At 45.1% G+C, this 58,688-nt stretch overlaps 1 protein-coding gene across 1 annotated transcript; it reads right to left on the bottom strand.

The window, feature by feature from the left end:
- Nucleotides 1–315: 315 nt before the first annotated feature.
- Nucleotides 316–28,783, bottom strand: FAM234B (family with sequence similarity 234 member B). Its single transcript, XM_069968933.1, has 13 exons — nucleotides 28,736–28,783; nucleotides 18,490–18,885; nucleotides 15,577–15,672; nucleotides 15,173–15,361; nucleotides 12,873–13,003; nucleotides 11,227–11,374; nucleotides 10,545–10,686; nucleotides 8,802–8,945; nucleotides 5,937–6,018; nucleotides 2,886–3,044; nucleotides 2,539–2,659; nucleotides 1,902–2,131; nucleotides 316–559 (listed from the first exon to the last, which is right to left on the bottom strand). The coding sequence occupies exons 1-13, from the start codon at nucleotides 28,770–28,772 to the stop codon at nucleotides 551–553; spliced, it is 1,884 nt and encodes a 627-aa protein (XP_069825034.1). The 5' UTR covers nucleotides 28,773–28,783; the 3' UTR covers nucleotides 316–550.
- Nucleotides 28,784–58,688: the final 29,905 nt, after the last annotated feature.

The raw sequence follows: 58,688 nt of genomic DNA, 5'->3' as shown, positions 1-58,688 counted from the left end.
AGCAAACAGGATATATACCAGGTCAGGTTTGTACAGCCAGCACAAAGCATGTAATCTAAGCACTGACATAATGCCCTAAAAATCAAAACAAAATAAAAATCCTCAACAACAGAACGCAAAAAGTCACCTGGTCACAAGGGAGTATTGACTAGTCTAAGGGGGAGATTTATCAAACATGGCGTAAAGTGAAACTGGCTCAGTTGCCCCTAGCAACCAGTCAGATTCCACCTTTCATTCCTCACAGACCCTTGGGAAAATAAAAGGTGGAATCTGATTGGTTGCTAGGGGCAACTGAGCCAGTTTCACTTTACACCATGTTTGATAAATCTCCCCCTAAGTGTATATGTTGTGTCTGTGTAGGGGGGAGCGGTGACGGGCCAGGTGGTACTGTAACACTGCACACAGCACATATATACTGATACATAGGAAAACATGGTAGGATCACTCCCAAACTCCAGGGCCCTCTTGTGATCTGTGCTTCCACTATACTAGACACTGTCTATGGAGAGATGTGTCTTCTCGCATCTAGAAGAGTCCCGTTCCTTCATGGCTACAATACCTGAAAAAGAGAAGGACACATTATTGTTTAGTAAGAAGTACTTAAAGGGGTTTTTCCTTTCAAATCTTCTATTAAAAAAAAAAAAAATCTCATCTTCCAGTACTTATGAGCTGCTGTATGTCCTGCAGGAAGTTGTGTATTTTCTCCAGTCTGACGCAGTGCCCGCTGCTACCACCTCTATTCATGACAGGAACTGTCCAGAGCAGCAGCAAATCCTCATAGAAAACCTTTCCTGCTCTTTAAACTGGAAAGAATACACCACTCCATGCAGGGCCTACAGCAGCTGATAAGTATTAAAGATACTTGAGATATTTTAATAGAAGTCAATTACAAATCTCTGGCACTAGTTGATTTGAAAGAAAAGAAAAATTTGGTGAACAACCCCTTTAAAGACATGTGGCAGGTAACAAGAAATATTTTGTATCTGTAGGTGACACACCAACTAAACGTGACTTTGTAACTATACTGTGACGTGGCAGTCACAGTGCAGACCCTAAGAATTTAGCACATTTCAGGCAGCCTATTAGTACACTCCTTCCGGAGAACCACTTAGGTGCCGCAGTCAACATTGATCATGGCATCTGAGGGGCTAAACCATTGGTGGGTAACCTGCCATCCTCCAGCTGGTACAAAACTACAATTCCCATTATGCCTGGACAGCCAAAGCTAAAGCTTTGGCTGTCCAGGCATGATGGGAATTGTAGTTTTGTACCAGCTGGAGGGCCGCAGGTTCCCCACCCTTGGGCTAAACAAGTGCTCCGATTCTGGCAGTTATATGTAGCCCCCACAGTTCCTGGGCCCTTACCGTAAGGGTGCCTTCGCACACACTGGATCCGCAGCTGATTTTATACTGCGGCTTCGCAGCGAAATCTACTGCGGATCCAGTGTCAGTGCATCCCTATGAAAATACATACTCGCAGAGAGATTGACATGAGCAAACATTGCCTCCTCACCGCTCTGGCTTGCGTCAGGGGTTGTCGGCAGGAAGTCCCACTCAGCCAATCAGTGGCTGCGGCAGGGCAGCGCCCTGATTGGCTGAGCGGGTCGAGCTGATGTTGGGAACCCCTGAAGCAAGCCGAAGCGGGGAGGAGGTGATGTATGCTCTGGCCGCTGGGGGGTTAACTTACATACACACAGCGGGATGTCAATCCTGATGCAAGTATGTATTCTCATAGGGATACACTGACACTGGATCCGTATCGGATTACGCAGCGAATCCGCAGCGTGAAATCCGCTGCAGATCCAGTGTGTGTGAAGGCACCCTAACAGTGAGACATACAGAACTACCCACATGGTACTATGGTATAGGGCAGGACAGTATTAAAAATCATTTTAAACTTACCCGTTGTGGGAGTGAACTAAACTTCAACCTAGTAAGAATTCTCTTGATTTCTTCTACTTTCAGCTTTATATTTCCACTTCCCAGAGACAGCGCCTGACTGTTGGACAGAGCCCACCTCATGCCCACTTTGCTTACAGTCAGGTTTCGGGACCTGTTGGCTGATGTGCTTTGCTCCTTGTCTGCAGTCATGATGGCGAGGAGGGCATCCTTCTCCAACTCTCTAATCCCCGCTGACAACACAGAAACATAGTTGTGTCAACATTAGTGTAGAGTGGACTTGCCAAACTCTATGGCTTTGGCAACGTTCTCCGAACCCAAACGCTCTGCATTTGGCTCCTGGTAAAAGTTGGATGGCGCTCTAGGGAGTCCTGGAAAACATGGATGCATCCAACTTCTCCAGCTGCCAAGTGTTTGGGTTCGGAGAATGTTGCCGAACCCAAAGAGCTCGGAGGTTGACTGAACAAAGTTGACGTTCAAGGGGTTTTCCCAAGGTGACAGGAGTCAGATCAGCTGGGTTTCTGTTCTGTTGAACTCCTACTGATCAGACACTTATCAACCATCCAAGTTGTCAGATGCAGAACAGATCAATGGCTACGATCATAAATGACTAGTTATCATTTATGCTTCGAAAACTTACCGGCAGAAGCAACAATAGTGGAAGAAACATTGAAAAGATCGAGGACGACTCCTGAATAGGTAGGACAGAGCAGATAGAGATGTCGGGTCCAGGGAACGTCTGGTTTTGTATATAACGTATGCTGTGCAAAAAATGAGAACATAACAGTAAAGATAAAGGAACAATCAAATAATCTACAAACTAAATATTTAAATAACTTGATAGTAAATGAGTGGGCCTGCCATGGCCACGCCCCTTTTATGCAATGCTCTACCCATTTTTTTTAAAGGGAATTTGTTACACCTGTTTTTTCACATAAACCAATAATAAACACCTCCCCCCCCCTCCCCAATGAATCCAAAACTTACCGAGTTGTTAACTCTAACCGCTTCTTCACCCCAGAAGAGGAAGACGGATTTCCCATCAGCCGTTAGAAGGGAGATGGCCTCTGTTTCCTTTTCTTGTTCGTGCCATGAAATCTCCCACTCCCACAGTGATTCACTGGTGGAACCGTCGATAACAATGAGCTAAAATAAGAGGTAAAAAAGCAGCAAAGAACACTTCTAGTAAGGAAGATGTCTCACCATAATGTACAAATCACCTAAATCTGTATATCAGTAATAGAGAATGACTTTATTTCAGGCCATCATATAATATGCATCCTCATTTTCCACCAGTTTTCTAATTTTTAGAGTTATTCTAGAGCTTGTGGGTGGAGACTGGCTGCTCTGATGTCATCTGTATACTGCATGTACCTACTTTTCTAGATCTTTATAGCAGCAGCTCTGATGACATTATAGAGCAGTACTGAGCGGTACAAGCTGAATATCTAGCCCTGGGGTGAGACATAACACTCAGTCGATATGTCTCACTATCTACCCCTCCCCACTCCATAGACTTATATAGGTACCTGTAACCTGATGCTTCAGTGATGGATGGATCGATCAATTTTCAGAAAGGGGGGGGAGGAGTTTGATATACAAAAAGGAATGGTTATTATGTTATTTGTTTCTTGGGTTGTCGGGTGGCATAATGTTGCTTAGCTGTTGTACTGTAATTCTATCATGGATCACTCTGGGAAATAAGTTGTCTGACTTTGCCGGTGATGAGCCAAACAGCTGGTTCCCTTTCATGCACTTCACATATAGTCATTGGGGGGGGGGGGTACAATATGGATGGTGCCATCATTTCCCTCAGATATGTGCTATTGCTGGTCCTGGAAAACATGGATACAGCCATAGGGCGAAATCCAACTTCTTCAGTCACCGGGAGTCAAAGGCCGAGTGTTTGGGTTTGGAGAACGTCGCCAAACCGTAACAAGCAAGTTCGTTCGACACTAGCTATTGCAAAGGGCGTACTGCAGTTTGCCGCCTTGGAGACTAGGATGATAGCCCAGGAACAAGTCAGCAAACATCCTAGTCGCCAAGTTGGCAAACACCCTTTGCAATAGCTAGTGTTGAACGAACTTGCCAAACTGTTACGGTTCGGCAACGTTCTCTGAACCTGAACACTTTGACTCCCGGCGACTAAAGAAGTTGGATTTCGCTCCATGGCTGCATCCATGTTTTCCGGGACTCATAGGGTGGTCTCCAACTTCTCCAGCAACCGGGGGTCAAAGGCTGAGTGTTCGGGTTCGGAGAATGTTGAGAATTCAGCAATTTCGCTCAACACTAGCTGTTCTAAAGGACGTACTGCTGTTTGCTGTCTTGTCCATGGGCTATCACTCTAGTCTCCACCAAGGAGCTGCCCAAGTACGAGGTTGGGTGGTAAGGTGGTGTGGACCAAGATGGCCACAAACACCTTCCCTGGACCTTCAGGAGGGACTTCTTACTAGGGACCTGCACTTTGGTAACATGGACAGAAACACACGTTGACATAAACCCTGTTAAATTATACTGTAATGCCCTGCACCATTGATAGGAGGAAGTGAAGCCTTGATGCAGTAGTAAGTGCGGGGAAAAGGCACTTTTAAGCATTTCCAGTAATAAGTGTATATTGGTGATTTGAATAACGTTTGGGAGGCAATACAATACTTTAATACAAAATTTTCCCTGGACTTCTCCTTTAATTTTGTTCCATATAATAGCTACAAGCCTGATCACCCCTTCTCTCCTGATAGAGAGTCACTAGAGGTATATGAGTGAGACCTCATGCAGGTAAATGGGAGATCTCTGCATGGACAGAAGACACTGTGTCACTCAGACAGACGTTATGTAATTCAGGTGCAGTGACAGGTGAATGGACTATAAACCATATTGTAAGCGGCAAAGATCCTTCTAGCTATGTACTTACACGTACCTTCCTATACCAGCACACGGAGGCCTGTTCCTCCCAGTGGTTATTATATCTGATATTATCACAGATTTATTATCTCAGTAATCTCAGATTTTCTATAGCCAAGGAAGAGGTGGATGAGGGCAATGAAGTCCCCTTACACGGCGTGTCCCGGATTGCGCTGCTCCCGTCCATGCTGCCCAGCCGCTTCCAAGTTGTGATAATATTAAAATAATAAAAGGGGTTGTCCAGCCAATTTTTTTTTCTTTCAAATCAGCTGGTTTCAGAAACTTATATAGATTCGTAATTTACTTCTATTTAAAAATGTCAGTACTTATCAGCTGCTGTATGTCCTGCAGGAAGTGGTGTTATCTTTCCAGTCTGAAACAGCGCTCTCTGCTGCCTCCTCTGTCCATGTCAGGAACTGTCCAGAGCAGCAGAGGTTTTCTATGGAGATTTCCTACTGCTGTGGACAGTTCCTGTCACAGACAAAGGTGGCAGCAGGGAGCACTGTGTCAGACTGGAAAGAATACACCATTTCATGCAGGACATACAGCAGCTGATAAGTACTGGAAGACTGGAGATTTTTTATTTAAATTAAAAAGACATGTTGATTTGAAAGAAAAAATCATTGGAGTACCCCTTTAAATGCTTGGGGGAATTACATGTGGGAAAGTAGTGTCCTTGTTGTAAGGATATAGGGTTCCTGTCTAAAAGAACCAATTTTTTCTATTTTCTATCATCGGAACCATCGCCTGGACTTGTTGATTGTGAAAGGAGTTATATTCTTCAGTGGTACCATGTTGGGGTTCATATAATGTACAATATTTTTCCTTTTTTTTTTATATACAGGTGTCTGTATTCTTTATTACCATATGTACCTATCATGATTTAAGAGTGTGACTGATTCCTCACACTGTATGACCTGTGCACATAAACCATCTTACTATGTAAGGAGTGTCACCATCTCTCTGTATAACCTGACAATGATGCTGTGCTGGGTACATTATTCCACCACTATAAAGTCATCCAAACAGGAGCAATGTAAAAACATGAACGCTATACAAAAAACAATGATGATGACGACGTTGTTCAATCCGTAAAACCATGTCTTATGTCAAGCATGGTTCACGTCACAGACATACCTTTTTCTCCGCAGCGCTGTTCTGAATCTGTATGAAGAAATCCAGGTTTCCATCGCTGTTAAAGTACCCAGGCTGTGGGCGGCTGAGGGGGAGAAGTTAAAGTGCTATTTTACCCTCTGTGTTGTTTTTTTAGCATGTTTTTCTTCAAACAGTAGATTTCTATGGGGGATGGGAGAAACACTAAGGGCCAGTTCACACTGAGCAAACATGGCGCGCTCTCCCATTTACTCAAAGCAGCACACTGAGCACGGCGGGATTCCGCGGCGGAGAACTCCGCCGCAGAATCCCGCTGTGTTTGCTCAGTGTGAACCGGCCCTAAGGGGAGATTTATAAAACATGATGTAAAGTGAAACTGGCTCAGTTGCCCCTAGCAACCAATCAGATTCCACCTTTAATTTTCTAAAGAGTCTGTGAGGAATGAAAGGTGGAATCTGATTGGTTGCTAGGGGCAACTGAGCCAGTTTTACTTTAAACCATGTTTGATAAATCTGGATAAGGCTGCGTTCGCAGAGTTTTTTTGAACCTGTTTTTTCCCGTAAAAGGGATACGTTAAACGAACTGCAAAAACACAGTGTGAACCCAGCCTAAGAGTCCTATTACACAAAATGATTATTGGCTGTAAATGGACGATTACCGGCCGATAATCGTCTGGTGCAATATCGGCTCCTGTAATACGGCCCTAAGATTGTTGTATTTTTTCACGTCAGTCCATTTTTCTCTATACAATGCCAAACAACTCCCCACCCAATGAAGAAAAAAAATACATAATTTATTCCAATGCTATAAGAAAACCTATACAGCATTGGGCTATGTTCATACTACGTAAGTTCCACAGGAATCATGGCCGTTGTTACAACAGCCGTGATTTCTGCGGAACTTAGGTAGTGCTGCAGGCAGAGGGAATCCCGGCCAGAGTGTATACACATAGCATACACTCCAGCCGGGATCACTAGCTGCGCCGTAAAATACTGAGATGTCAGTTTTCTGCGGCCGCTATTCAGTGAACAGCGGCTGCAGAAAACCCTGTCAGTTCACACAATGGGGCGAGCGGCTCAGGCTGGGGGGGAGTTCTGATGCGGGTGTGCACTGATGCGCCTGCATCAGAAATCAGCGGCGCTTAAAGCGTAACTGTCATTTCAGGGCCATTTTTTAAAAAAACATTAAATATCAATAGTACAAGCGATTTTAAGAAACTCTGTAATAGGTTTTATGTACTAAAAGAGTTTCCTTCCGTACTGAAAAAGCAATCTCCCAGCCTCCCCCCTCACATCAAATGAAGCAGGATTTCTGTCTCCATTATGTGGCTATGGAGAGGGGAGGGGCTGTTAGGAGTGACTGAGCACGGAGCAGTCCTGCACAGCACAACACCCTGCAATCTTCTCTCAGTAAGTTCATAGATAAGCACTGACCTTTCTGACCCCTGAATCCTGCGGTTTAGCTGCCCAGAGAGTCTACAAACAGCTGACCTTCATGTCACCTCTTCCTGCTCCCTCATCTCCCTCAGCCCCTCCCCCCTTCATAGGCTTACAATGGAGAGAGCAGAACCCGTCTTCACTGGCTTCTCTGTATTGAAGACGTGTTTGCCTGATAATGCACAGATAAGAAGTCAGGGGGGGAGGCTGGGAAATTGCTTCTTGAGTACAGAAGGAGGCTTTTTTGGCTAATAAAACCTATTACAGAGTTTCTGCAATAAAAAAAAATATGACAGTTACGCTTTAAGATCATCCGGTACTGCAGTATCGGCTGAGATGATCTTTTCTGAGACCGGACGTTCTGTGACCCGGACGGTCTCATACGAAGTGTGACCATAGCCTTAGAATGCATCATTCTGTGTAGACTGTCTGGTCCCTTTAAGGTCCCCTAGAAATATTATTTGCCAGATTTCATATTAATTAAACTTAAATGGGTATTCTACTCAAACATACTTTTCATATATTGCTGCCGATGCTGAGACTAACAATTCCTTCTATACCTATTATCTATTCAGTCTCCTTCCCCCAGTTCTGAGCTGTTTCTTTCTGCTGAAGACACAAAAATCTCTATGTGAGCTTTTCTCTCTGTCTCCCCCCCCCCTTCTGAGAAAGATCATGTAAACAAGTCCCTGGCAGGCTTTATCTGCAACATTGTAATTTCACTGTAAGGGCCCTATTCCACTGGACGATTATCGTTTGCATAATCGTTAACGATTAACGATCTCAAACGACCGCTATTGCGAAAGACCTGAAAACGTTCACTTATTTCCATGGAACGATAATCGTTACTTATGATCGTAATTGCGATAGTTTTTTCTTCGCTATTTCTTCGCTATTGCGTTCGTATCTATTGCGAACGACCGAATGACGTCTTATTCAATGCGAACGATTTGCGAACGAGGTCTTATAAAGCGATCAACGATTTCTCGTTTGGTCGTTAATCGTTAACTGCATTTCAACCAAACAATTATCGTTTAGATTCGAACGATTTAACGATAATCTGAACGATAATTGTCCGGTGGAATAGGGCCCTAATGCTGGGAGGATTAATATGAGGTTTAGTTGCTGATGAACTCACTGTGATTAACCCTACCGACGTAACAAAGTTGCAGTTAGGGACTTAATTACATCAGCCGTGTCAGAAGGGGGGGGGGGGGGGGGAGAAGGGGGAGGTGAAGAAAAGCTCACGCACAGTTGTTTGTGTTTTCAGCAGAAAGGAGACTGAATACATAATAACAAGTAGGGAATGAATTGTTAGTCTCACCATGGGCAGCAACATATCAAAAGTTATGTTTGAGTGGAATACACCTTTAATAAAAAACACATAATACTATAAATCGATGAGAATATTCTAACCCCCAATACATGGAACTGCACATTGTGTGATACAGACCTGTAGATATTGTTTATGCTGACGCTCCATCTCTGCTCCAGGTCCTGGCCCCTGACTAGAGTTACGGCCTCCTTCGTTGTCACTAGGAGATCACTGAAGTTACTGAGATAGACTGGAACGGTCTGAAGAAACTCCACCCCGGCACTGAGAAATGACAACGCAACGTTATCCAAGGCCTACTCTAAGACTGGACCTCAATCCTCACTGTCTAATGAAGTCATCAACGTCCATCCTGGCAATGTGAGAACAAACCTCCTAAATGGTCCAGTAACAATAACACTTGTGTATGTGCAATCAATACTAAAAATGCTTCACGTTTCCCCCATAAGTTGCCAGTCGTTTTATCACACTAGTTATCCAGGCACAGAAAAACATGGCTGCTTTCCTCCAGACACAGCACCACTTCTGTCCTCAGTTTGAGTGTGGGTTTTGTGAAGCTGAATTGTAATACCATAAACAACCCAAGGACAGGGGTGGTGCTGTTTTTGTAAGAAAGTAGCTGTGAGTTTTTTTCTAACTCTGGATAACCCCTCTAAGTATGATTATCCTGCAAAAGGGACACAAGTGTTGTTTAGGAAGAGAGTGGCGCACTGCACATGCAAGATGCGGCTCTATTTATTTTCTGTGGAGCTGCCAAAACTAGCTTTTCAGCAATATTTAAACCAATACTCAGGTCCACTTATCAAGATCGCATGGCAGCACTCAGATCCCCTACAATTTAACACTTATCCCCTATACTGTGCATAAGTCATTTTACTTGGAAGACCCTTTTAAGTAAAGCTTAAAGAAGCAGTTCACAAAAAATTATTATTGGCCCCCCCGCTAGGTGCTGGTGCGTATACTCAACGCAGCTGATCGGTGTCCCGCGGCGCTGCTTCGTTCCGGTCCCGCCGCGCCTTTCCAATCCGGCGCATGCTCACTTCAGCTGCTGCTGTGACTCCTATTCTTTGTCCTGTGATTGAACGCCGGAAGTCATGCGCTTCCATAGAGAATGATCACAGGACACAGAAGAGGAGTCACAGCAGCGGCTGACGTGAGTGCGCGCCAGATTTGAAAGGTGCCGTGGGTCAGGAATGAAGCCGCACCACGGGACACCGATCAGCTGCGGTGAGTATACGGGGGGGGGGGGGGGGGGGGGGGATAATTTTTTGTGAACTGCTTCTTTAATCCTGACTAATAACCAGATGACACCGGCACAGTTTTTGTGCCTGTGACATCCAAAAACATTAATGTCACTGCAGCATCGAACACAGGATGCAGCTATATTAACAGTGCAGCGGCAGGAGGGGGTTAAAGCAGACCTCTCCAGACCTGTATTAAATCTTTGTGTGTCCCATGAAATAACAATTCTGGACCATATAGCTCTGTGCTGTGCCATTCCTCTGTTATTCTTATAACTGCACTTATCCTTCACTGTCTGAAACTATCCAATCAAAGCTGAGGAACACCAAAATACTGGGCTAAGTAGTCATGTGGGCGGTCCTACTCAGCGATCTCTGTATAAATGTGCATATATAGAGCTGTCAATCACTTGGTAAAACCGCCCACTTGATTGAGCCCAGAATACAAAACATTTACATGAATAAATAATATGTTATCCTGGAACTTTTCCCACAAAACTATATATCCTCTTTAACTTCAATAAGACAACTAAAATCTGCAGGGAATCCATCATGGGACTTGCAGAACTCTCAATAGGTTACCATGTGGCAAATGTGGATAATGATTCCTTTAGATATATACCTGTAAACATTGATCAGCTTTGAGTGATTGACCGATCTCCTCTTCTCCCAGTCTGGATCAATCCTCTGAAGAGCACTTGGGAAATTGCCTCCAGTTTTGGCCTGTGCATATATATCCCTCAATGCCACCGCCTGGATGTTCCCTATGAAGAGTATCAATGGTTATCAATGACGCTGTGAACCCAGTGTGTGTATTGTGTCACTGAAATCTCCGTAGATCAAAGGTGTCAAACTTCTATTTAAAAATCTTAAGTCTTCTAGTACTTATCAACTGCTGTATGTCCTGCAGGAAGTTTTGTATATATTATTTCCAGTTCGGCACAGTGCTGCCACCTCTGTCCCTGTGAGGAACTGTCCAGAGCAGGAGAGGTTTTCTATGGGGATTTGCTACAGTTCTAGACAGTTCCTGTCATGGACAGAGGTGGCAGCACAGTGTCAGATTGGAAAGAATACATCACTTCCTGCAGGACATACCGCAGCTGATAGACTCTAGACTTCTAAATAGAAGCAATTTACAAATCTATAAAACTCCCTGGCATCAGTTGATTTTAAACCTTTTTTTTCTCTGAAATACCCCTTTAATTTGTACTAAAAGCTTTATTCCTTTACTCTTTTTTTTTTTTTAACCGTGAAAAACAAGTAACTTGAACATATGTGATAGTATTCACCAAAACCGAACTTACCAAAGCCAAAGAGGACATAAATGGCCCCCTGGCTGGTGTAGTACGCCTGAGGTCCTAGAAGCTTTCCTTCTCCCATGATGCTGTATTTCACTATTTCCCCCAAAGGGTTTCCAGTTCGGCCCGACACCAGAAGGAATCCAAGATCTGGCTGTATATGAAAGAGACTCGTATCAGACCCTTTCACTTAGCGATACGTAGTTGAGCAGCGCTGGACACATATGCCAGATAAGCCTGCACTTTTCTCATGAGACATTGGGACAAAATTAGATCATGTTCACATGTGTTTTTTTTTTTGGCAAATCCAAACACCAAGGTTTTATTGTGATTGATGTGTGAATAAACCCTAAATGCAAACTCGTCATTATCGGGAGTTGACAATAGGTCCAAAGGGTTAATTATTTATTTTTTTTTTTTGCCATAATTGCTATAGTGAATGGAACTACAGATCCCAGCACACTCCATGCAACTATACTGTATATGTGCGGTTAGTTTACATAGGCCAACTAAACAGTAGACACTATGGGGGAGATTTATCAAACATGGTGTAAAGTGAAACTGGCTCAGTTGCCCCTAGCAACCAATCAGATTCCACTGCTCATTTTCCAGAGTCTGTGAGGAATGAAAGGTGGAATCTGATTGGTTGCTAGGGGCAACTGAGCCAGTTTCACTTTAGGGTACAAACACACACAGCGTATACGCAGCAGATACGCAGATTTGATGCTGTGTTCAGTTATTTAGATCTAATCTGCTGCGTATCGCAGCAGTAAATACGCAGCGTATATGCCGTGTGTGTTTGTACCCTTACACCATGTTTTATAAATCTCCCCCAATGGGGCTAAGAGTTCACACCTGTTTTTTTCCCTTTTTTTCTGTTTTTGACTTTTTAGAAAGTAATCATACCACTTTTTGGCAAATGAGGATATTCTGTATTTTCTTTGTCCTAGTAAATGGGGTACGTGTACCCCACCAGGAATCTGAAGATGGCAGAACTGCAGCATCAAACTTAAAGGAAAAGTCTGGCACCAGCAAGGATGTGGCAGGTGGCAGGGAAGAACAAAGCAATGAACAATTGTTTACCTCTCCCTGTGCCCGTGATGATCTGACCCCCCCTGGGACCCCTGCCAGAAGGCATATGTCCCCCCCCCCCGTCCCCCCCCCGAGTTCTTGTGATGTCACAACTCGCGGGAAAATGCCTGTCCCGGCTGATGTATGGCCCGCTCAGCCAATTAGCAGCGTCCCACCCCAGTCATTGATTGACTGAGCGACCAGTCCATCAGCCGGGTCTTGATGTTGGCTCAGGTGGAGATCTCAGAGTGGCGATCCAGCGCTAAAGAGGAACGGGGAGGGGTGAGTTAGTACCGCCCTCCATTCCCTGCCTGCCATGACTTCTCCTTTAAAGAGTTTATCCAGGTTTAATAAAACATGGTCACTTTTTTCCAGAAACAGCACCACTCCTGTCCTCAGGTTGTGTGAGGTATTACAATTCCGCTTCATTCACTTCAATGGAACGGAGCTGCAAAACCCCACACCTAAGCTGAGGACAGGAGAGGGGCTGTTTCTGGAAATGGCAGACATGTTTTTCTAAGCCTGGACAACCCTTTTGACTTGAAGATTGTGGAAATAACTGAAGCAGTGCTGGCACTTACCTGACTTTCACCAATAGTAAGAACCAGCAAATCATTCGTTAAGTCGTCGTCCAGATCTGGCAGAATGACGGCAGGAGCAGCTATTGTTCCACTGGACACGTGGTTTAGGCTCATGGTCCATACAGATTCCCCTTGAGAACGAACACAGCGGGAAAAAATGGTTATTTTTGTTCAGCCCAGGACTTGGCTGGCGTCATTCATCATATAACACACAGAATCCCTGCAAGCAATGACTACCAGAGTGTAAACTAAAATCAATAGAAAACAATGCAAAGCGCCAACACTGATTTATGTGCTACAGGTAACATCCTGACTCTGCAACAATACTTCATTCTCCTATGCCGTCTGACCTTGTTCTTAACATTTGGCCTCATTAGAAAGAAAATTTATCTGTATTTTTGGCAGTACAAAAAGTCCAAACGGCTAAATAGTCACTTTCTTTAACCCCTGAAGGTCAAAGCCAATTTTTGTTTTTGCGCTTTTGCTTTTTCCACTTTATGTTTAAAAGGCCATAGCGCTTGAATTTTTTTCACCTAGAGACCCACATGAACCCTTATTTTTGCGAGACCAATTGTACTTTGCAATGACAGACTTTATTTTCCCATAAAATATGCTGCAAAACCGGAAAAAAATTATTTGCCCTGTCAAATTGAAAAAAAAAAAGGAATTTGTTTTCATTTCAGGGAATTTCGTGTTTGCGCCGTTCGCCCTATGGTAAAACTTACATGTTATATATGTTCCTCACATCAGTATGATTACAACGATTTGTAACTTGTATGACTTTTATTTTATTTGATGGCTTTTAAAAAATTAAAACCTTTTAAAAAAAAAAAAAACTAAATGTGTTTAAAATTGTTCTATTCCAATGTTAATAACGCTTTTACTTTTTTGTCTATGGGGCTGAGTGAGCTGTCATTTTTTGCGCCATGATATGTACTTTCTATCTGTACCTTGTTTGCGTATATGCGACTTTTTGATCGCTTTTTATGACATTTTTTCTGGATTTGATGCAACAAAAAAAGTGCATTTTTGCACTTTGGAATTTTTTTGCGCTTACGCCATTTACCGTGCGAGATCAGGAATATGATAATTTAATAGTTCGGGCGATTACACGCGCGGTGATACCAAATATGTTTGTTTATTTGTTTATTTATTTATATTTATCAAATGGGAAAAAGGGGTGATTTGGACTTTTATTAGGGGAGGGGATATTTTATTAATTAAAAAAAACATTTTTACTTTTTTTTTTTACTTTAACTAGAAGTCCCTCTGGGGGACTTCTATATACACAGCACTGATCTCTCATAGAGATTAATGCTGTGTACATACACAGCAATGATCAGTCAGATCAGAGCAATGTATTGCCGAGCCGGGATCAGCGTCATTGTGACTCTGAGGCCCAGCCAGAAGAAGACCCCTCTCTGAACTCCCCTTGTGCCACCATGACGTACCAGGTACGACATGGAACGCTATAGGGTTAAAGAAGAAGTCCGGCAAAATTTTTTATTAAAGTATTGTATATCCCCACAAAAGTTATACAAATCACCAATATACACTTATTACAGGAAATACTTATAAAATGCTTTTTTCCTTGCACTTACTACTGCATCAAGGCTTCACTTCCTGGATAACATGGTGATGTCACTTCCTGGATAACATGGTGATGTCACTTCCTGGATAACATGGTGATGTCACGCCCCGACTCCCAGAGCTGTGCGGGCTGTGGCTGCTAAAGAGGATTATGGCAGGGGGACACTGAGGGACACAGGGCACTGGGGGGACACTGAGCATCCCTCTGTCATCATCCTCCCCAGCAGCCACAGCCTGCACAGCTCTGGGAGTCGGGTTGTGACATCACCGTGTTATCCAGGAAGTGACATCACCGTGTTATCCAGGAAGTGACATCACCTTGTTATCCAGGAAGTGACATCACCATGTTATCCAGGAAGTGACATCATCATGTTATCCAGGAAGTGAAGCCTTGATGCAGTAGTAAGTGCAGGGGGAAAAAAGAACTTTATTAGCATTTCACATAATAAGTGTATATTGGGGATTTATAAAACTTTTGGGGGACAATACAATACTTTAAAAAAAAAAAAAAAGGACTTCTCCTTTAATTGTAATTCCACGCACAACCTGAGGACAGGGGTGGAGCTGTTTTTGCAAGGAAGTAGCTGTTATTTTTCTAATCCTGGATAACCCCTTTAATCTTTACTGATAGATCAGGCAAGACAAAAAAAGAGTCAAACACCTTGTAAGACTCTAGATTCTATACTGCATATTCCAGAATAGCAATTTACCCGTAGATGCAGTGATCAAGCTTAGTAACTTGTAAGTCCCGGTTAGAAGACACGTGTCATTAGGTTCAGGCTTTATGAGCAGTTGTCCACACTGAATACTCCGGAGATTTTCCTGGGTGTTTCTGCTCCACAAGACGTTCCCGCTACTCCCAGAGAGAACAGAAAGGGAGGGAAGCTGCTTCGAGGCGTCTGCAAAATACGGAGATCAGAAAGGAAAAGAACCTTGAAATACAGGGAAAGTGCATGTTCCAACTAGAAAAACCCTGCTCGTATTTCCTATTAGGGCTTATGAGTGTCGTACTCCACTCCTGCCACAGCAGCCCCTGTGATTGGCCTCGCAAGCTTGGTGTGACTATGTATCACAATGGTCACCCATTCTGCAGAGGTTGTCACTTTCACCTTACCCTGTGGTTCACCGATTTTGGAAGACAAGAACGTCAGCAGTATATCCGGTACTCCGTCCTTATTTACATCAAACAGCTCCAGAGGGGAGGAAAACTCTACAAAAAAAAAAACATTAAAATGGTGAACAAAGGAATCATAAATGTATATACCTATACTTTACCCCTATATGTCCTTGTGGACCATGGTAAATATATACATCATGGTTATTGCTTAGGTTCACAAGCACTGGTATAATCACCGGAGAAGCCTAATGGGCTCCTGCTGTACGGGTATGTTCACACTGTCTATGGGAGAGTGCGCGCTCCTCCGCAGCCGCTGCTCTCTGCCTGACATTCATAAGCCCTAACTTTAAATCTGCGCCATCAAATCTGCTGCAGATCCTGTATGTGTGAACGCACCCTTAGACTATGTTTACACTACGTAAGCTACGTAGTAATCACGGCCGTTGTTGCATACTTGCAAAAACGGACATAATTGCTACGTAGCTTATGTAGTGCTGCCTTCTCCGGCAGGGATCCCTAGCGGCGTCGGAAGAAACTGACACGTCAGTTTTCTGCGGCCACTATTCAGAAAACCCTGTCTGTTCACACAATGGAGCGTGCAGCTCCGGCCGCACGTTCCATTGAGTGCAGCAGGGAATTCGGATGCGGGTGTGCTCGGATGCGCCCACATCCGAATTTAGCAGCATTAAAGATCATCAGGCCGGGATGATCTTCTCAGACACCGGCCGTTCCGTGACACGGCCGATGTCACACAGAGTGGGAACATGGCCTTAAAGCGCAATGTAGGCCAGTCCTAAAGGAGTTAAAATATACCTCCAAAAAACTTAATGTTCTAAAATGTGGCAGAAGGGGATTATATACCTTCATAGCCATATATTATATTATACTATACTGTATGTATGAACATATTATTTAAGTGACCCTTTGGGTAAAGTGCTGCTTTTTGGCCTGAAGGGACCGTGCATTCCCTCCACACCTGTAGGGGGGAGCAGGAAAATATAACTTAGGGCCAAAGCTGTATTTTTAGCTTTTCTAAATCCCTTAAAGGGACAGTGTTCTGTGCTCTTTGCACAGGATGTCACATCTGCTTGCATACATGGAATCTCTTCCGTTTCTTTGGGCCACAAAGCTGCCTTTTCTGGTTTTTCCAGGACGGTTACTTTAAAGACGACCCATCACCTCCTGGAAAACCACACAAGGTCGTAAGAGACTAAAACACAAAGGGGCTTGATGCATCAGACCTTGTGCAGTGGAGCAGTTGCCCATAGCAACCAATCAGGCCTTTGTAAAAATGGACGCTTTAATGTGACAGGTTGCTATGGGCAACTGCTCCACTGCACAAGGTGTGATAAATCTCCCCTTAACCTTGCAGCGATTCCGTCTATGACATGGCGGCATATGGAGGGGCATGTGACCATTACATCACTCAGCGTCCTCCATTACTGTGCTCCATAAACTAGTGGAGGCGGCTGAGGACATTTTGCTGATTTGCTGCCCATTGGGATCCAATGATGAATGAATTAATCAAGTTCGTCATTCACTTTTGGCAAATTTATCAGGAAAGTAAGTAAATTGATGGCTAGATAGGAGCTCCCCTTTGTTTTCAGATGCTGTATATAATAACCCCCCTCCCCCAAATCACACTTGGTATCGCCCACAGAAGATTCTCACCACACTTTAATCTCTCTGTTCCAATGAGAGTCAAACCACTTCCCCTGTTATACTGAGGGAAACTTTCAGATCTGCTAGTCATATATATTGTAGAAAAGTTTTATAATTTCATCTACCATCGTGTCTGGTGTTTTTTTCAGAACCAATGGGTCCCCTTTAAGGGTCAGGGCTCTGTACTCCTTCAATGTCCTGTCCCTGTATACTGGTAAGTACAAGAAATCTTGTAGCTCCTATTTACAGTACACAGAACTCTGCAGTGTACATAACATCAGAACAAATACAATGTAAAAGTATTTTATTTACAAAGCAGTATGAATATGTAACTAAAGGAGCGGCGTAAAATAAAAAAAAAAAAAAAAAAGTGTAATCGCTGAAACCAATGTTATATATATGCAACAAAGTTACCGCCCATCTGACCATTCAATGAAATATACAGACAGTCACCAAATAGTAAAACCTGTGTATGGCTAGGTTTTACACATTGGCCTTTTTTGGCCATTTCACGGCCATCTTTTTGAACGGCCGTCATTTTGAGTCCAAAAAACGTCCTTTATTTCAAAATAATCGGTCAAAAGGCCAAAACATCGGTCAAAAGGCCAAAAAAAGACAGTGTGTGAACCTTGCCAAACTCAAGAAAAATTGTGTTTTTAGAGTCAAATGAACCTAATGAGAGCATACAAGAGCACCTGTCACTTAAAAAAAGTTTACGCGTCAAAAGTTTTGATCGGTCTGTGTTTTCAGGCCTCGGCTGATTGCTAAAATGAGTCGGGAGATAAGTGTACTGTCCATATTTTGTGCATGCAACTGAGACAGAGTTAGGGCCCTATTCCACGGGACGATTATCGTTCAGATTATTGTTAAGTCGTTCGAATCTAAACGATATTTGTTCGGTTGAATAGCAGTTAACGATTAACGACCGAACGAGAAATCGCTGATAGTTTAATAAGACCTGGACCTATTTTTATCGTTGCTCGTTCGCAAATCGTTCGCATTGAATAAGATGCTGTTTGGTGGTTCGCAGTAGTGACGAACGCAATAGCGACCACAAGACGACCGCAAGAGCGACCATAAGTAACGCTTATAGAGCCCTTACATTGGGATTCCATCTCACACACTTCTTCCAACATCGATCTAGACATTGACCGAGGTCTGAACGCTCTCTATGACATGTTAAAAACATTTTTTTAAAGTGACAGTGCCCATTTAAGATTGCAAATGAGAATAGTAAAACCTACTTACCTGTGTCATACCCCACGTGGAGCGTCCAAAAGTTGTGCTGTCCGTTCATCGGGCACGGGATGAGGAAAGCGCAAACAAGCACCATTACCATCGAGACGACGACGGTCAGAAGAAAGACCGTGGTCCGCACATAGGACAGCACAGAAGGTGGCGGCTTTAGTTCTGGTTCCAGACCTCCAGGGCTGGATAGCCCATCCAGTTTGATATCGACCGGCCGCTGCTGGACCCTCTTTGACATTCCTTCTACGTCGGAGTCGTGATCCTGGGATGCCCCTCGAGTTCCCTTGCCGTTCTGGACTCCATTTTGCTGGAGGTTGATGACCAGGTCGTCCTCGCTCTCGTCGCTATCGGCCTGAGTAAGAGGGTCATATTCCCTGGGATCATGGGACTTTTTGCCTAAAAAAAAAAAAAACAGCAAGAGATTCTAAGTGACCTTACACCATAAAAGTGGTGTGAATACTCCCAATTCTAGATACTGACAGTATCCCTGGGGCCGAGACAATGAAGAGAGAGTTTGTTTGGTTGCCCATGTTCTTTCCATCCTGTTCATCACGACTTACACAAAGGATAGAAAGCTTTGAGTACATGAGAAACACAAGACAGAGTAAGCCGACATAATCCAGTATGCTCTCCTGAAGACTGCTCACCGCAGCCCACACCCATCAGGCTTTACTCACAAAGTTCACAAGAATCATTTCGAGGGCTCGCAGGGTTTTTTTTGCCTGCGGCGCAGTGAAGATTTTACTACTATCCCAATTATGTAAATTTAACAAGTTCTTACGGTCTTATTCATACAATACTGGAGCTATCGCTTAGTTATCAATGTTCATGTCTATGGGCAACAATGTATAGCAGAGGTGGGGGGGGGGGGAAACTACAACTCCCATCATGCAGGAACAGCCAAAGCTTTAGCTTTGGCTGTCCAGGCATGATGGGAGTTGTAGTTTTGCAACAGCTGGAGGGCCAAGGTTCCCTACCCCTGATGTATAGAGTGTAACTACCTTCTATCTAAGCTGAGGGTTAATTTTTGGGTAGAATTCCCTAAACATGCCTAAGGGTGCAGGTAGCTTCTTTGAATATATATATGTGGATTTCCTTAGTGGGAAATACCTTTAAAGGGGTACTCCAACATTTTTTTTTCTTTCAAATCAACTGGTTTCAGAAAGTTATATAGATTTGTAATGCTTCGTTTACACGAAACGATAATTGGCCCGATCGTATGATTAACGATGTCGGAGTAACGATTTTTTTTTCATAACGATCAGCGTTTAGACGGTATGATATATCGTACGGAAATATCATTTTGCGATCGCTTAAGCCTATCTCACACATTGGTTAAATCGTCAAACGACTGTTTACACGGAACGATCTGCGAATTTTTTGCGAACGATCAACGACGATTTGAGAACATGTTCAAAGATCGAAATAAACGATCGCTCGTCGTTTGATCGTTCGCTGCGTTTACACGTGCGATTATCGTTCAAATTCGATCACTATTACGCAAATTCGCACGATAATCGTTACGTGTAAACGCAGCATAAATTACCTCTATTAAAAACTCTCAAGTCTTTCAGCACTCATCAGCTACTGTTTGTCCTGCAGGTAGTGGTGTAATCTTTCCAGTCTGACACAGTGCTCTCTGCTGCCACCTCTGTCCATGTCAGGAACTGTCCAGAGCAGTAGCAAATCCCCATAAAATACATCTACTGCTCTCCAGACTAGAAAGAATATGCCCGATATAGCCAATAAGTACTGGAAGACTTAAAAATGTTTTAATAAAAGTAAATGACAAATTTCTGGCACTTTCTGCCACCTGTTTTTTTTTTTTTTGCTGGAGTACCCCTTTAATAAAGTTATTTTACTTTGTAATATAAATTCATTAAAATAAATTTATATTTTTTATTTTTTGAAGCTGCCATTCAGTTTCCATTAGGTGGCAGAATTAAGGAGCAACTCAGGCCCCCCTGCTGCCCCCCAATGTTTGCGTTGGAAACTGCAGGACTGTGTAAGCCCTGCAGTTCCTGATCCCCCTGCTCTGATCAAGCGTTGCCGCACAGCCATAAACAGAGCAGGATCTTGTTCCCTCCGTGTACTGTACATTCTTATTTACAGTACCCGGAGGGAGGCTGCCCGACATGTTTGCCTTGTCCGGCAGACTCTCTGTTAGTGGTTTTAGCTGAGGGAGCAATGATAGCAATCACCACTGCCTCCCCCCTGGTACTGTATATAGCAGGGGTATGGAACCTTTATATATATATATATATAATGTTTTTGCAAAAGAAAAAAAAAAGGATTGCAAAAACGTAGTGTGAACCCAGCCTTACTATGAAGTGAAAGGTACAGGTAGGCAACCAAATAGTAAAAGCTGTAAAATACAGGAGCCCAATAATGGCCCTTAATAGTCTGCCTGACAATCTGACATAGACAGGCATTATACACTGCAATAGAGAACTACTGCATCATATTATATCAGATTATTATTAGGCTTAGTGGCCACAATATCAGCTGCAAGATTCTAGAAGTATTTTACAATGTAGATAAGAAATATTAGACCTTGATTTAGGTCACTTTCTAGAGACACAGTCCCTTTAAGGGTTACCCCATCTTGTAAAGTGGTGACCTATCTCCATATTTGTTATACTGATAATGAAGGGACGTCATTGCTGATTTACAGCTTCTTCTCCTTCATTCTCGGTATTAGCTGGGGTCTCTATAGAAGATAATATAATCCTTTAAATGCCCAAACTAGACTGTGTCCTCTAGGGGTTAAGCCTTACACTACCGAGGAGCTTACAGAAGGCACATTGTTCCTGCAGACCGCTTATCGGACAGTTGAATATTACCTTTCCACCTCACAATGGCCGTATTATGTAGGCTAATAAGGGGCCACGGAGCAAATAGTCTGTGACCACCTGAATATCACATCTATATATGTGACCGCACGAATCTATATAGTGTATGTGACCACCTGAATATCACATCTATATATGTGACCACCTGAATATCACATCCATATATGTGACCGCACAAATCTATATAGTGTATGTGACCACCTGAATATCTCATCTATGTATGTGACCACCTGAATCTATATACCGTATGTGACCACCTGAATATCACACCTATATATGTGACCACCTGAATATCATATCTATATATGTGACCACCTGAATATCAGATCTATATATGTGACCACCTGAATATCTCATCTATATATGTGACCACCTGAATCTATATATCGTATGTGACCACCTGAATATCACACCTATATATGTGACCACCTAAATATCACATGTGACCACCTGAATATCACATCTACTGTATATGTGATATATGTGGGGACCTGATGTTTCTGGAATGGTAACAACAAGGTCTAAAATGGGTCAGTACCGTTTCTTTATTTAATTTTTTACCTTTTTTATAAAAATTAAAAAAAAAACGTTATAACTAGGATTTCCCAGTTATGGTTAAGCTGCTGTACTCTGCTGGGCTGTCAGAAGTTGATGCTGATAGGCTCCCTTTAAAGGGTTACTCCGGGGAAAACGAATTACTTTAAAATCGACTGGTATATTTCGTTTTTAAATTACTTCTAAAAATGTCAAGTCTTCCAGTACTTATCAACTGCTGTATGTCCTGCAGGAAGTGGTGTATTCTTTCCAGTCTGACACAGTGCTCTCTGCTGCCACCTCTGTCTATGTCAGGAACTATCCAGAGCAGGAGAGGTTTTATATGGGGATTTGCTACTGCTCTGAAAGGGGGGTTAAAGTGAGCTCTGGGTGGGGTAGAAATATACAGACTACATGTTAAAGTGACTGTACCACCAGGCCCAGGCTGAGCACTGGAGGCGGGCCGACCCACCCTTAGTGGGAGGAAATCCCCGTCCCTCTATGATAGGGTTCCATTGATTCTAATGGAGTCACGTCATGGAGGGGCTGGGGTTTCTTCCCACTGAGGGTGGGTCGGCCCGCCTCCAGTGCTCAGCCTGGGCCTGGTGGTACATTCACTTTAAACTATCAAAAATTTCCTCACTTCCTAATGATATTATATTCATCTCCGCTCCCAGGGCTGGGAACACTGATGTTAGCTTGTTAAAGGGGTTATCCAGCGCTACAGAAACATGACCACTTTTCCCCCACTCTTGTCTCCAGGTCAGGTGTGGTTTGTAATTAAAGTGACTGTCCCACCAGGCCCAGGCTGAAGCACTGGAGGCGGCCGACCCACCCTTAGTGGGAAGAAACTCCAGCCCCTCCATGACGTGACTCCTTTAGAATCAATGGAACCCTATCAGAGGGGCTAGAGTTTCCTTCTACTAAGGGTGGGTCGACCTGCCTTTAGTGCTTCTGCCTGGGCCTGGTGGTACAGTAACTTTAAGCTCTATTTACTTCAATGGAATTGAGTTTCAAACCCAGCCCAAGCTGGAGACAAGAGAGGGGGAAAAGTGGCCATGTTATTGTAGCGCTTGATAACCCCTTTAAGCCTCCCTATTACTTGACCCAACTTTCAATGAGGCCCACACATGTGAAACATGATAGATGTGACCAGCCCATCATACACAGACTAACCACAACGTCCGTTTATGGACAAGCACCGTTAAATTTCACAGAAAATTTGCCGGCAGGAGTAAAAAGTCTGATATCACTTATCTATATGTCACAGGATCATCTGAAGGGCCGGGCGGACATGTTGGCTCGTTCACACCGTGTATATTTTTTATAAGGTACAAGAACCTATAATTCTGTGGGATATTTAAGGGATAAATCTTTGCTCCGTTACACAAGATACAGCGGAGGCCTCACATGTGAGGACGTAAAAACACCAACTGTGCACATCAAAAACATAGATATGTAATATACTGGGAAATACTAAGCAGAAAAACCTGCTCCAGTAACATCAGCGCCATAAATTACTGAGGACGCCGCCGGCCCTTCACAGCTCTTACATCATCTATATCAGTGCAACATATGGGCCAATATTACCCCAATGGTAAAGAAACACAAGGTGAAGTGAATAACATGGATACAGCTACATGGAGGGGGATACAGGAGGCAGAAGGTGAACAGTCAGGTGATTGGGTAAGTGTAAGGATCTGAGTAACTGCACGGTCTAGATGGCCGGGTCACGGCGTCTCCAATATGGCGGGTCCTGTGGGGTGTCCCCGCTATGCAGCGGACTAACTGTGATTAATAAAAGTGCTCAAAGGAGGGACCACTGGTCATGGGCGCCCAGGACACATTGATGTGTATGAGGAAAGAAGGCTGGTCAGAAGAGGTGATGTAAAGCAAATTGCTGCAAAGCTTATATAAAGGTGTCAGAAGGGCTAGGGGTATAGGGCTGCTATGCTGCAGACAGGTGGGGGGGGGGGGGGGCAGAGACGACAGCTGGGGGGACAGAGGTGAGGGGTAGAAATGATAGCCGGGGGGAAGAGATGACAGCTGTGGGGGGGGGGGGGGGGGAGATGACAGCTGTGGGGGGGGGGCAGAGATGACAGCTGGGGGGACAGAGATGAGGGGTAGAAATGATAGCCGGGGGGAAGAGATGACAGCTATGGGTGGGGAGGAAAGAGATGACAGCTGTGGGGGTCAGAGATGACAGCTGGAGGGGCACAGAGATGAGGGGTAGAAATGATAGCCGGGGGTCAGAGATGACAGCTGGGGGCTACAGAGATGACAGCTGTGGGGGGGAAAGAGATGACAGCGGGGGGGGGGGGGGGGACAGATATGATAGCTGGGGGGCAGAGAGATGACAGCTGGGGGGGGCACAAAGATGATAGCTGGGGGCAGAGAGATGACAGTTGAGGGGGGGGCACAGAGATGATAGCTGGGGGCAGAGACATGATACTTGGGGGGGCAGAGAGATGACAACAGAGGGGGGAAGAGAGATGATAGCTGGGGGAAGAGCGATGATAGCTGGGGGCAGAGCGATGATAGCTGGGGGCAGAGAGATGATAGCTGGGGGGGGGCAGAGAGATGACAGCACAGGGGGGCAGAGAGATGACAGCACAGGGGGGCAGAGAGATGACAGCTGGAGGGCAGAGAGATGACAGCAGAGGGGGGCAGAGAGATGACAGCTGGAGGGCAGAGAGATGACAGCTGGAGGGCAGAGAGATGACAGCAGAGGGGGGCAAAGAGATGATAGCTGGGGGGGCACAGAGATGATAGCTGGGGGGGCACAGAGATGATTGCTGGGGGGCAGAGAGATGATAGCTGGGGGCAGAGAGATGACAGCACAGGGGGGCAGAGAGATGACAGCTGTGGGAAGAGAGATGATAGCTGGGGGGCAGAGAGATGGTAGCTGGGGGTTACAGAGATGATAGCTGGGGGCAGAGAGATGATAGCTGGGGGCAGAGAGATGATAGCTGGGGCAGAGAGATGATAGCTGGGGGCAGAGAGATGACAGCTGGGAGCAGAGAGATGACAGCTGGGGGCAGAGAGATGACAGCTGGGGGCAGAGAGATGACAGCTGGGGGGCAGAGAGATGACAGCTGGGAGCAGAGAGATGACAGCTGGGGAGCAGAGAGATGATAGCTGGGGGTATAAAGATGATAGCTGGGGGCAGAGAGATGACAGCAGAGGGGGGGCAGAGAGATGACAGCTGGGGGTAGAGAGATGATAGCTGGGGGGCAGAGAGATGATAGCTGGGGGTAGAGAGATGACAGCTGGGGGCAGGGAGATGATAGCTGGGGGGCAGAGAGATGATAGCTGGAGGGCAGAGAGATGATAGCTGGGGGGCAGAGAGATGATAGCTGGGGGGCAGAGAGATGACAGCTGGAGGGCAGAGAGATGATAGCTGGGGGGCAGAGAGATGACAGCTGGGAGCAGAGAGATGACAGCTGGGGGCAGAGAGATGATAGCTGGGGGCAGAGAGATGATAGCTGGGGGGGCAGAGAGATGATAGCTGGGGGGCAGAGAGATGATAGCTGGGGGGCAGAGAGATGAAAGCTGGGGGGCAGAGAGATGAAAGCTGGGGGGGGCAGAGAGATGATAGCTGGGGGGCAGAGAGATGACAGCAGAGGGGGGCAGAGAGATGACAGCTGGGGGGCAGAGAGATGACAGCTGGGGGGGCAGAGATGACAGCTGGGGGGTAGAGAGATGGTAGCTGGGGGGCAGAGAGATGATAGCTGGGGGCAGAGAGATGATAGCTGGGGGCAGAGAGATGATAGCTGGGGGGGCAGAGAGATGATAGCTGGGGGCACAGGGATAATAGCAGAGGGGGGCAGAGAGATGATAGCTGGGGGCAGAGAGATGATAGCTGGGGGGCAGAGATGACAGCTGGGGGGTAGAGAGATGATAGCTGGGGAGCAGAGAGATGATAGCTGGGGGGGCAGAGAGATGACAGCTAGGGGCAGAGAGATGATAGCTGGGGGCAGAGACATGATACTTGGGGGGGCAGAGAGATGACAACAGAGGGGGGAAGAGAGATGATAGCTGGGGCAGAGCGATGATAGCTGGGGGCAGAGAGATGATAGCTGGGGGGGGGGGGCAGAGAGATGACAGCACAGGGGGGCAGAGAGATGACAGCACAGGGGGGCAGAGAGATGACAGCACAGGGGGGCAGAGAGATGACAGCTGGAGGGCAGAGAGATGACAGCAGAGGGGGGCAAAGAGATGATAGCTGGGGGGGCACAGAGATGATAGCTGGGGGGGGCACAGAGATGATTGCTGGGGGGCAGAGAGATGATAGCTGGGGGCAGAGAGATAACAGCAGAGGGGGGCAGAGAGATGATAGCTGGGGGCAGAGAGATGACAGCACAGGGGGGCAGAGAGATGACAGCTGTGGGAAGAGAGATGATAGCTGGGGGGCAGAGAGATGATAGCTGGGGGGCAGAGAGATGGTAGCTGGGGGTTACAGAGATGATAGCTGGGGGCAGAGAGATGATAGCTGGGGGCAGAGAGATGATAGCTGGGGGGGGGCAGAGAGATGATAGCTGGGGGGCAGAGAGATGATAGCTGGGGGGCAGAGAGATGATAGCTGGGGGCAGAGAGATGATAGCTGGGGGCAGAGAGATGACAGCTGGGAGCAGAGAGATGACAGCTGGGGGCAGAGAGATGAAAGCTGGGGAGCAGAGAGATGATAGCTGGGGGCAGAGAGATGATAGCTGGGGGGGGGGCAGAGAGATGATAGCTGGGGGGGGGCACAGAGATGATAGCTGGGGGGCAGAGAGATGATAGCTGGGGGGGGGGGGGCACAGAGATGATAGCTGGGGGGTAGAGAGATGAAAGCTGGGGGCACAGGGATAATAGCTGGGGGGCAGAGAGATGATAGCTGGGGGGCAGAGAGATGATAGCTGGGGGGCAGAGAGATGATAGCTGGGGGGGCAGAGAGATGATAGCTGGGCGGGCAGAGAGATGACAGCTGGGGGGGCAGAGATGACAGCTGGGGGGGCAGAGATGACAGCTGGGGGGGTAGAGAGATGACAGCTGGGGGGCAGAGAGATGATAGCTAGGGGAACAGGGATAATAGCTGGGGGGCAGAGAGATGACAGTTGGGGGCAGAGAGATGATAGCTGGGGCAGAGAGATGATAGCTGGGGGGCAGAGAGATGACAGCTGGGGGGGCAGAGATGACAGCTGGGGGGGCAGAGATGACAGCTGGGGGGGCAGAGAGATGACAGCTGGGGGGCAGAGAGATGATAGCTAGGGGAACAGGGATAATAGCTGGGGGGCAGAGAGATGACAGTTGGGGGCAGAGAGATGATAGCTGGGGCAGAGAGATGATAGCTGGGGGGCAGAGAGATGATAGCTGGGGCAGAGAGATGATAGCTGGGGCAGAGAGATGATAGCTGGGGGCAGAGAGAAGACAGCTGGGGGGGCAGAGAGATGACAGCAGAGGGGGGCACAGAGATGATAGCTGGGGGCACAGGGATAATAGCTGGGGGGCAGAGAGATGATAGCTGGGGGGGCAGAGAGATGATAGCTGGGGGGCAGAGAGATGATAGCTGGGGGGCAGAGAGATGACAGCTGGGGGCAGAGAGATGATAGCTGGGGGGCAGAGATGATAGCTGGGGGGGCAGAGATGATAGCTGGGGGGCAGAGAGATGATAGCTGGGGCAGAGAGATGATAGCTGGGGGCAGAGATGATAGCTGGGGGCAGAGATGATAGCTGGGGGGGGCAGAGATGATAGCTGGGGGCAGAGAGATGATAGCTGGGGGCAGAGAGATGATAGCTGGGGGGCAAAGAGATGATAGCTGGGGGGCAGAGATGATAGCTGGGGGGGCAGAGATGATAGCTGGGGGGCAGAGAGATGATAGCTGGGGGGCAGAGAGATGATAGCTGGGGGGCAGAGAGATGATAGCTGGGGGGCAAAGAGATGATAGCTGGGGGCAGAGAGATGATAGCTGGGGGGGCAGAGATGATAGCTGGGGGGCAGAGATGATAGCTGGGGGGCAGAGATGATAGCTGGGGGCACAGGGATAATAGCTGGGGGCAGAGAGATGATAGCTGGGGGCAGAGAGATGATAGCTGGGGGGCAGAGAGATGATAGCTGGGTGCAGCGAGATGACAGCTGGGGGGACACAGAGATGACAGCTGGGGGGGCACAAAGATGACAGCTGGGGGGGAGTAGACATTGGGGGCACAGAGATGACAGCTGGGGGGGAGCACAGGGATGACAGCTGGGGGGGAGCACAGGGATGACAGCTGGGGGGTACAGAGATGACAGCTGGGGGGTACAGAGATGACAGCTGGGGGGTACAGAGATGACAGCTGGGGGGTACAGAGATGACAGCTGGGGGTACAGAGATGATAGCTGGGGGGGAGTAGACATTGGGGGGTACAGAGATAACAGCTGGGGGGTACAGAGATGACAGCTGGGGGGGAGTAGACATTGGGGGGGGGGACACAGATGACAGCTGGGGGGGGAAGGAGTAGACATTGGGGGGGGGGGGGGTCAATTCTGATGACATCCTTGCAGGCCAGTCCTATCAGGAGGCCTCTGTCCTGTTACAGCAGTGCCCCCAGCCTGTGGCCATGCTGGGAGTTGTAGTTCTGCTGGAGGGCCCGGCCAGTGTGGTGGTGAGCACTATCTCCCAGCAATGATGGATCCCTGCAGGCTGCTGCTCCCATCTGCCGGCATACTGTACATGGAGCGCTCCGTGCAGCCGATCCCATCAGAGAACATCGCTCCTGTTCTATAATACGGAGCCATCCCCGCAGCTGTCCATCACCCCCGCCCAGGCCCCGCATCCTACACACGGTGACGTCATTACCCCATCCAGCGGGACGCCCCGCACCGTTATATCAGCGCTCACCTGGCAGCTTCAGGGCTCTGGACAGCACCGTAGCCATACTCAATGGGGCGCCACTGCGCAGGCGCGCCGCACACCCCGCCGGGAGTTGTAGTTTGATGCTACAGACAGGAAGTGCGGTGAGAATCTTCATTGCGTAAATGATGCTGAGAAGTGGGAGCGTGTAACGGAGCGGATGTGAGAGGGGGCTGCGGGGGGCTGCTCCAGACTGGGTCCTGACCAGGTCCTAGAGATGACCTTTAATGCCTCATAGATCTCACTATCTATACTATGCTATCACCTTTCTTTTCATGGTTGGTATGCTAGCAGTGGTCACAGAACTATAGGTGTTTTTTTCCCTATTTAAAGGGGTACCAGCCACTATGTGCTGCCCCAGGCTCTCCGCAGAGTCAGGGAATGGATTGCTGAGGTAACGTCCCACACCTGGTTCTGTACATCCTATTCTAATTAATAGGGTCGTTCACGAAACTTGCCAGGCATGCGATGGTTGTCTTGGCAACCCAATACCCTGGCACGAGCAGTGTCGCCCCATGGCAAACACTGTGTATAGTGACCGCCCATAGTTATTGGGAACCCCCTGCTATATACAACAAATGAGAGGGTCACCCATCTGGCGATAAAGGTCCCCTGTGACCCACAATGGCCTGTGTGTGACCATCAGGGGTGGTCAGGAAGCTGAAAAGCAGCACCCTAGGACCACCGCCATTCTTTATAGGTAGTGTCAGGGCAGTCAGACCCCCAACGATCCTACATTCGCTTATACTTTGTCTACTTATAGAGATGAGTGCAACTTGAGGTTGTGTCCATGGTTTGCCAGACTCCCTAGAGCTGCATCCAACTTATTGGGGTCACCCTTGACTCCGCCTTATCATTTAAACCACACATTCAGACCCTGACCACATTTCTAAAACATTAGCCGAATTCTCCCTTTTCTCAACTCCGACAGGTCGAGGGAGCTGGGGGGATGTCACAAATCAGAGCAGGGCTGGATGTAATTCCTATGAAGCGTCCAGCAGGGGGCGCAGTGTATGGAGAAATTACATGTAATTGCGGCACGGGTTGCAGTCGTCGATAGCAGCTTGTGCACTCACCGGGTGGCAGGAAGCGTCTCCCCACACCAATCCATCCCGCACCGACTCCCTTAGCCCCCCAAAGACCCCCCACACCCGTCCATACCGCTGGCCGCTCTCCCCTAGCCCCCCCACACCCGTCCATCCCGCCGGCTGATGTGTGTGGGGGGTCTTTGGGGGGGAGAGATGGATGGGTGAGCCGGTGCGGGATGGATGGGTGCGGGGGAGAGTCTTCCTGCCACCAGATGAGTGCACAAGCTGCTATGGATGACTGCAACCGGTGACGAAATTACAATGTAATTTCTCCATATACTGCGCCCCCTGCTGGACGCTTCATACAAATTACACCCAGCCCTACTCTGATTTGTGACGTCACGTTTTTTGGAGAAATTGAAGTCTGCCTGATCTACTAAATGAAGCAGTATATGTGCATTTCCCATAATAAGTGTATATTAGGAATTTGTCTAACTTTCCTTATGTAATAACATATTAAAAAATACCTTTGGCCGAACTTCTTAAACATTTGATGTTATTTGCTGGTAAATTGGGAGTACCAGCCATTCAGCCTGCATCCTCTCCTCTACTTGCTGGCAGACAGATCTGATTCCTGGGGACATTTCTTTATGTCTGACAACATGTCAAAAGTTATTTGTAGTGACAGGCACGCTTTAAAGTGCACCTATCATGACAGCTTAGTCGGTGGAGATTTCCTCTATTATTCTGAAAGTTTAGGTCTCCATGGCTACGAACATGTCATGAGACCGTAATGCATGCGACCCCCCATTGGGTCAGAATTATGGTCTCATGGCGTGCTCGTAGCCATGGAGACCCGAACTTCCAGATGAACAGAGAAAATCTCCGCTGATCCCTCAGTGGGCTGTCATGCCAGGGACACTTTAAAACCAGTTGTTGGTCTCTATAGGTTCGGTGACTTAATAAAGATCCATGCATGGAGATATAAGCATACTTTATATATACTTTGGAGGTGTTGTATACCTGTTTTTCTACTTTGTTCAGGCAATGGCAAAAATAACACTTTAACACAAAGTTGCATGAAGGTTTCTGCAGCACTTTAAAGGGAACCAATCACTTAAAAAACGCATGTAAAGCTATGGGAATGTGCTGTAGCAGCACCCAGCACACTTCCCAAACATGCTTTTATACCCCCCGTCCCTGCAATGTACAAGCCAAAGACGTACTTTATAAACTCGGCGCTCTGTATGTAAATTACCCCCAAGTAGTCCTCTGGGCGGGGAGCTGCGGGCAAGTAGTCACGGTCCCTGGGCGTTCTGCAGTGCTAATCACGCCCCTCTGGGCGTGATTAGCCTGCATAATTGTGGCGGCGTCATCGGAGGCGCGCTGTCTCTAACGTCAGCACGCCTACGTTCTTGCTGTGCCGCTTATGCGCAGTACAGCGGGTCCGGTCTGCGCCGTACTGCGCAGGTGCAAAATAGCCTCGAACTCATTGCCGGATCTCCAGCAATGAGTTTGAGGCTTTCTGCACGTGTGCAGTACGGCGCAGACCGGACCCGCTGTACTGCGCATAAGCGGCACAGCAAGAACGTAGGCGTGCTGACGTTAGAGACAGCGCGCCTCCGATGACGCCGCCACAATTATGCAGGCTAATCACGCCCAGAGGGGCGTGATTAGCACTGCAGAACGCCCAGGGACCGTGACTACTTGCCCGCAGCTCCCCGCCCAGAGGACTACTTGGGGGTCATTTACATACAGGGCGCCGAGTTTATAAAGTACGTTTTTGGCTTGTACATTGCAGGGACGGGGGGTATAAAAGCATGTTTGGGAAGTGTGCTGGGTGTGTGCTACAGCACATTCCCATAGCTTTACATGCGTTTTTTAAGTGATTGGTTCCCTTTAAAGGGGTGCTCTGGCAACAATCTTTATCTTTCAAATCAACTGGTTTCAAGAAAAACAATATAGATTTGTAATTTGCTTCTATTTAAAAATCTAGAATAGAGAAGCAGGGCTGCTGTCAGAGAGCTGTGTGGTCACATGACAGCAATGGGGAAGGGGTGTGTGTTCATCATGGACCAATCAGGAAGTGAGAATCACAGAGCTGTGCAGGAGGACAGTGACAGAAACTTTCCTATACAGCAGTGTGAACGGAGTGCAGGCACATTATGGCAGCAGTGTATATAGCGGAGTGTGAGTGCAGGCACATTAAAGCAGCAGTGTATATAGCGGAGTGTGAGTACAGGCACATTATAGCAGCAGTGTGTATAGCTGAGTGTGAGTGCAGGCAGATTATAGCAGGAATGGAGAGGATGGGAAACACAAGGGCTGACAGATCTGCCATGATTTGGAAGGTGAAGGAGACTTCCTGGGTCAGAGTACAGTGCTGTAGACCCCGCTATGCAGGCCATGACCCTCCCCCACTCCCCCTCCCATACAGGGAGCTCTTTGAAAAACTGTGAGCTCTTCTTGCAAAACGCTCTTAAACCAAGGTACCACTGTGCCAACATTCTGACATTGTTTTTTAAATGTAGCCGAGATGTATTACTGCAATCCCTGGGTATGATGTGCAGCCGCTCCTCTTTCTCTCTAGGTTGTATTTTACACAAATCTATATAACTTTCTGAAACAAGAAAGAAAACTCTTTTTGTCGGAGTTCCCCTTTTACACTTCACTTACTGTATGACTACTATGCAATTGCTTCTTTAAACATAGTGATAGTTTTTATTGATCTTAATGGTGACAGGTTGGTCCTACAGAGCCGCTTCTCATCCTTAGGTAATGGATCTTAGACATTGGCAGGGTACTGCTATAGTCCAGTAATGGCGTCCACTGTAACGTCCATTGTAACGCGTACAATCGTCCATTATGGAGCCGCCATAACCTACATGCGCTGTAAAATAATCAAAGCTGTGGGAGGATTTATGTTTCTTAAACACCAGCGTTAGCTCCATCTGTTTTCGACACTTTATCTCACAGAAAAGACGAGAACATAAATCAGCGTTATTGTAATCTTCAGATTTCCTAATCCGTCTCAGGAGTTAGAACGGACATGAAAAGGAAACACGTGGGGACTGCAGATTAAAGTCGTCATTCAGAGAGGCTACAGCTGCGTGAAATACTGAGGTGCTTGTGAGCATGGGGCAGATGTGGAGTTTTCTACATAGAAGGAATACAGCCCTCAGGCGTTATATACATGACATCACTCGTCTATATACAGATGACTGCACGATGAGCCCTGCGGTGGGGACGCCATGTTAAAGATAGGATTATGCTCACTCATACTGACAGGCCATGGTTCACACACACAGATAATTAGGGATAGGTTTACATTTGCTCACAGTCCAATAGTTAGGATCATTGGCAGCCATATTTATGTACCAATACAGTGCCAGGCATTGGTTTACACCAGAGGTGGGGAACCTGCGGCCCTCCAGCTGTTGCAAAACTACAGTTCCCATCATGCCTGGACAGCCAAAGCCTTGTCTTTAGCTGTCAGGCATGATGGGAGTTGTAGTTTTGCATGAGCAAATCAGCAGCCAATCAGATTCAACTTTTCATTCCTCACAGACACTTTGGAAAATGAAAGGTGGAATCTGATTGGTTGCTAGGGGCAACTGAGCCAGTTTCACTGTACACCATGTTTGATAAATCTCCCCCTTCATTACCCTATTACACATACTGTCCACCTACTTTTGGACCACCCTAATATAGCTATATATATATATATATATATATATATATATATATATATATATATATATATGTTATTGATGTGATTTAGATTTCGCTTTTGTTTATTTACTTTGCTTTTTTTTATTTTTTTACATAAAAATAAACTATTAACACTTATTAAAGGGGTTCATTCTTTCCATACATGTCAGTATCTTTTCAGTTTCCTTCTCCCAGTTCTGAGCTGCTGCTTTCTGCTGGAGACACAAAAAACAGTGTGTGAGCTTTTCTCTCCGTCTCCCCCTCCTCCCCCCTCCCTTCTGAGACGGCTGATGTGAACAAGTCATTATCTGCAACTTTGTAGTAACTTTGAAATGCTGGAGGGATAATGACTGAGTTCATCAGCAATTTGACCTCTGATTAACCCTCTTGTCATTACAAAGAAGCTGCAATGTTACAGATAAAGCAAGTCAGGGACTTGTTTATATCAGCCATCTTGGATGGAGGAGGAAACGGAGAGAAAAGCTCACACACAGATTTTTTTGTGTCTGCAGCAGCTCAGAACTGGGGGAAGGAGACTGAATAGATAATAACAAGTATGAAAGTGAGTGTTGATCCAACATATATTTTACTTAACCAAATAATCCCTTTCATGTGAAATTGTCTTATAATGCAGATTTTTTTCAACACCTTCACAGTACTGTATATGTACACATATATGCATAACCACAAGCTGTGAGTATATTTGACTGTAGAGATGAGTGAACCTGGAGCATGCTCGAGTCGATCCGAACCCGAGCTTTCGGCATTTGATTAGCGGTGGCTGCTGAAGTTGGATAAAGCCCTAAGGCTATGTGGAAAACATGGATATAGTCATTGGCTGTATACATGTTTTCCAGACAACCTTAGAGCTTTATCCAAGTTCAGCAGCCCCAGCTAATCAAATACCGAACGTTCGGGTTTGGATCGACTCGAACCCGAACCCAGTTCGCTCATCTTTATTAGACTTCAGTAGACTCTATTAGACTTTTGCTGCCCCTCATGAAATTGACTGCGTGTTTATGAGGTTAACAGGGAGGGAGTCACATGTTTTGTGTATTATTGCTGTTTATTCATTTTTAGAAAAAAAATTTTGCTTTTATTTTTCCTTTTTAGTCCAACTAGGGAACTTTTTATAAGTAATCATACAGGTCAATGTAATACTTATAAATTAAATTACTCATTAACCGATCTATTAGTACAGCCTGTCTGTGGTTATCTGTAAAAGCACATCTGTCACTGCAGCCATGGAGGCCTAGGTAAGGCCTTGGGCTACAATGACAACAGATTGACTGGGTAACATCCAATTTTAAATTTTTATAGTACTAGATATCCAAAGAAGAGCTGTGATATACTCACCTGCCTGCGTCCATAGGGCACTTGTCATCTCTGACGCCCACCACTCTGATCACCGCTGTGGTGTTGCGCACCAGAGTCCCAGGGTTTGCATGGCCACCAGTCTTGCTGTGAGGAGAGCTGGTTGGCCAACTCTGCTCTAGTTCTGGCTATTTATATCTTTCATATCTTACGTGCCTTCCTGGCTTTGACTATTAGGCTGGGTTCACACTACATATATTTCAGTCAGTATTGTGGTCCTCATATTGCAACCAAAACCAGGAGTGGATTAAAACCACAGAAAGGCTATGTTCACACACCTGTTGAAATTGAGTGGATGGCCGCCATTTAATGGCAAATATTTGCTGTTATTTTAGAACAACGGCTGTTATATTGAAATAATGGCCGTTATTTACTGTTATATGGCGGCAATCCACTTAATTTCAACATTGTGTGAACAGATCCTTTCTGTGTTTTCAATCCACTCCTGGTTTTGGTTGCAATACTGACTGAAATATATTGACTGAAATATACGTAATGTGAACCCAGCCTGAGACTGTATTCCTGTTTTTGCACATATGTGACCTCCTGGTCTTTGACCCCAGGGCTCCTGTACTGACCAGCATCCCCAGTTGTGACCAGCATCCCCAGTGCTCCATATCCCAGCACTATACAGAAGCAACCTGCTTCCCCTGGCTGCCAAGTCTATTGAGTCTTGTGAAAAGTCCCGGTAAAGTCTCAGGGGTCGAGTGGAGCATTGGCTTCTAGTTTTGGTCTGAGGCTCATCTTTCAGGATCAGATCCTCAGATGACAGATCCTCCTTAATTGCACAACTTTTTTTTTTATATTCTTTTTTTATTAATTTATTTGGGGGAAGTGACTGGGGCCTCTTTTACAGAAAAAGGAGTGAACTATTCTGGTCGCTTTTTCTCAGTATAATTTGGCTTATTCTAGGCAGGTTGGCCGAAGGGGGAAATCCAGCTGCCAAAAAAAGTGAAATAATAGTAACGATCAGACATCATGAACCAATGGAAGATGCAGATGTTTGTAGAATAAGTTACAACTAGAGCCAGGAAAACTTTGACTAACTGCAGAGGTGGCCTTCTCGGCCTGTGCCCAGTGTAACCTCAGAGTGATTGTTGTAGATGTGTATGGTGAACTATCAAAAACTGCTACTGATCGATAACTGTACAAACATATAGAATGCTTTATATTATATTAATTATATTTAATTATTACTTTTTAAAATGATATTTTTAAATTGAGAAACCAGAAGTCATCGGAACAAGAGCTACAGAGATTAAAATAGGTAACTTCTCTCAGATTCCCAGGACTGGATCCACCTTTTCCCAGCACTTGGGGAGAAGCGGCATGGAGCTGCAGTCAGTTAAAGGCAGACGGCCGATGTGCGCTTTGCTACCTTATTACTGTAAATTTGCTCATCTCTAGTCAGCAGCGTAAACACCGAAAATACCAACGTCTAAATTGCTGATTTTTGGTTGCATCCTGGCAATAGAGTAGAATAAAAAAGTGATCGAAAGTCTTTGATATTCAAAAGTGTTAATGATAAAATGTTAATGACAACATTTTTTACAAAAACAAAACACAAAATTATACGTTGGATATCATTATAATTTCGCTGACCCATAGAGAGTACTTAATCAAAAATTTCCACTAGGGGCTATTTTTTTTATTATTATGGTACTTAGGAAGTGAGGTGGAATAAAATATAAGTGAAAAATAAAATAAACTTTTCTTACCCCTAAATGCTTCTCTACAGCTGTCACCACATCAGCGTCACCTGCCAGAAGTGTTGCGATGACCTTGCGTACATTGTTCCTATGTTGTGCATTTGACACCTGACCTCTGAGGTCACGTGTCATACATGGAGGGAGAGACCACAGAATCCAGTGATTGGCTGCAACATCATGTGCACAATGTAAGCCGTTACTGCAGAACTTCTTGCACTGGACACTGGAGCAATGGTGAATTTAGAGGTGAGTAAAGGTGTTTTTTTATTTTTTTAACCCACATTCACAGTCTGTAGGAATTTTTTTTTAACTAATGGATATTGTAATATAATACAGGGGAATTTACAAAGAGCAGCCTATCTATACAATAGTCTCAGGGAAAGTTTTTAATAAAGGACATAATATGAGGGCGGAGTAGATAGAGTTCTGCCTACATTCTTCATAGTCTTGCCCCTTCTTACCCAACATAAGTTGTAGGCAATTTTGCAACTTTTAGCTGTTTCTACACCCAGCTCAGGCTTGATAGTTTCCCCCCCACCCTCTTTTGGGGTATTGGAGACCACACAGTACATACACTTGAGAACTTGCGAAATCTTTGTACGTTACAAGCTTGGCTTCGAGTGAGATCTCTCAGACACAACACGTACACTTGGAGTGCGATCCACTGTGCTCTAAAAGTCATTTCCTTTCTCTCTCACCCTTCTTCTCAGATGTGCACAGAACATAATTCATGAGTGTGATAAAAATGTGAGATATAAATAGCAGAAATATTTGGCCGGCAGCGTACGAGCCTCGGCACAAAGAGGTTTCAAAATCTCCCTCTGCAGCCAGACTCCAACATGTTTCTCATAACCACATGTGTCGCGTGGGCTAGCTGAACAGAATGCTCAACCTATCTGCATGTTTAAGAGTTTGTGATACGACTATTGTGTGAACATGGTCAGGGGTTACATAAGATGGGTTACAGTATAGTGCTTAATATATTTGTATATGCACCAGTAGGGCCTGTTTAAGGTTATCCAGGATTAGAAAAACATGGCCACTTTGTTCGAGTAACAGCACTGCTTTTGTCTCCAGTTTGGGTGGGGTTCCGCAATTAGGATTATCCACTTCAATAGAATCGAGATGGGGGGGGGGGGCACGTGGAGCTGCGGGAGGGCTTCCCAAATGATCTTTAGTTTGTCCAGGGAGCCCATAGGAGATAGCGGCGGTCTACCGCTGCCGCGTCTCTTGCTCGAAGCGTTTTAGCCTGTTGAAAGACAACAATCTGTCAGCTGATCATTGTCTTCTACTACACAAATATGGGCAATAACTTTTTTGTGTAATAGGGCCTTAAAAGTGTCAGCTATCAGCCATGGAGCGGGAAAACACCCGATCAGCGGCTGATCATATCTTTTGTGCATGCCTATAAATCGTTGTTTACTGGACACTCATCTACCTGTGTAAATAGGAGACATGCGGCCAACAGCAATGTATTTAAATGGCCACACAAACAATACAGGGATCATTTGTGCGCCCTGGCACTGAAAATGAGCACCGATCTGGGTGATAGGCGCTCATTTGCTTCCGTAAGTTGCAAAACTACAATTGAATGTGAGTGGTCCTCTTTCTGGAAGAAAGCACCATGTTTTTCTAAGCCTGGATAAGCCCTTTAATCTGTAGTTGACTATTACCATGTGGTTGACCATGCTAAGCTCCCACTATAGGCTCAGTCAGGATCTCGCCAAGAAAAATAATATTTTATGCAGTTATATTCTTCACTACTGATGAGAGAACACCGGTAGTGGTCGAATCCACATGGTCGGACCAAAATACTTGGCATTCAGCTCCCGGCATCTGGAGAAGTTGGATGCTGCAGTAGGGAGTCCTGGAAAACATGGATGCAACCATTGGCTCTAGCAATGTTTTCCTGGCAGCCCTAGGGCTGCCTCCAACTTTTTCAAAACGCTGGGAGTTGAATGCCGAATGTTCGGGTTCTGCCATGTGGCCGAACCCGGACATTTTTCTGATGTTAGCTCACCACTATTCTTGACATCAAAGTTATATAACACTTGCCAGAACCCAGTCTGACCAGATTATAAGTCAATGAGCCTCCTAGCCAGCCACCAGTGTCCATCATGCAACGTATCCAGCACCGCTTGGTGGTTTCCATTGAGTACAGAAATCTCATTAGTAGTGTGGACGCAGCTTCATTTCGCTTTAGTCTTCAAAAATGTGGATCCTTTAAAAAATAAGTCAACTTAAAATATTTAGTAGTTGCATCATAATCACTTTAAGCTAGTAAGTTGGGGAATGTTAAATAAATCTCCGTACACGATGCAGCTGGAGTTCACGGCCAGGGGCAGCGATGCAGTGAAATACACAAGGGTTAACGTCCCTTCTATTCTTTAATTATAAACTTGGCAAGTCGGCCCAAAGGATTCTGGATGTAAATGCGCATTTTCCAGCTCACATGACTGGTGGCCAAACGCCAATGCTGAAAATTTCAAGAAACTTCGGTGATCCAGGCTTTTATTGAGTTATATTTTACGTCTTGCTTCAGTACGGCAAACCCTTTGTTGTTTTGATGTAATAGTTCCCATGGATATCTAACAAAAATAATAATCAGTTCACGTGCAGGTGTTGGAGATTATATATCTTCTTACTTTCCACACACATACGAGTCTAACATTATATAATGTAGTTATTATGAATTATGATTACATCTGGTGGCAGGTTAGCAGCTTTTTTCTTCAGCTTTATCCATACTTTAAAACTGGGATGGGGAACCTTCAGCCCTCCAGCTGTTACATAACTACAATTCCCATCCCCTTCATCCCAGTTTTTCCAGTTCAAGCTGAGGAAACAATTATGGAATCACTCACTGTTTAGGGGAAAGATATGGAATTTCATTTTACTTTCCATTTCTAAAACAAAAGGTGACACAAATATAAAATTTAGTCTGCAAGAAAATAGGAGGGTGCTTACAAACCACTTGCCCCATTGGATAAATTAAAGAAAACCAGAGAGGTGTTTGGTTGGTTGGTTGGTTGGTTGGATCAGTGGAAAGGTTAAAAGAAACTCCTTCATGATGGAAACCTAATCCAGAGTGTTGTCAAAGATGTTTGTTGTTCCCACTCAGTTACATACAAGTATAAAATATTTGCAAAAACATATGGGTAGACCAAGAAAGATGTTAAAGCGCCAGGTTAGAAACTATAAAATATTTTCCCATAAAAATAAAAAATCCACAAAAAAAAAACAACTGAACAGCCTTTGCCTGTGATATAACTGTAAGGAATAAGCTGAATGAAATGGATTTCAGAGAATAACCAGCACTAACATCTAAAGAAAAAAAAAAACGCCTTCAATTGTGTAAAGAGAAGGCATCACAGAGAGTGGAGAGTTGAATAAAAGTGGTATCCAGCGTTGAATCACTAATCTGCTTAGTCTGTCTAGTGTCTTTTTAGCAGGTTACAAGAATGGTGATATCTTGGTGATACTTGGTGATATCTCCCTATAGGACATGGGACGCTGAGAGTGATATTACTGGTTTATTTAAAGGGAACCAATCACGGCGAAAATGCCCCTAATGATAAGGAAACGTGCTGGTACATTACCCAACACGTTTCCCAAACATACCCCCAAGTCCTGCGATGTATGGTAACTAGGTGTAAGTAGTCACGGTGGGCCGATCTAGGCACGGTCCTGGGTGTAGCTAGGCAGGGTCCTGGGCGGTTGCGAGGCTGTAATCCCGCCAGAGGGGTGTGATTGAAAGACCTGCGTTCTGCTGACGTCACCCGGGGCCTGCGTCCTCCCGCCATACAGCGCATGCGCGGCATGTTAAAGACGATGTTGCCACGCAGCCGACAGGCCCCAGGTGATGTCAGTGGAGCGCATGTCTTACAATCACGCCCCTCTGGGCGTGATTACAGCCTTGCAATCGCCCAGGACCGTGACTACATACGCCCACCTCGACTACTTACACCTTATTACCATACAGCGCGAGACTTCAATTATGTAAAATTACGGTGTAATCAAGGAGGGCACAGAGGGTACAGGGGGATGTTTGGGAAGCGTTCTGGGTGATGTATTAGCACGTTTCCTTATCATTAGGGGCATTTTCGCCATGATTGGTTCCCTTTAATATGCTTATAAGGTGTTTTGTACACTGGAGGCGGGGTTACCACCCTCAGTGCAACGATTCGACCCAGCTGACCTGCTTTATAAGAAGGGGCGGCTGGCTGGGGGTGGGTCTATGCCCTGGGGGTGATAGCCCTACCCCCAGTGCACAAAACAAATCATTAGCATATTACATAAACCTCCTAATATCCTGAAAATGCTGCAGAAGATGAAGCTAAGCCCATGCGCTAAATACTTCTTACCTGCTCATAGTTTCCCTTTAAGGGAATATAAAAAAAACTGGAGCTTTTTCAGATTCAAAATTGCACTAGATGGTTTTTCTCCTTTTCCCAATCTTATTTGTTTTAGTTATGGAGAGACTCTACTAGAAGCTATTTACTAAGAGGATAATATACTGGGTATAAAACTGGCTGCCATTCACCACAACATCATGATCTTTGCTCATGCATTAATCATATTTTCTATATATCAGAAATTTAGTAAATATTTCCGGTTTGGTAATTAACCTGTCTAGATGCCAAGCCCTCAATGTCACACTAGAGTCACAGCCCCGGAGAGAATTGGCAGTAGCTACCCCACAATCCTGGACAACCTCCCAAGTAAAATATCTGAGATATAGTTTATGTGTTGATACCGGATTATTTTTTAGACGCCTTTCATCACTTCCCAAGTAAATGTAATAAAATGTTGGAATCTTCAGTTATATTGTGGTTCAGGAGGAAGATGTTGATTAAAACCATCACTGTCCCTAAAGTCTTCTTATTAATGAAAACAGACCAAGCCTGGGAACTCTTACAAAGTAATAATGTATTGGAGGGAAAATGGGGGAATGGGTATCCCAGGCTGCTTTGCATAATTTAAATGGTCACTGTCATTTCTAATGGTTACTGTCTTCTATCCATGTGATAGCCTATGTGTACTGTAACATATTCATAAATCATTTCATTTATTAACAATGAATTCTTACCCAAAAAAACTGCTCTAAAATCTTGTCCACTAGATGTCTCCCTTCTTTGCAATTTGCTGTCCTCTGCCTGTTGTCAGGGAAGTTCTGTCTCTAGTAACAGAGTGACTGAGGACAAAACACAGGAAGTGGACACAGAGTTTTATATATGTTATGTGCAGGAGAGCCTGAACTGTGTACCCGCCTCTGTTAGCCTGCCTTCCTGCTAAAGATCGCCCATGCTGTAAACCAAGGCTCCCCTCTAATTTCTCACCGCATATTAGGCTCGGGGCAGCTGTCTCTGTGAATACAAGTGTACCTACTGGCATATGGCCACAGTGCTGCAGTGTAATCTGTCCTACCCCTTTAGATTCTCAGCAGCAACACCAGTAGCTCAATGTAACCCCTTCTTTGCTACTGCTATTTATGAAGGGCGACTGACTGACTATTGAGGGTGCACACTGACTGCATGTGGCACCTCCTTAGTTAAGTGCAGTGGTATACTTAAGCCAGGAAAGGGTTAATGTGGCTGTTTTGTTCCCTCCCCTTTCTTCTCATTGGTTAGCTCCCTCCTCCTAGTGCTTCTCCTCCCCCTATGTGCATGGTTCCTAGACTTATGAGCCAATAGAGGGACTTGACGTCATCTCTCCACTTCCTCCTTTATAGGGCAGCTGCGTCATCAGCCTCCAGTCCGCGGATCTGGATTAGACGTTTTGCCCACCCTCCCTCCCTCCCCTTTTTTTTTAGAAGTTACAGCAGGTAAAAGAATACATGTTAAGAAGTTTGGGGTAGCAGGGTCAACTTGCGCAGTTGGAGTCATCGGTGGCATATCACCTGCTACCCCATTTTTTGGTTTATTAGGTAACATGTGCCAGAAGAGTAATGATGTTTAAGTTAAAGTGCTGTGGCCCACCACCATCCAGCATTAAAAGTACCTGTTCTCAAGTGTCTTTATTCCTGGCGGGGCATGGGAGGGAGTTGGTGTGGAGCGTATATGCAGTCTTGCATTTCTGCTCACAGACCACCTTGCAAACCAGTGTATCAGTAACTCCTCCCTCCACAAGCCACCTAAAATAGTGTTCTCTGTAACTCATTTCCTTTTTTAAAAACCTTGAAGCACCGGGTACTCTTTAAAAGTATACCCTCTGCAGAAGTACTGTACATGGCCAAAAGTTTTGAGAATGATACAAATATTAATTTTTACAAAGTCCACTGCTTCAGTTTTTAAAATGGCAATTTGCATATACTCCAGAATGTTATAAAGAGTGATCGGCTTAACAGCAATTACTTGCAAAGTCAATTTTTGCTTAAAAAAATGAACTTTATCCCCCAAAACACATTTCAACATAATTGCAGCCCTGCCTTAAAAGGACCAGTTAACATCTTTTCAGTGATTGCTCCATTACCACAGGTGTGGGTGTTGATGAGGACAGGGCTGGAGATCAATCTGTCTTGATTAAGTAAGAATGACACCAATGGACACTTTAAAGGGAGTCTGGTGCTTGGCATCATTGTTTCTCTTCAGTTAACCATGGTTATCGCTAAAGAAACACGTGCAGTCATCATTGCACTGCACAAAAATGGCCTAACAGGGAAGAGTATTGCAGCTAGAAAGATTGCCCCTCAGTCAACAATCTATTGCATCATCAAAAACTTCAAGGAGAGAGGTTCCATTGTTGCCAAAAAGGCTCCAGGGCACCCAAGAAAGACCAGCAAGCGCCAGGACCGTCTCTTAAAAGTGTTTCAGCTGCGGGATGGGGCTACCAGCAGTGCAGAGCTTGCTCAGGAATGGCAGCAGGCAGGTGTGAGTGCATCTGCACACACTGTGAGGCGGAGACTCTTGGAGCAAGGCCTGGTCTCAAGGAGGGCAGCAAAGAAGCCACTTCTCTACAGAAAAAACATCAGGGACAGACTGATAGTCTGCAAAAGGTACAGGGAGTGGACTGCTGAGGACTGGGGTAAAGACATTTTCTCTGATGGATCCCCTTTCTGATTGGGACATCTGGAAAACAGCTTATTCGGAGAAGACAAGGTGAGCGCTACCACTAGTCTTGTCTCATGCCAACTGTAAAGCATCCTGAAATCATTCATGTGTGGGGTTGCTTCTCAGCCAAAAGAATTGGCTCTCTCACAGTCTTGCCTAAAAACACAGTCATGAATAAAGGAATGGTACCAGAATGTCCTCCAAAAACAACATCTCCCAACCGTCCAAGAGCAGGTTGGCGATGCCTTTTCCAGCATGATGGAGCACCTTGCCATAAAGCAAAGGTGATAACTAAATAGCTCAGGGAACAAAACATAGAGATTTTGGGTCCATGGCCTGGAGACTCCCCAGATCTTAATCCCATTGAGAACTTGTGGTCAATCATCAAGAGATGGGTGGACAAAAAAAAAACAACAAATTCTCACAAAATGCAAGCATTGATTGTGCAAGAATGGACTACTATCAGTCAGGATTTGGTCCAGAAGTTGACTGAGAGCATGCCAGGGAGAATTGCAGAGGTCCTGAAGAAGAAGGGTCAACACTGCAAATATTGACTTAACTCATTCTAACTGTCAATATAAGCTCTTGTTACTCATAATATAATTGCAATTATATTTCTGTGTGTGATAAAAACCAGAGGGCAGCAGATCATGTGAAAATATAATATTTGTGTAATTCTCAAAACTTTAGGCCATGACTGTACACTACTAGTCAGATGTTAGGGCCAGTTCACACAAAATAAAACTGGTGGAATTCCGGAATGGAACTCTCCGCCCCAGAATCCCACAAGCCTTCAAGTCCTATTGGCAGTCTATGGGAGAGCTCGCCCGCCTCCTCTTTCCGCGCCTCTCTGTTCAGAAGAATTGACTTGTCAATTCTTCCGCGCGGACAGAGGAGGCGTGCAAGCCCTCCCATAGACTGCCAATATGACATGGAGGCTGGCGGGATTCCAGGGCGGATAGTTCCATCGCGGAATTCCGCCAGTTTTACTCCGTGTGAACTGGCCCTAACTTCTGATTAGAAGTGTGGATGTCTCAGCTAGTAAAGTACTTCTGCAGAGGGTATACTTTTAAAGAGTACCCGGTGCTTCAAGGTTTTTAAAAACGGAGATTCCTCTTCATGGTGCACAGCTACTTCTCAGTAGGAATTCCGCCAGTTTTACTCTGTGTGAACTGGCCCTTAGAGAAAGGCTCAGTTTTTCCATTTTTTTTATTGATAATTACGCAGCCTAATGTCTCAAATGTTCGAAAAGAAAGCAAAGAAGAAATAAAGTAAAGATAAGTGAATATGAATGAAAATAATGGCTTCAACAACACAAACCTAGATGTTGACTATTTAAAGGAGCCACCTCTAGCTAATATAACAGGTTTCCACAACCTTGCAGTCAGGTATTGTTTAAAAATTTCATCCCAACATTGTTCCCATTTTTCCCAGTAATTGAAGCACATTACAAAGTTATATAATGTGCTTGTAATGTGCTTCAATCACCTATCTGCCTCCCTTTCCTGTCTTTTCCCCCCTCCACCCCCCACCAGAAAGTGTCCTGACTCACACAGACCTAATTACTGTCGTCACCGTCACCAGGCAGCTCCTTCTTGTGAGGATAAGTCATCAGCAGGAGGGCTGCTCTAGCTCCTGTTACACCACCCTCCCCTTCCCCTCCTTGTCAGGTGACTCTGCTTGCTCAGCTTATCTTCTCTAGTGACATGACTCCTCCACGGCAGCAGGAGAGAAGGTATGAGGGGAGGGGGGAGCTGCCTATGTGCCGGAGTCAGTCGGAGGGAAGATAAGCAAGTGACATGTGACAAGTGATGGCTTGCAGTTGTTCAGCCAATGGGAGCTGAGCAAGCTGTCACTTGACAAGGCAGGGGAGGGGGGAGGCTAGTGTAACAGGAGAAGGAGCTGAGAGAAGAGCTTGGTGACGGTGACGAAAGTAATCAGGTCTGTGTGAGTCAGGACACTTCCTGGTGGGGGGTGGAGGGGGGAAAAGACAGGGAAGGGAGGCAAAAAAGGTGATTGAAGCATATTACAGAGTTATATAACTTTGTAATGTGCTTCAATTACTGGGAAAAAAGTTTTTCATGGCACTTGTCCTTTAAGTCTGGCGGCTATCCAGGCCATTCCATTCTTTGAAGCCTACTGGTTCATTCTTCTTAGGTAGCCCTGATATAACCTAGAAGTAGGTTTTGGGTCATTTGCTTGCAGTAATATGAACCCCTGAGCAACTAAATGTACACCTGAGGGTATTGCACAGCCATCTACTATATAGCGAATGCACCGATACAGACGCGTTGGGTGTCTGTGTGCCTATGCACTGGGGGCGGGGGGACTAGGTTGAGTGGACAGCCTGGGGCCCTGTGTGCATTTAATCTGCCATTGGTGGGGTAGCCCTTTATGACCAGTGTAGCCAGTCACCTTGTGCTAAACTTTTGATCCAGCCCCAGACCATTACATTTCCTCCTCCATGTTTGATAGTATGTGGCACACAGACATCCTTTCACCTAGTCCATAATGTATGAAAACCTTGACTGATGCCCCAAAAATATTTTGAAAAAGTTTCATTAATGAGTTCTTTTTCTACTCTTAAAGGAGAAGTCCGGACAAAATAAATTTTTGATATGTTGTTACTTATGAAAAGTTATACAAATTTCTAATGTACATTAATTATGGGAAATGCACATATAGGGCTATTTCCCTTAATTTAGTAGATCAGGAAGTGTTAGAAGTCTCTCAGATACAGTGACGTCACGACGAAAGGTGTAATTCCTATGGAGTGTCCAGCAGGGGGCGCTCTATATGTAGAAGTCTATGGGACTTTATTGTTTCTATGGATGTCTATGTAAAGTAATGTAATGTAAGGTAGTGTAGTGTACAGTGCTTTATTGAATGAATACATCTATGGAATACTTTGGGGAGCAAGTGTCCTTGCTCCTTAAAGTATTGCATAAATGTATTCATTCAGTACATAAGGATATCACAGTAAGCCCGCCGATCCGCCGCATTCCCGCCGATCCGCCGCATTCCCGCCGATCCGGACTATATACACTGAACTACAGCTCCCATCATCTGCTTATAGTATGAACAGGTGATGGGAGTTGTAGCTGGGTTATGGATATGACTTGCCTGCCGCCGCTGATGCCACTGCTTATGCCGCCGGGCGCAGGGGGGAGCCGCTCAGTACACAGGAGCGCTCCCCCCTCTTCTTCTTCCGGGATACCTTCCCCCTATACCACTGCTGACTCCCCGCCTGGCTGCCGCTCTCCGCTCTCATATACCGGCTCCCGATGCATCAGTGCGGACACCATCATCATGACATCATGGCATTCTGAAAGAGATAATCCATAGCCAGAGTTCTTTGGCTGTGGCTTAATTCTTCCCATAGTGAACACAGGATTGCACCTGTGTATGAGGAGGATATATAACTGAGAGCTGAACTTTCGTTCTGCCAACGTTTTTGGACTTGTGTGCCCACTTTTACTGATACTAGACCTGTCAAACCTACAGATAGAAGTCTGTTTATTTTATCCTATTTATTTTTTCCTGCCTTAGGCTATATTCACACAACGTAAGTTCTGTATTAATCACGGCCGTTGTACATCGGCAACCGTGATTCATACAGAACTTACATTGTGCTGCAGGGTAAGGGAATCCCGGCTGGAGCGTATACACATAGTATACACTCTGGCCGGGATCGCTAGGAGCACAGCAAAAAACTGACATATCACTGAATAGCGGCTGCAGAAAACCTTTCAGTGCACACAATGGAGCGAGTGGCTCTGGCTGCACGTTCCATTGTGTGCAGGGGCGAATTGGGATGCAGGTGTGCACGGATGCGCCCCCATCCCAATTTATCAAGAGTGAAGATCATCCGACCAGTACTGCAGTATGGGCCGGGATGATCTTCTCTGACACCGGCCGTTCTGTGACCCGGCCAGGACACAGAACGGCCAGAGTCTTACAAAGTAGGAACATGGCCTTAGGGTGCGTTCACATGTACAGGATCTGCAGCAGATCCGCAGCAGATCTGATGGCCCAGATTTGATTTGCTTTGAATCTGCGCCATCAAATCTGCTGCAGATCCTGTACGTGTGAACACACCCTTAAAGGGGTTATCCAGCATTTCTTCCAGAGACAGCATGACTCTTGTCTCTACTTCAGGTGTGTCTCTACTTCATTCACTTCAATAGAACTAAGTTGCAAAACCTGCCCTCAACCTGGAGACGAGTGTTGCTGTCTCTGGAAGAAAGCGGACATATTTTTCTAATGCTGTATAACCACTTTAAAGAGACTCTGTCAGTAGGATTATGGTGTCCTATCTCAGGGCAGCATAAACTAGTGAAAGAGAAGCTGAACAGAATGATGTATCACTTATATTGTTCTGTGCAGCTGATCCAGAGATATCCTCCTGAATAACATGGACAATACTTAGGCCTCTCCATTATGTGTGTGAGCCCAGTAGTCCTGGATATTCATGAGAAGCAGAAAACTCCGCCCACCAGCTGCTGATTGGCAGTTATCTATCCATGATGTGCATAGGCAGTCAACTGTCAATCAGCAGCTGGAGGGCGGGGTGTGGGAAGTATCCTATTCTCCAGCATATTAGGAGAACGGCTGAACAGAATGATGCAAGTAATACATCAATCTGTTCAGCATTTCAGTCACTAGTTTATGCTGCCCTCATTTAAGGCAGCATAAATCTAGTGACAGATTCCCTTTAAGCTGTGCTGTGAGGCCTGGATCATGCAAACCGTTAACTCTGAAAAAAGTACCATCTCATTTTGTTGTAGTCTTTGGACGGCCAGACCCCCTCCTGTTAAGGCCCTATTATACGAATCGATTATCGGCTGTATTTGGCTGATACCAACTGTTACGGCCAATAATCTCTTTGTGTAATAGAAGACAACGATCAACCGACGTGCACAATGTCGGCTGATCGTTGTCTTTCAAGAGGCTGAAACACCAACGATCAGCCTGGCAACGATCTGCTGCCATAATTCAATTTCTGTGCTGCGGAGCAGTCATCTTAGATGTCAGAAATTCAGATTCCTGTTGCATTTGAGGTTAGAAATTCATATTATCTTTATGTATTTAACTTACTATTGATCCTTTGGATCATGTCACATTATTTACTGTGCTAGAACTGTGTTAATGTAAAAAAAAAAAAAAAAATGGAGGCGCTTTAGCTATTTAACTAAGGAAAATATTTCTAAGGATTTACAAATCCAAAAATTGGTATCTTAATATCACTTTCTCCAACAAGAATCTTTACACTTATGAACGCACTGGAGTTGTTTTTTTTATGTGTCAAACTGCAAGAAAATTCATCTAAAGAACATCAACACTTAAGATGAACATCTCCGTCTGGTGAGTCCCGAGGATGGTTCCAAGGTTGGAGATGCCTTTCTGTATATTTGACGGTCATATCCCAGCCTGCACTTTTTTAGGAGAAGTTAATAGGCCTACTAGGCTTAAAGGAGTCCCATTAAAAAAACTGAAAGGCAGGGGTGTGCGGGAACATAAAGTATACTTACCTATCCTTGTGCCCCGTAGCACCACTCCTTGGTCCAGCTGACAGCCGCCGGCCTGCTGCAGCTCCTCCAGCTGCAACGTCACATATCACAGGACACCACCCTAGTCACTGGCCCTGACACAGCCATCAGCCAGACCCAGGAGCGATGCTATGAGGAACAGGGATAGGTAAGTATACTTTTGTTTAGGATTCCGCACCCCATTGCCTGTCTGTCTGTTTTTGCTTTCATGGGACCTCTCTTTTAATATCAATTCACAATAGGGGACATAAAAAAAACGAATTCAATACTGATTGCTATGGATTAAATTCCATTTTCCACAAGCTGGTAATCTACTGAAATTACTGGATTAGTAGATGTGACCAAATCTCTAGATTGCAGGAAATTGCCCACTGGGAATATGGATTCCATCATTGTTATAATTTAATATGGAAACCTTGGAGTAACTATGGAAAATCATCTCTGTGAACTATATTCATGCTTGTTAGCATTGGATCGAAGACTATACATTTCCTTTATTATTCCTTGAACTCTATAGGATTTTCGGTATGACTTCACATTAATAAGAAGAGAAAACATAAAACAGTGAGACATAGATGATGCTTGAAGAAAATATGGCGAACAAAAACAAACTTTCAAGTCAACTGGTGTCAGACAGTTATCAATGGGAATTTGCTACTGCTCTGGACAGTTCCTGACACTGACAGACATACAGCATACCTGCAGGACATACAGGAGCTGTTAAGTACTGGAAGACTTTATTTTCAATATAAGTAAATTACAAATCTATATAACTTTCTAACACCAGTTGATTTGAAAGAAAAATAATAGTATAAAAGTACCCCTTTATAGTCCATTTTTTCCGGCTAATAATGTATCTTATCAGACAGTAAATGTGTATTTTCTGGAAAGGCATATCAACTCAATGGCAGCAAACAGTCTTGATTTTAACCAGTTTAATACTTCCATGACAAGGCTCCATCCTGCAAAGCTCATTGATCACCTCTCTTTGATAAGGCTACAACCAGTGAATAGTGGCCTAGTAAAGTTTGTGCCTCAAAGACTTCAAGAAGTATAAAAAGCTGGGGAGGAGAAAACACGTGGGATTTTGTTGTTGTTGTTGTTTGTTTGTTTTGTTATTTTATTCTCTATTCTGAAAAATCTTTTGCTATTAGATGGTCTTTGTTTAAAAAAAAAAAAAGTCGCATAAATCAAGTTAGAAAATGTAAGAAACTCTGTAATATATCTTATCAGAGAAAAATGTTTCTTTGCTTTTTATCAGGCTGCTTTCCTGCTTCTCCACCGAACCTCATCATTCACTTTGGAGAAAAAAAAACAGATCAATTAAATGTTTTGTTTACAAGATGAACTAGGAGTTCATTGGTGGCTCAGATACATGCTGCCCATACAAGTCTATGGAGAAGGGAGAGGTAAGGAGGAAGATGAGAGGGAAGTGATTATAGAGAGCCAGAAGAAGAAACTGCAAAGAGTTTACTATTTTAGATATTACTTCAGGGCTTGATGATAGTTTACACTGCTCAATACGGCTCTATAACTTCCTCCATGCTGCTTCTAGTTCTTAGGGTGTACTATAAATAAAAGGAAAAGCAGAAGTATGGGAGCCATCATAGAGGCTAGGCTCCGCCCACAAGCTCAGAGACAACTGAAAATTACAGAAGAAGCCTGAAGAAAGGAAATCTGGTTCATCAGGTATGTATTATAATCCAAGGTAGTAGAATAAAGTACTCCAATGATATATTGTCCATATGTTGTGTGCCGTGTCTTATAGGACCAAAGTGTTAAAAGCCACAATTCAGACACTAATTAGAATAAATTTGGGTCTTATTAACATTACAGCCGGTGTCCACACTGCGTCCATGTGTCTGTGTGCACACAATGATGTCAGCGTTGGAAAGGGTCTGACTGTAGAATGGGGAGTGAGGAGGAGTTGGAGAGAGTTCATAAGAGAGTCAGTGAAGAGATTCAGACCATAAGGATCGCAAGATATTAGGATGGTCCAGCTAATGGCAAACATGCAGCTGACAACCCTGGATATCTGACAACCACAACAACACATTTACAGGTGATCTCATTTATTACCTTCAACCTTGTCACATACTATGGGGGTTGTTATTCTGGGAAATTTGATATGGGAAATTATGGAGCAATCACATGTTATGTTACAAAATCTTTGATATGGGAAATTATAGCCAATGTGGAGCAATTACATGTTATGTTACTTAATATTTGATTTTTTTATTTTTTTTTATAGGATCATTGTTTTTATTGTTGTTTTTAGCATATGATCCTCCCATAGATGCACACATAATAAACATGCATTTACAATGTGGGTGTATATATATCCCCCCCCCCCAAATATCATCTATCTATCTTATCTATCTTATCTATCTTATCTATCTTATCTATCTATCTATCTATCTATCTATCTATCATGTATGTAACCATATATCTAAAAGTTGTATGAGTAGTTTTTATGATTTTACAAGCTCTCCACCTTGCATGCTGGTACTGTGTGCTGGATACTACTGAATGAACTGGTTGCCATATGACAGTATCTCTCTGTAATGTAGGCAGGGGAATTATACCTATTGTCTTGAATCACATAAAACATTCTCGGGTTACATGTCTTTTTGTGATGTAAGTCAGAGTCTATCACCAGAATGATGATTATTAAATGCAGCCTGTCTAATGTATCCACACAATATGTGAGACACAATACATTAGATTTTAAACATATATATATTTAATCATAAGTCTTCCAGTACTTATCAGCTGCTGTATTACCTGCAGGAAGTGATGTATTCTTTCCAGTCTCTCTGCTGCCACCTCTGTCCATGTCAGAAACTGTGCAGAGCAGGAAAGGTTTTCTATTTTTAAATAGAAGAATTATACAAGTCTGTTAAACCTCCTGATTCCAGCTGATTTTTTCCCTTTGGATGTTCACATAACATCTTTTTTAGGTAAAAAATGGCCCTTTTTAGAGTTATTTTGTCTAAAAAGACATTGTAGGAACTTAATTTTTAGCTGGTATATGATGCTCAACCTTAAGCAGATCTGTCTTTAGAATATGCTTCCCACAAAGCTATAAAGCCTATCCACTATGATGTAGCAGAAAAAGTTATACTTTGCACCTTTTACCCATTTATTTTAGAGGTGTAATTTCTTTGCAGGTGTTTTTGGAGCCTTTTAGTGCACCCACTTATTTTACTGAAAGCATTGGAAGTGTTGTACCTGGATAATCTGCATGAAGGATATACATGTTGCTTATTTTTACATGCTAAAAACATACACATGTAAATTATGGCAAAATAACTTTTAAAGGGGTATTGCACTCGTACGAACCCAAACCCTCGGTAATGATTCCCGCTGTCCGCCCGCTCCGTGCAGCGGGCGGATCCAGCGGGAGGGCCGCCTGGAAAATTAGGATACAGCCATAGCCATAGGCTGTATCCCAGTTTTCCAGGCGTTCCTCCCGCTGTATCCACCCGCTGCAAGGAGCGGGCAGACAGCGGGAATCTGATGCCAAGTGTTCGGGTTTATATGAACCCGAACCTCGGCAGGTTTGGACCATCCCTAATTGCGGCCCATGGTGAGTATAACAATTTTATTCCATACTTGTAATTATCTATTCTGTCTCCTTCCCCCAGTTCTGAGCTGCTGCTTTCTGCTGAAGACACAAAATCTATGGGGGACATTTATGAATGGTCCGCCAGAGGCGTACGCCATGGAGAAGGTGCAGATTCGCCCCTTTTCCCTAGTGTACGCCTGCCGTACGCTCCGCTCGCCCGATGGGTGGGCTATTGGAGCTTGGGGGCGTGACAAGGCGGGGAGGAGGCGTGGCCTTTATCATACTGGAAGCAGCTGTAGATTTAGTACGCTGGGCGCAGGTTCGGGCACCCGGCTAGCTGGATTCTTTAAGAGGTGTGCGCCTCTTAGTGAATCCTGCTGGGGAAAAGGGGGGGGTGCTTATATAAGACCGGCATACTTGTACGCGGGTCTTCATAAATCCCCCCTATGTGGGTTCACAGTGCGTTTTTAGCATCCGTTTAACGGATCCGTTTTTTTAACCGACAAAAAAGTGTCAGCAACGTTTTTGTGTCCGTCAAAAAAAACGGATCCGTTTTGATCCGTTTCTTTTTATAATGGAAGTCAATGGAAAAACGGATCAAAACGGATGCACACAAATGCATCCGTTTTGCAATCCGCTTTTCATCAGTTTTTTTTTTTTTAAATGGATTGCAAAAACGCAGTGTGAACCCAGCCTTAGCTTTTCTCTTTGTCTCCCCCTCTCTTCTGAGAGGGATGATGTAAACAAGTCCCTATTTGAAACTTTGAAACAACTTTGTATTGTTGTGAGGGCTAATCACAGTGAGTTCATTAGCAACTTGACCTCAGATGAACCCTTTCAGCATCACAAAGAAGCTACAAAGTTGCAGATAAAGCCTTCCAGAGATTTGATTTCATCAGCCGTCTGGGAAGGAAGAGGGGAGGAGAGGTAGATGGAGAGAAAAGCTCACACAAAGATTTTTGTGTTTTCAGCAGAAAGCAGCAGCTCAGAACTGGGGGAAGGAGACTAAATAGATAATAACAAATATGAAAGTAATTGTTAGTCTCACCATGGGCAGCAACATATCAAAAGTTATGTTTGAACGGAAAATTGCAAGTGCCGAGAGTTTTTTCTACCACATTTACTTGAATGGGACCTGAGCTACCATTACAGGTCATCATCACCACTAGGTGAATGGAGCCAGACTGCTTCCAGCCCTGTTCACTTTGTAGTGCAGGTGCTGAACAGCTGATCAGCAGGGGTGCCGGCCGATCAGTGACTGATAAACTATCTTGTGGATAGCTCATCAGTCTTTTTTGTTTGGAGAACAAAAACTTATTTCGGGTGTAAAATACTAACAAAAAATACCATGTGAAACTGGCCTAATATCAAGCTGGAAACAGAATGCAACAGATCAGCACTAATAGCAGGATAGTCTTATAGGCAGAGCTGACACTTTTACTACAAGAGATCACAGTCTACATAACAAGGGGGCTGTGATTTAACAGAAGATCCTTTACATGATCACTTGTCTTAACACCCTTAATTGTCTTAATTATCTTACCACCCCTGGGGTCTAGGATAGAAAAAGGTTTTATTATAAACATTCCTAGTAGTCTGGAATATTTAAGGAGTACTCCTGTGAAAAAAAGGTATTTAGTTCAATTGGTGTCAGAAAGTTATATAGATTTCTAAAGGTGCGTTTACACGAAACGATAATTGGCCCGATCGTAAGATTAACGATGTCGGAGTAACGATTTTTTTTCCCATAACGATCAGCGTTTAGACGGTACATTATATCGTACGGAAAATCGTTTTGCGATCGCTTAAGCCTATCTCACACATTGGTTAAATCGGCAAACGACTGTTTACACAGAACGATCTGCGAATTTTTTGTAAACGACAAACGACGATTTGAGAACATGTTGAAAGATCAAAATGAACGATTTCTCGTTCGTCGTTTGATCGTTCGCTGCGTTTACGCGTACGATTATGGTTTGAATTTGATCGTTATCGCGCAAATTCGCACGATAATCGTTACGTGTGAACGCACCATTATTCACTTCTATTTAAAAATCTCAAGTCTTCCCATACTAATCAGATGCTGTATGCCCTGCATGAAGTGATGTTTTCTTTCCAGTCTGACACAGCGCTCTCTGCTAACTCTGCTAGTGTCAGAAACTGTCCAGAGCAGCAGCAAATAACCATAAAAAAACCTCTACTGCTCTGGACAGTTCCTGACATGGACAGAGGTGGCAGCAGAGAGCACTGTGTCAGACTAGAAAGAATACACCACTTCCTGCAGGACATACAGCAGCTGATAAGCACTGGAGACTGGGAGTTTTACAATTTACAAATTTCTATAACTTTCTGACACCAGGTTATTTGAACACAATTTTTTTTCATTGGACCACCCCTTTAAACCCTTCCAGACCAGGCTTGTTACCCTCTTCCTGACTAGGCACTTTCAGATATTTTTATTACATGCACATCTGAAATCTATAAAGCATCTTCTCATTCAGTTATTCAAATACTTTGTGCACCATTTTTCATGTAAGCACCCCTGATAATTCAACCACTTCCTGCCAGGGCCGTCTTAACAGCATTATGGGCCCCCGGGCAGAGGTGCGAATTGGGCCCTCCCAGCCGCCGCCATCAAATCCTCCACATCTTTGCATATAGTGCCACATGTAGTAGCCAATGCCCACATATAGTGCCCCCCATAGTAGCCATTGCCCCCCATAATAGCCAGTGCCCCCATAGTAGCCAGTGCCCCCCATAGTATGAATGATAGAGGCTGCACGACACATCCGGGACACAGGCAGCGTCTCTGTACCCCGCTGCCTGTGCCCGGAGGATAACGGGAGTGCGCGCTGATGGGAGAGGAGCTGCTGGGGCCGGCGGATGGGTGAGTTCCGGGACCGCCCGCCCAGCCCGCCCCTTCTATTGCTGCTTAGCTGAGCCGATCAGAAGCCCAGGAAAGTGCTGCTCATTGCACTTTCCTGGGCTTCTGATCTGCTCAGCTGAGCGGTGATAGAAGGGGCGGGCGGAGGGGGTCGCTCACTATGCATATGCAGCAATAGAGGGGGCAGGCGGGACAGCTTCCTTGCGGTGCTCAGCAATGCTTAGAATCCGCCTTCGCTTTATAGGACGCACTTAGTTTTATAAGTGCGTCATATAAAGCGAAAAATACAGGTGTGTTACAGAGGGCAGGGGCCCCCTAGGAGGCAAGGGCCCCGGGAAGCCGCCTACCATGCCCAATGGGTAAGACGGCCCTGCTTCCTGCTAATGGATATACTCCAGTGTTCTAACTGCAGAGAGATATAATACTAATAATGAATAATCTCCAATCTTAGCTGTTTAACCCCTTAGGTGTCGGGATAAGTCGTATATTTGGCGGTATCCAAGCAGTCGCAGAGGCCATGTCAGCTAGGGGCCACCTAAATACCCCTGAGACTGCCAGAGGTGAAAGCCAATAGGTATGATCGAATAGATTGCCAGGCAGTAAATCTCAGCCCAGCCACCTCTTTCGACACCACCTACTATCCATGTTCATATATGTATAATTATGCTAGTCTTTGACGCGTATGTGCAGGAAGAGCTCCTGTACGGAGACGGGCAGCTGATAATTACCCTTTAATTTGAGGTGGAAGTTAAAAGAGGCAGCATGTATCCTGTACAGTTTTTAATGTGCCCCGTATCACTACTAGGGGTGACTGACTATGTTATGACCAGTGTTGGGCTGGGGTATCTGGGGCCCATCAGAGGAAATGATCCTGGGGGTCCACCAATGAAGAACCAGTGAGAAATGACATGTCAGACAGTGTAAGTGCAGGTTCTAAAGCTGGGGGCCCACCGGTCCTCTGGTGATGACTTCCCACATCATGACACCAGCAGAAGGAAGTGTGTTGCTCCACAGCAAAAGCAGGATTGAAGCGCTCACTGTGAGGCCTCCATATTTGACCCTGACCATTACTGGATCCTGAACATAACCTGGATTTGTTGCTATCTAGAGAAAACACTATCATTAGTTCATTGATACTCCCAGCGATTAGCTGTTGGGTGCCTGCAGCACATTGGGAACAGAGCCAGAAGTATCCCCAGCACCGCCGCTACACTGTACACAGCCAACTACTACGGGCTCTATTCCTGCTGTACTGTGGGCACCTGACAGCTGATGGCCGATCAGCTATTCTGTGGATAGGCTATCCATAGTTTTATCCTTTAAAATAACCTTTTTAAAGGGTTATTCTGCTTAAAATTAACTTTTAATATGTTGCTTCCCAGGCACAGCAGGTTATTCTTTCCTTTCCGCACTCCCCTGGTGTCCTCCTGCATCATCTCCTGTCCCCTGCTGAACAATCCCACCTCCACGTCCGAGACAAACTAGTCTGACAGTGACAGCCTGGTCTGCCAATCACTGGCCGCTGAACTGTCCCTTCTCAGTCAGTGATTGGCTGACCGGGCTGTCACTGCCAGACAAGTCTGTCTCGGAAGTGGAGGCAGGATCGTTCAGCCAGGGACCGGAGATAATGCAGGAGGACAGCAGGGGAGCTTGGATAGGTTAGAATAGGCTATTTGGTATGTTCTGTGCAGCATATTAAAAGTTCTCAGCGGAATACCCCTTTAAGACATTAAACAACGTAATGCACAGAATAGTAGTCATTTCCCAGAACTGACATTTTCCCTGAGAATCATTTAGCTACACTGACCACAGAAGAGGACTTTAGAGACGTCAACACTCAACATACCAGCAGCTGAAGATAGGATCACTCACCTGCTTCACTGAGCTAGAGAGCCGGCATGAGCTGCGCCAAACTAATGGAAAGAGGTGAAAAGCTGCTGCTAGATACTCTGGTACTGGTTTATCTCCGCAATAACAAAGAGATCAGCTGATTTCAACATATCCGACTGTTGTTATCCCCCAATAATTACTGACTGTGGTGGTTCCAGCCAGTGACTGGCTGAGAGACCTGTCAGCTCAGACAGGCCGCTCTGAAGCTGCAGTCACGGGAACGGGGAGGAAGAAGAGCGCAGGAGAAGACCGTGAATGTAGACAGGTAATGTATTAAAGGGGTTGTCCAGCGAAAATCTTTTTCTTTCTAATCAACTGGTGTCAGAAAGTTATATAGATTTGTGATCTACTTCTATTTCAAGCGACACTATCAGCAGTGAACCTGCTGATATCAGCCAGTCGCTCTTTACCTCAGGATTCCCGGGCTGTACTTGTTATGGCTGTGGGGTCCGGTATACTGGCGTTTCTCCTAATTTCCAATATACTAATTAGCATGCTCAGAGCATTTCCCCATGGCGTTCCCCATGCGTCCGAGCACCCGCTGGTCCCACCTAGCCTGCCCCCTCCCGGCCCACCCACTATGCATATTCATATGTGCATAGTTAGGCCGCTTGTTACAGGCTGCTCCCTGCACATGCGCCGTAACAAGCAGCCTAACTATGCACATTGAATAAAATTACAAATGTGTATAACTTTCAGAAACCAGTTCATTTGAAAGAAAAAGATTTTCACTGGAGTACCCCTTTAACTATTTGTGAAAGGGCTGCACGGACATCGCTAACGTATAATAGGCCTAGTAAACGATTGGCAATCTAGCAGATCAACGCTCGTTTCCAATATTGATTGGGACGTGTAATAGGACCCCAAGACCTATCAACAACAGTTTTTGTTTTTAAATCTTGGCGCTAAACTACTCCTTAAACATCAGCGTATGAGTATGCCAGTCTTGATAAATGTCCCCCCACATACCTACATTTGGAAGCAGCTTTGTCACCTGAATCTGCTGAAGACATGAAAGAAAATAAATGAGCTATAAATATACACAAGGAAAGAATAAGTCCACATATCTGGTTTCAGGAGTACAATACCGTCAGAGCGCTCCAAGATAAACAGCACAGACCATTAGGTGTACAGTCATGTGCGGAGCCACAGAGCAGCACTGTCCCTGCTTATATACAC

Source organism: Dendropsophus ebraccatus, chromosome 4 (genome assembly GCF_027789765.1).
Source record: "Dendropsophus ebraccatus isolate aDenEbr1 chromosome 4, aDenEbr1.pat, whole genome shotgun sequence".
Lineage (NCBI taxonomy): Eukaryota > Metazoa > Chordata > Amphibia > Anura > Hylidae > Dendropsophus > Dendropsophus ebraccatus.
This window is presented reverse-complemented; position numbering and strand designations above follow the sequence as displayed.

Coding starts and splice junctions, on each gene's coding strand:
- FAM234B (XM_069968933.1), bottom strand. CDS start 28,772: ATGGCTACGGTGCTGTCCAGAGCCCTGAAGCTGCCAG. Junction 15,362..15,576: donor CAAAATCGGTGAACCACAGG/GTAAGGTGAAAG, acceptor CGTATTTTGCAG/ACGCCTCGAAGCAGCTTCCC. Junction 13,004..15,172: donor CTTGATCACTGCATCTACGG/GTAAATTGCTAT, acceptor TTCGTTCTCAAG/GGGAATCTGTATGGACCATG.